We start from the raw sequence: 72,089 nt of genomic DNA, 5'->3' as shown, positions 1-72,089 counted from the left end.
GAGGACTTTTCTTATGACGAGGTGGTCTGTAAGGTTCCACATTGCTGTGAACGGAACAAGTGGATATTTTAGTATTACATTATGTTGTCAGCATCACATGAGAACGAAATTCAATTTTTTTCAAAAAAGAACTCTGATGTAGTCCAGTTGGAGTCTTGTATTGTATGAGTCCCAGTCTTCCCTAATGTCTGCACCTGTGGGACTAAAAACCAAAAACCTATGACAGATTGTCATTATACTATACTAGTGCAGTGCCCGTTTGGGCAGGTGCAATGTGCAGTTTTGTGCAGAAGTGCTCAACCAAACAATTTCACATGTGATATTAAGCCTCTAATCTACAATCTCGTACCTCTCGCTATTTTTATTTTGTCTCAACTTCTGTCATATGGCCTGTGAATGGTATCTGGAGCAGGAGTGGCCATTCTTTTTGCTGTGTTGTTAACAAGGAAAAAGTTAAACTTATAGCCATAAAACTATGTACGTACAAAATCAGCCTACTTCATTGAGATGTATAGTGCCATAGCAAAAAACTAAAAAAAATATTTTAGCCACAATATAAGCTTTTCTAATTTTCACAATCAGCACTGCACTTCCTTGGTTTCTCAACACACCAGCCTAGTGTGACGTCGTCAGATGAATGTGTGTGTGTGTGTGTGTTAGTCGAAGTTCTAAGCAACCAGATTCATAAATTTGCTTACAAAGGCAATAACATGCCCGTATTTATTGAGGTAAATTACAGATACAGGCACAGATTTTCCCTGTTAAAGGTTTGGGTTGTTTTTAAAAGAGTTTTGCCTTGTCGAAGTGAGGGTTAAGGGACAGAAGATGTCGTATTCTGTACAGACTGGTTTTTGGCTGTATAAATTAAATGAAGATGAAAAAAACATTTAATTGAAGACACATGGTGTCGTATAAGACACATCCACACCATCAGTTCACACTTACTACACATTTTCACAGCTTTGTATCTTTTGACATGACTCGATTACTATTTCCTCAACTGCTATGTCCTTGTAATCTACGACTCTTGCCTGTCGTCCTGTCAGCAGCACACTCCTTTCTGACTGGGAAAATTAGATACAAACTTACTTGTTGTCGCCCATGTGCCAGATGAGAATGGTCAGCAGGGTCCCCAGACACAATAAAGTGAAAAACAAAGAGTAAAGTGACCTCAAAAGCTGTCCCAACATATCTCCCCCTTGCTTTGGTGTGACACTTTTTCCTCAATAGTGTTCATATTTAGCCTTATTGCTGTTTTATTATCTCTTTACATGTGATTCCTCCTCCTCCTCCCCTTCTTGCTTATCAGTTGTCATGTGTCCTTATCCACCAATCATCTTTCCTCAGACGGAATAGCAAGCCTGCTTTCCGCTAGTATCCCCAGAGCCTGCGTAAGACTCTGACAACTCATAAAGGTGAGGTAAGTTACACTATGGCGGTGCACCAATCAATACACAAACAGAGAAAATCATTTATTGTTATTCAAAAGACAAAAAGGAGCAGGAACTATTGACTTCTTAAATGTATTGGTCAGGATATGGTGGCAGCATTATGTTTATCTGTAACCAAATGGTAGCACCCTGAACTCACTGAACAAAGGTGGCTAAGGTGGACAGGGTTTAATAGGACATTCTTTATGACTTTGTACACTTGGGAGAGGTCAATAAATTCACATCCCCTATTTTACTGTATATTCTAACAATCCCTCCTCACCTGTTACTCTTTTTGACCCATACCAATAAGAGAGATTATAAAAACAGATACAATAAAGAAATAAAAAAAATGATCATCAAGATGACGTCAATTTAAAACTTCTGAGCTTTTGATAAAAGTACATGTTCTGATGACAATTATGACCAATTACAATTAATAACATTAACTAATGCTGGAGATGACTAAATCTTACTTTCACTTCTATAAATCAGCTACCTGGATATTCTTGACCATGCTGAAAGGTCTCTGCAAGCGACCTCTGTCAATAATGATAATAACAATATAATATGTATATGAATATAGATACAATGTGTTTATATGATTATTAACAGATGAAATGCAGTGATGTATTATTTTAATTTATATTAGTATAAGTTAGTTGGCAGCTAGTTCCATTTATTATTCTTGTTTATTTTCGTATATGTTACATTTGATTTGATCTATTTACTAGTTCGGATTCACTGTCCTGTTAAATTTGTATTTTTCTCTCTTGGGTGAGCAACTCCAATGACACAAATTTATGTGAAGGGATATCCCTCCTCCTCCTTCTCATCCTCTTCCTCCTCCCCTTTTTGCTTACCATTTGTCGTGTGTCCTTATCCACCGATCATCTTTCCTCAGATGGACTAACAAGCCTGCTTTCCACTACTGTCCCCAGAGCTTGTGCTCCACCCGGTCAGAGCTGGCCCGTGGTAAAGGCAGTATAGGCAAGTCAAATGCTAGGGGCGCCGTCCATCCAGGGGACGGCGCCCCTAGAAAAAGTGTAACTTTCACTATTTCTTCATATGAAAACTAAGCTCACATTAATTAGAAGAAGAAGAAGATTACTTTATTAATCCCACAATGGGGAAATTCAACAACAACAACAATTTAACTGCATAGAAAAGCCTATTAAATAATAATAACAATGATGATGATATAATAATTGTTAAGGTTCCCTGAAGAACGGACCCAAACGCAGACAGAGGGTGAAAAACAAAAATAGTCTTCATTATCTCAGTAGATAATATGGGCAGGGTAATAGGCACAAAGGGGGTAATCCACAATGGAGCCGGAGCAGGAACAGGAACTGGGAAAAACTCCTGGGAACAACAAACACAAAAAAACGTTAGTCCAAGGAGAAGTACTCTGAGAGTGCACAAAGATGATCAGAGAAACTGCAAGTATACCACTGAGTATACAACTCGAGAGGTGAAACGTTCTGGCACTGAATTAATGGAGCGCCGAGGTAGATATACTGCAGGGTGATGAGGTGATTGCAGACACCTGCAGCGGGGAGACCAGGTGGAGATGATTGTGGGGCGGAGTCGGGAAGCCGCACCCCTGCACACACACAGGGAAAAAACACAGACAGACAAAGTCCCCTGGGCCAAGGGCCTGTTGCACAAAACTAGGATAAGGGATTAAGCCGGGATATGTTGGTTATCCTGGCTCAACTTATCCGTGATCCGGGGCCCGTTGCACAAAAGTAGGATTAAGACATCCAGGATAAGTGACTGAGCCGGGCTCAAAGAATCCAAAACAACAGCGTCCAGGCTCAGTTGGTTGCACAAAGCCCAATCCAGGATGAGCAGACACGGATTCATCAAGCCAGGTGAAACCTATCCTGGATAAGTGCGCGCTCGCGGCTCCCTCAGATAGACCCCGCCACCGATCACAGATTCACTGATTCACCATGGCGAGTAGAGCGGCTTACTTTTCCCCGTCGGAGGGAGAAATCCGGATGGAGGCATACGAGGAGGTGAAAGACATTATTAAAAAGAAATGCAACACCGCCACAGTGATAAAGCAAAGAGAAAACACGTGGCAAAGTATTGCTGAGCGCCTGAATGCGTAAGTAAACACAACTACACACTCACCGCTCCGCTGAAACCTCACAATTACAATCCAAATAGTTAATTCACATTTCCAAAAACGCAGTTGTACTCTGATTATGAATGAGTTGAATTTTTAATTGAAATGGACTGTAGATATGACTGAAATTGTGTAAATATAACTCCACCAGACTGTATTATTCTTTGATAAATAGATGAGCTAATAAAAGTAATAACTTTAATTTATATAGCGCCTTTCAAAGGACCCACGGTCACTTACTGACTTCATTGGATTTCCTTTTGGAATAGATAAATTTTCTCTTTTCTTATATTAAGGGTGTATGTGTCTTCATCTGTAAAAAAAAAAGATAAACAATAGCTACTCAATAAAATTGAGGCAACAAATTGCATGCAATATTATTAATTAAATCTAACTACATTACAAGTTGAGCTAATAACTTAACAGGAAGTGCCTGTCAATTAAAAACGGACTAATTCTATTGTGTTGAATTCATTCAAAATTCTCTTGATTTAGAATTACATCCACATAAAGATTATATTTAATGTGATCAAAATAAGTAGATTCTATCTCAAACATTTTTATATTAAAGTTACTTAAACAACTGCCTCAAAATCAAGGACACATTTATATTTAATACACTTGATCAAATATATTAAGTAAAATGAAATGACTACAGAATAATTTATTACAGTGTCCTTCCCTGGCCACAGAAGACTCTGTGACATCAAAGAGGAGTTCTATAGGATTGCAGGTGAGAAAATCTACAAATTACAGGACAACTGTTACCAGTCATAGTAGGATACTCATTACTTTGTGTTACAGGTTTCCCCAATGTCACTGGTGCACTGGACTGCACACACCTCAGCATAAGATCCCCCCCAGGAGCCCATGAGGTGGATTTTGTGAATAGGAAATAATTTCACAGCATTAATGTTCAGGTGAACATAACTTTTTGATATTGTCAATTGATGAACACTGTACATTGCTTGTGATGTGCATTGACTGGTTTAATCCTCCTCATCTTATGATTTCAGATGGTCTGCAATGCTGACTGTCTGATCAACAGACATGGACTGAGCCAGGCAAAATGGCCTCAGTCCATGACTCCAGAGTCTTTGGGACCTCTGAAATCTCTATCACAAGGTGAGCCACACAACCATTAATAACCACTTTTTACATCATGGCTGTGTCAAGAATGTCACTCTGTTTGAGGTTGTAATGATGAGATTTTTTGTTAACAGGTGAATTGTCTGGTGTGTTGCTGGGAGACAGGGGGTCTGCCTGCCAGCCTTTTCTCCTGACACCATTCACAGACCCCCAGGAAGCACAGCAGGCCTACAATCATGCCCATGACAGGGCCAGGACCAGGACCAGAACCAGAACCATGCCCATGCCAGGACCAGGCCCAGAGTTGAGATGACCTTTGGCCTCCTGAATGCACGCTTTCAGAGTCTTCACTGTCCTCCACAATGTGGCCTGCCTGAGGAAGGAGAGGGCCCCCAGAGGGCCCCCAGCCATGGACTGGGACAATCCTGCAATCTTCCCTGATGATGACAGTGGTCGGCCAATGAGGGACCAATATGTGTTAAATTATTTTAGTTAATATGCATGCTTTAAATTTAAGTTAAATATGTCCTGCAGTGGCAGAGGAATTTGTGTGTTTTTTTTTTTTTTTAAATTGATTTGGCCTCTTATGATGATTGTGCTGTATACTGTGTGTATACAAGCTTGCAGGGAGGCTACTGCATCATTCGTCTGTTCATTCGATGTGTATGGATTTGTCCTGCATTTATTTCAGTGTGCAGACATGCAGGGTGTATTATATTCAGACCTTTGAATGTGTATTTATCCTTGTGTTGTATAATATACTTTGATTTTGTGCTTTCTATCTTGAAGAGTCACTGTGACTTCAGTTTTGAAAGGAGCCGATGGTTTACCTGTTTTGATTTATCCTTATTCAATAAAGGAACATAATGTTACACTTTGTGTATATATTTATTTATATGGGATGTGTATTTTATACGACCGAGTTTTAGGGCCACATTGAGGAAGACAACAAAAGTCATAAATTTATGAGACTGATTCTTTCTGCGGAAAAGATGTATTGTCTTGCATCTTTTTAAAGTCCTGATACTTCTTTTTTTAAGATATTTTATTTTTTATTTTTCATGCTTTATTGAAAGTGACAGATAAAAAGGGGGTGACAGAGGGGAGGACATGCGGCAAAGGGAGCAGAGGCTGGATTTGAACCCGGCTCCGCTGCAGCAAGGACTCAGCCTTAATGGTAACATTCTGCCAGTGTGAGCCACCGGGACACCCAGAAGTCCTGATACTTCTGACAATGTGATGCTGGCTGATGTGCCAAAAGATTAAGTATCTCCTTGTTGGTGAAACCTATTCTGAAGTACAATTCCACAAAAAGCTCCACGGCCCTCATTATAACAACTCTCCTCTAAAACAAGTTAAATTAGTAAGCTGTCATTTTATATATAGCCTTATAGTCTATGGGAAACTGTAAATTATCTAATGATTGCAACATCATCTCAAATAATTAATTATCCAAAATGATTGAAATGAATGATCACAAACGTTTAAATAATGACAGTGGGTCTAGTTCTATGTGATAACAATGTGTAAAGGACAGTGAAATAACTATTGGTTTCCGTTTGTGGTGACTGCTGACTGAGATAAGCGATGAGATTAAATAGATCCTGGAACATTGCCTGGTCTGGGGCAAGTTTGCTCCACAGACTAAATCTCCATGGTAACTTATACCATAACATATCCTACTGCCCCCTATCCTGCTTTTGTGCAACCGGATCACGGATGACTTGAGCCAGGATAACCAACATATCCCGGCTTAATCCCTTATCCTAGTTTTGTGCAACAGGCCCCCGGTTGAACCCAGCCTCTGCTCCCTTTGCTGCATGTCCTCCCCTCTGTCACCCCTTTCTATCTGTCACTTTCAATAAAGCATGAAATATACCATAAAAAATATCTTAAAAAAAGAAGTATTAGGACTTTAAAAAGATGCAAGACAATAAATCAAATCAAATCAAATCAATTTTATTTATATAGCCCAAAATCACAAATCACAGATTTGCCTCAAAGGGCTTCACAGACTGTACATGGTACGACACCCTCTGTCCTTAGACCCTCACATCGGCCAGGGAAAAACTCCTTTAAAAAACCCTTTTAGCAGGGGAAAAAAGAAGAAGAAACCTCAGGGAGAGCGACAGAGGAGGGATCCATCTCCCAGGACGGACAGACGTGCAATAGATGTCGTTGTACAGGGCAGGTCAACAGAGTAGAGTAGATAGAGGTTGGGGGGGGCAATAGAGAGAGAGGGAGAGAGAGAGAGAGAGAGAGAGAGAGAGGAGCAGGAGTTCTTGGGCAGGGGGGGGGGGGGGGGGGGCACAGCAGCAGGTGATGATGCGCCACCATTGGCCAGTAGTGATGGTGAGTGGACCAGGAGAGGAACATTCCCATCTGGGGCCGGACCAGATCCACAGCAGTGAGACCAGCAGGAGTGATGGAGCAGGACCACAGCTCCACACCCTGTGAAGAGAGAGCAGAGAAAAGTGCGAGTATTCTGGGAAAATAAAAGCTTGTGTCATGTATTATTGGGACAGAGAGAAAGAGGGCCCCGGTGTATCATGTCCCCCGACACATTGGGCCTATAGCGGCATAACTAGGGGCTGGTCCAAGGCAGGCCTCGGCCAGCCCTAACTATAGGCTTTGTCAAAGAGGAAAGTTTTAAGTTTACTCTTGAATAAAGAGAGGGTGTCTGCCTCCCGAACTGACACTGGGAGATGATTCCACAAGAGAGGAGCTTGATAACTGAAGGCTCTGGCTCCCAATCTAGTTTTAAGGACTTTAGGAACCACAAGTAACATAGAATTTTGGGAGCGTAGTGCTCTAGAAGGGTAATATGGCATTATGAGGTCTTTAAGATATGATGGTGCCTGACCATTTAGAGCTTTGTAAGTAAGAAGAAGGATTTTGAACTCAATTCTGGATTTTACAGGGAGCCAGTGCAGCGAAGCTAGAACAGGAGAAATATGATCTCTTTTCTTGGTTCTTGTTAGTACACGAGCCGCAGCATTTTGGACTAACTGAAGAGTTTTAAGGGATTTATTGGAGCAGCCTGACAGTAAGGAATTACAGTAATCTAACCTTGAAGTAACAAAAGCATGAACTAATTTTTCTGCATCCTTTTGAGACAGGATGTGTCTAATTTTTGTAATATTACGTAGGTGAAAAAATGCAGTCCTTGAAGTTTGTTTTATATGGGAGTTAAATGACAGATCCTGATCAAAGATAACTCCGAGATTCCTTATGGTGGTATTGGAGGCCAGGGTAATGCCATCGATGCTAATTAAGTCTTTAGATAATGAGTTTCGGAGGTGTTCGGGTCCCAGTACAATCACTTCTGTTTTTTCCGAGTTTAACATTAGGAAGTTGTGGACCATCCAGGTTTTTATGTCTTTAAGGCATGCATTTAGTTTGGCTAGCTGATCAGTTTCACCTGGCTTGATTGATATATATAACTGAGTGTCATCAGCATAACAATGAAAGTTAATTGAATGTTTTCTAATTATATTACCTAGAGGGAGCATATAAAGGGTGAATAAAATTGGTCCAAGCACAGAACCCTGTGGAACACCGTGGTTAACATCAGTGCGCACGGAGGATTCATTATTCACATGAACAAACTGGAAACGGTCTAATAAGTACGATTTAAACCAGCCCAGTGCCGTTCCTCTAATGCCAATTACATGTTCCAGTCTCTGTAATAGGATACGATGGTCAATTGTATCAAATGCAGCACTCAGATCTAGTAAGACAAGGACTGAGACAAGTCCATTATCAGAAGAAATTAAAAGGTCATTTGTAATTTTTACCAATGCTGTTTCTGTGCTATGATGAGTTCTAAATCCTGACTGGAAGTCCTCATATAGACTATTGTGTTGAAGAAAATCACAAAGTTGATTTGCGACTGCTTTCTCCAGGATCTTAGAGATGAAGGGGAGGTTAGATATTGGTCTATAGTTTGCTAAAACGCCAGGATCTAAATTAACCTTTTTGAGAAGAGGTTTAATTACAGCTACTTTAAATGATTGTGGCACGTAGCCTGTTAATAATGACAAGTTGATTGCATCTAAGAAAGAAGTACCCGTTAAAGGTAGAACCTCTTTAAGCAGCCTTGTTGGTATGGGGTCTAGGAGACAGGTTGACGGTTTAGATGAGGAAATCATTGAGGTTAGTTGTTGGAAAGTGATGGGAGCAAAGCGATCTAAATATTTATCAGGGTTTGTACCCGTTTCTAAAGCCCCAAGGGTTTAAGGATGCCTCAGTACCAGTTAATGGCAGGAGGTAGTGAATTTTATTTCTAATAGTTATAATTTTCTCATTGAAAAAGCTCATAAAATCATTACTAGTGAGTGCAATAGGAATACATGGTTCAATAGAGCTGTGACTCTCTGTCAGCCTGGCTACAGTGCTGAAAAGGAATCTTGGGTTGTTCTTATTTTTCTCAATTAATGAGGAATAATAGGCTGATCTGGCTTTACGGAGGATTTTCTTATATGTTTTAAGACTGTCCTGCCAGGTTAAAAGAAATTCATCCAGCTTAGTTGAACGCCATTTCCTTTCGAGCTTTCGTGAAATTTGCTTCAGTTCACGGGTTTGAGAATTGTACCATGGAGTTAACTTTTTCTGTTTTATTATTTTCTTTTTTAGTGGGGCAATAAAATCTAGCGTTGTTCGCAGTGAATCTGCAGTACTGTCGACAAAGTTATCAATTAGGGAGGGACTGAAGTTAACATAGTCCTCTATTATGTTGGAGCACGACAAAGAGTTAAAGACAGGTGGAATCACTTCCTTGAACTTAGCTACAGCACTATCAGATAGACATCTAGTGTAGAAACTCTTGCTTATTAGCGAGTAGTCCAATAGCAGGACTTCAAAAGTTATTAAATAATGGTCTGATAACACAGGATTTTGTGGGAAAACTATTAAATGTTCAATTTCAATCCCATACGTCAACACAAGGTCGAGGGTGTGGTTAAAAGAGTGAGTGGCTTCATGGACTTTCTGATTAAAGCCAATCGAATCTAGTAAGGAGATAAAAGCAGTACTAAGGCTATCATTATCAACGTCAACATGAATATTAAAATCACCTACAATAATTACCTTATCTGTAATTAGTACTAGGCTTGATAAAAACTCAGAGAATTGTGATAAAAATTCTGAATATGGACCGGGAGGCCGGTAAACTATGACAAATAGGATTGGCTGTTGGTTTTTCCAGGTTGGGTGTGAAAGACTGAGAACAAGGCTTTCAAATGAGTTATAGTTTAGTTTAGGTTTTGGGGTAATTAGAAGGTTTGACTCATATATCGCTGCAACTCCTCCTCCTCGGCCTGTGCCACGAGGGATATGAGTATTAATATGACTAGGAGGAGTAGATTCATTTAGGCTGACATATTCTTCATCACGCAGCCAGGTTTCAGTTAGACAAAGTAAGTCAATATTGCAGTCTGATATTAACTAATTTACTAATAAAGCTTTAGATGATAAGGATCTAATGTTTAAGAGTCCACATTTAATTATTTGGGGTTTTTGTTTATTTCCAGTTGAAGTTTCAATTTTTATTAGGTTATTTTGGGTAACTCCTCTTCTGTTAGAACCTGGTTTAATTAACTTAACTTTGGGAGGACGGGGGACAGACACAGTCTCTATGGGATTTTGGGTGGATGACTGCTCAAAGGGAAAGGCAGAGAAGTGTTTTACACTGCGACTCTGCCTCCTGGTCTCAACTCTGACTTGTCACGGGTTTGGACATCTATATACATCTTTTCCACAGAAAGAATCAGTCTCATAAATGTATTACTTTTGTTGTCTTCCTCAGTGTGGCCCTAAAACTCGGTCGTATAAAATACACATCCCATATAAATAAATATATACACAAAGTGTAACATTATGTTACTTTATTGAATAAGGATAAATCAAAACAGGTAAAACATCGGCTCCTTTCAAAACTGAAGACACAGTGACTCTTCAAGATAGAAAGCACAGAATCAAAGTATATTATACAACACAATGATAAATACACATTCAAAGGTCTGAATATAATACACCCTGCATGTCTGCACACTGAAATAAATGCAGGACAAATCCATACACATCGAATGAACAGACAAATGATGCAGTAGCCTCCCTGCAAGCTTGTATACACACAGTATACAGCACAATCATCATAAGAGGCCAAATCTATAAAAAAATAAATAAAAAAAACACACAAATTCCTCTGCCTATTGGTCCCTCACCATCCGACCACTGCTGTCATCAGGCAAGATTGCAGTATTGTCCCAGTCCATGGCTGGGGGCCCTCTGGGGGCCCTCTCCTTCCTCAGGCAGGCCACATTGTGGAGGACAGTGAAGACACTGAAAGCGTGCCTTCAGGAGGCCAAAGGTCATCTCAACTCTGGTCTTGGTCCTGGCATGAGCATGATTGTAGGCCTGCTGTGCTTCCTGGGGGTCTGTGAATGGTGTCAGGAGAAAAGGCTGGCAGGCAGACCCCCTGTCTCCCAGCAACACACCAGAGAATTCACCTGTCAACACAAAATCTCATCATTACAACCTCAAACAGAGTGACATTCTTGACAAAGCCATGATGTAAAAAGTGGTTATTAATGGTTGTGTGGCTCACCTTGTGATAGGCGCTGACAGATTTCAGAAGTCCCAAAGACTCTGGAGTCATGGACTGAGGCCATTTTGCCTGGCTCAGTCCATGTCTGTTGATCAGACAGTCAGCATTGCAGACCATCTGAAATCATAAGATGAGGACTATCAAACCAATCAATGCACATCACAAGCAATGTACAGTGTTCGTCAATTGTAGTAATGAGTATCCTACTATGACTGGTAACAGTTGTCCTGTAATTTGTAGATTTTCTCACCTGCAATCCTATAGAACTCCTCTTTGATGTCACAGAGTCTTCTGTGGCCAGGGAAGGACGCTGTAATAAATTATTCTGTAGTCATTTCATTTTACTTTATATATTTGATCAAGTGTATTAAATATAAATGTGTCCTTAATTTTGAGGCAGTTGTTTAAGTAACTTTAATATAAAAATGTTTGAGATAGAATCTGCTTATTTTGATCACATTAAATATCATCTTTATGTGTATGTAATTCTAAATCAAGAGAATTTTGAATGAATTCAACACAACAGAATTAGTCCGTTTTTAATTGACAGACACGTCCTGTTAAGTTGTTATTAACTCAACTTGTAATGTAGTTAGATTTAATTAATAATATTGCGTGCAATCTGTTGCCTCAATTTTATTGAGTAGCTATTGTTTATCTTTTCTTACAGATGAAGACACATAGGCTACACCCTAAATATAAGAAAAGAGAAAATGTATCTATTCCAAAAGGAAATCCAATGAAGTCAGTAAGTGACCGTGGGTCCTTTGAAAGGCGCTACATAAATTAAAGTTGTTATTACTATTATTAGCTCATCTATTTATCAAAGAATAATACAGTCTGGTGGAGTTATATTTACACAATTTCAGTCATATCTACAGTCCATTTCAATTAAAAATTCAACTCATTCATAGTCAGACTACAACTGCGTTTTTGGAGATGTGAATTAACTATTTGGATTGTAATAATGATGTTTCAGCGGAGCGGTGAGTGTGTAGTTGTGCACTACTTACACATTCAGGCGCTCAGCAATACTTTGCCACGCGTTTTCTCTTTGCTTTATCACTGTGGCGGTGTTGCCTTACTTTTTTAATTATGTGTTTTACCTCCTAGTATGCCTCCAACCGGATTTCTCCCTCCGACAGGGAAAAGTAAGCCGCTCTACTCGCCATGGTGAATCAGTGAATCTGTGATCGGTGGCAGGGTCTATCTGAGGGAGCCGCGAGCGCGCACTTATCCAGGATAGGTTTCACCTGGCTTGATGAATCCGTGTCTGCTCATCCTGGATTGGGCTTTGTGCAACCAACTGAGCCTGGACGCTGTTGTTTTGGATTCTTTGAGCCCGGCTCAGTCACTTATCCTGGATGTATTAATCCTACTTTTGTGCAACGGGCCCAGGCCGTAACAATAATAACAATAATAATAATAATAATAATAATAACAATAATAATCGTGTTTCCCATTTGCGGCCCGCCACAGCTGCATCTGCAACACTAAACTCAACAACAGGCTGCACACTGTAAAACCAGACAAGTTAATATAACTCAAAAAAATTGGTGAAACTGATTACATCGAAATTTTCTAGTTTCACTTACTCAACTTTGTGTGTTATATTGACATTTTAAATTAGGTAGCTTTAACTAAATAATTTTAAGTGGCACTAACTAAATTTGTGTTTAAGTTACACAAACATTCTTGTTTAAGTACTTTTTACTTGGTATTTTGTTTTCACAGTAAGAATAGAATTAAGTATGTCTTCCTTAAATATTTTCATTACATTTAACATAAAAAAGTTGTCTGTAAGAAATGATTCACTTAATATGTACTTAAGTGTTTTAATTTAAATTAACAATGCACAAAAACTCCTTTATAATTAAAAACATTACTTAATTTAAAAGCAAAACTGCAAGTTAGTTTACCTTGAAACATTTTATGTAATCAGTTTCAAAAAATGTTTTAAGTAGCTTTAACTAAAAAGCCCCAAATACATACGTTTTGAATAGAAAAAAAAAACATTTGAAATGCCAGACCAAATTTATTGAGTAACCACAATTAAACATTGTCGCAAATGGAAGAATACATTCCAAAAATAGTACAAGGGCCTTGCAAGAAAACCTGAGGACTCCTAATCACTTTGTTACATTAGGACTTATCAAAAACAGCTGCCAAACGGTAACATTAAAAATGCAAGCATTACTTAAAACACTGTCCAGAACCGCAAAACAATGTTTGTCCTATCTTCCAAAACTTAAAAAACTGCCTTTAAAAAAAACAAAAAAACAATCACTTTGTGACAATATGAATGAAATCCTCTGTCACACATTACACATTATTTAGACACTTTTAGACATTTCCATAAAACTTTGTGTACAAATGTTACAACCTAAATGTACATAGTACATTCAATAACACAACTAAAACCAGGCCTGAGCAATGTTGTGAACTTTGTTCACATATTAGGATCACTCCACAATCAGCAAGTCACAATGACCCTCAAGGGTCAGCACCCGAGGCCTCAACTTCCCATCATCCAGGCCCATAAGTACTTTCTGGATGAAGTCAAATGTGTTTGACATGCCTTTTGGGTAACTTAGATGCAAGGCATACAAAAGTGCAAAAAGTGTGACAAATGCCTCAGCCATTTTGGAAAATTCCATAACTATGTTACCCTCAAGTACAATTGCAGTCGTCTCTGGGCAGAAGAATGTTGCATCTGTTGAATCTGCACTGATCAAGAGGATCCCCACTGGTAGATCTTCAGTGTTTGGTTAATCAGACTTCACCATCTGAAGACAACAACAGAGAACTGTTATGTGAGATAACCTGAGATATCTCCCAAAGCTGTTTGCAGGCAATTCATCAGTAATGAAGACAGAAAACAGTCAGATAGAACCATCCAAAACAATTATCACAATACATAAATGCAAATGGTTTCTCAGGTCAGTTGCAGGTCACAGTCAATATAAAATGTGGAACATATTTATATAAAATGATTTATGTAAAATGTAGAACAGAATTTTTTGTCTCCCAGCCTGAAATGTGTTCATTTTACCATGTTATAAACAAAAAAATTGATCTTCAATTGACTAAATATTTTCCATTGTCATTGTTGCAAGAAAAAAAAAAAAAGCAATAGAGATTCTAAAACAATTTAAATGGAATGAAAAATTCAGACTTACACTTATTTTTTAAGCTAAAGAGCTGCATTTTAAAGGCATCCAAAGGAATAAATCATACTCAGCACTTAAAATGAATGAAATATAGTTGGAAGTTACTCAGCACTTCGCACAATATTAAACATGCTATATGTTGTATATGCCTTTTTTTATGATTGGCATCCATTGTATACTCTACATTATCTATACTACTTATGGAATTACTTATTGCCTGCAACAATAACCAGAATGCAATCTGGTCAGCAGAGAAGAAACATTTGCTGAAAAATTTCTCACAGACAAGGTCCATATCTATTGATATAGGTCGAAACATAAGCAAATATATATCTTTTTTTTATTTCATTTTTTAATTCATTTTTTTTCTTATTGCATTGCAGCAACTTAAACAATGTAACAAAATAAAAATAAATACCGGTAATTGTATTGTAGCAGAGCTAATGCTTAATTGTACTTACATCCCAAAATTTCAGAAATGTAGAGTCATCTTCATGAAGATAAGCTGGGAGGGCAGGAAGGACAGCAGCCCGTTTGATGCGAACATCAACTTGTTCCTTGCGTGTAAGAAGAAAACAGAATAACAGTAACAAAACAGATATGAATTATTATATATCTACACAAACACACACACCGACATAGTACAACTTTTAAGCACCAACAATCTTAAGCAATTTACCTGGTGGTCATAAGCATCAAAGAGCTGACCCAGAGTGTCAGCTACTTTCCCTGTGCGTGCAGCTCTCTTTCTGAACAAGCTCTGAAGACGGGGGGCATGTCGGTCCAACTCAGCATAGAAGTGGTTCTTCGGGTTGATGTTTGCAATCCTGTGAAACTCGGCACAGACCTGTACAAAGTACATTCATGTTTAAGTCAGATTGTAATGTATATGTGGCCCTGTAAGGAGATATAAACAGCAACAAAGCATTCCTGAATACTGCCCAGTACTGCCAAACATTGACCTTGAGCTGGTTCAAGTTTGGGGGAAAACATCCATACCACTACACTACCAAATTACACTCAATGGAATTTACTGCAAACCTGAATGGATATTTTCAGCTTATCACTGACAAAGTCAGTCTGAAGAATGAAATTGAATACATGTGCCTAGATAGTTTTACTTAAAAAAAAAACATTGTTTACCTTTGACTCTATTTTAAGAGCAGGCCAGCGTTCCAGGATCTCTCCAACAGGTAGGTCATCATTTATGACCTCTTTGCGCTGTAGGCCAAGCCATGGTAAAATTAAACAATATTATCACCCAAACAAATCTACAGCTCATCAATTGAAAACACTTGTGAAACAGGTTTTAGATTAATTTGATTGTGGTGCATTAATTTACATTTCAGCAACTATGCAAAACAAATATCTAAAAAAGCTTAATGTTTGCCAATAACATACCAGGTTGAAGACTCTGTATGTCGGCCTGTTGCTTCAGCCTTCAGAGAAAAAAGAATGACATGTTAAGCAAGATAATACACTTTCAACAAAAGCACTATGTACAATATCCTTGAAGTATTATATTGATTGATGTATTAACCTCACAGACCGTGTGAAATGTCTTAATCCCAAACTTATTAAAACAGGTTTATGAACATATTTCACCTTACTCAGACTTAAGTTCTTGCTAATCTATAGATATTGTGACAAATGGAAAATTTAAACAGTTCTTATATCTCTAAACCAAGACATCAACAAAAGGGTATTGCTACACTCTCAGGTTAAGAAGAGAGATATTATATATTTTTTATTTATTATCATTTGTTTTCAACAAAATCTTATTTCTGTTTGACAGTCGGAATGACCTTAACCATGCAAAGACTGGGAACACTTGACCGTTGGACTGCGGTTATTTTTCCACACTGATTACAAGTCAGTTTACGTGCGTTACAAAAACACAGAAATGGTCCGGTAAAATGTGAAATTGAAACTGATGTGATCTTAACTTTAAAGTTAAACCATCCGTACAAAACAACATTCAGTAACCGTTAAGCCAAGACATGCCCGGAAAATGCATGCAGATGAAACCTGCAGTTCCAGTCGACATTGTGTGGTAAAATCAACTTTATCAAATTTACCAGACAACTTCTACACAAGACAAAATTTCCACTTTGACATAAAAATCCCACAAGTCCACTTTCTAATCCCTCTTTACATGTAAATTAGCTAACAGTTAAGTGAGGCATTTACAAATGAAGCTAGCCAAATCACATTTAACGGACAGAATGCACACCGTTACAATATGGCACTTAAACAACTCTTAACTTACCAAATTAGTGCTCCCAAAGCGAATATCAAAATAACGGACGTCAGGGTGGTGAGCACGGCATTCACTGTTAGCGAGTGAACGCCTTGTCGATGTGTTGACTCCCGTGAGCAGAGCCATGCTAAACCATGTACTAAATGAACAACAAGATCTAAAGAATGGCTCATCTGTCAGTGCCACCCAAACCGACCTGAATTAGCGTTTGTCAAAACGACTCAAATGAGCGTTTCTCTGGTACAGAGCGAATCGATCTGAAAATAGCGCACATGTCATTACACATACACATGTAATGTTTGCTGAAAAAGTAAAAAGGCTGCAGTTTTGTTGAATTTAGGCTACAAAACCACTATTATAGATTTAGAGCTAGAAAGGTGCTATAAAAGACAACTAAAAAGTACTGGCATACAAATGGTGAGTTAAGCTGAATTGATGTGTATTTTTTTAACGTAAAAAAACAGTTATGGTGTCTTAAATTGCACAGTAAAATTAATGTTAGATATGCGAAAGTAGACCATTTTTTAAAGAATAACATCCTTTTGCTTCCCTTTTAACACAAAAGAGACCTCACAATCGGCAAATGCCGGTGTTTTTATTTATTTATTTTTGACAAAGATTATTGCTTTTACTTTAAATTTAGTTTAAATGTATTTTGTTTGTTTGTTGATGTTGTTGTTTTAAATACGTTTTTAAAAGAGGAAACAATAGATTGTGTTATTGTCTGAAAGAAACATCTTGTGTCTTCCCTTTCTCCAGCTGTTCAAATATCTGAGTAGAGATCTCGTAACACCAAACACCAAAGCATATTACTTCATCTTTATTTTACCAGAATATTTGGTAATTGTGCTAATAACACAAATTGCCCAACATGCAACTCTTGGCCCTGATGGGCTGGTGAATAAAGAAGTGTTACTCAGAGATCAGTTTGTGGAGTGTGTGTCTGATTGTTCTCTACGCAGGGAACTGAAACAATTTGTCCGAGGCCATCCTACTGCCACCTTGATAGATGTAGGAGCAAAAATGTAGCTACAAGGCCCCAGCCAGCCTCAGTAGCAGCCCGCTTCACTACTAACAACAGGGATTGCCCACAGAACCAGGGAAACTCTCACCTCCTGAACTGTTGAGCCAAAGTTCGGGTGTGGGCTTCTCTGGCTCTGAGGCTGTAGTGGATGGTTCTGAAAATTTGGTGGCAGCCTGCCCACATCTTACCCTCTCAATGGGTGGGGTCCCAGTTCCATGCTTGGTTGACACTGGATCCATGGTATCAACTATAACTGAAGGTTTCTTTGTACAGCATTTTAAATCCTGGGGCCCAGAGAAACTCCGGTCTTGTAACTGGCTGAGGCTAAGTGCTGCTAATGGGCTATCGATACCATACATAGGTTACTTTGAGTTGGATGTGCAGCTTTGTGGTAGAGTGATTCCCAATCAGGGGGTGTTGGTGGTCAAGGATCCCCCACCCGGTGTACCCTCAGTTCCTGGTGTGTTGGGCATGAACATTATCAAGGAATCTTACTGGGAGTTGTTTGTGCTACACGGCCCAGCTCTCTTTAACTTACCTTCTGTGTTGCAGGCTCCCCTCCAAATTCAACAGGCCCTCCAGCAGTGTCACCAAGCTAAGGAAGCTCCTGTCAGCTCAGGTCAGGTCAAAGTGAAGGGTGGAAGGGTATGTAGGGTTCCAGGGGGTACCATGAAAATTGTGGCGGCCACTTGCTCCAAACACTACCTGGAAAATGAGACCTTGTTTGAACCCCTCAGCCGAGGGTTGCCCGCAGGCCTCTTAGCCTCTCCAGCACTGGTCAGTGCGACTAATGGTACTGTGTACATACCCATTGTCAATGTGGGGACCCAGGATGTTTTATTGTACCCACGCACTGTTTTGGGTACATTGACTCATGCCCACCAGGTGAGCTCTCCCACAGGTTTTTTTTAATTTTTATTTTTTAAAACTTTATTTTAGGCATTTTTAGTTATACAGAAATGAGCATACATACATACATACATACATACATACATATACAAACATACAAACTCAAAATATAATCCCATATTAGTACCCTCCCTTTCTCCCTCCCCTTATACCCTGCCATGGGACCAAGAGTACAAAAATGTAAAAATGTAAAAAAATAAAAATAAAAAATAAAACACAAGATCCAGTTCTGCAGAGGTATACCAATGGGCTACTCAGACAGATGACTAGAGAAAGAGTGTCCACATGGTCTTGAGTTCAAGGGCACCCTCCACTAGATTGCTTATGCCAACAGGTGGGAGTTGTTTCACAGTGGTGCGAGGCACGCGGCGAAGCCCCGGATACTTCTTCAGTGCCAGTGATACTGCACTTTTTGCAGTCTTTATTGGACAGCAAGAGAATTGTGTTGACCCTGAAGGTTTATGTGGCTGCTATCTCGGCTGCACATTTGAGGGTGGACAAACGGACCGTAGGGTCCCACTACCTGCTCAAGGACTTCCTGAAGGGAGTCCAAAGGCTTCAACCACCACGGGTCCAGAGGGTACTGTAATAAGGCAGAAGTGAGTGTTTTTCTTGTTGTATTACTTACAGAACTCTAGCATGTTTTTATGGTTTCTTGTTATGCATAATTTTATTACCATATGTTTTATTTTGCTTGTGCATGTTTTTGTGGTTTTACTATACAGGATTTTATTGTGTTTTACTGGTTTTATTTGCATGGTGAGAGACGAGTATTGTGTGTACTGCCTGCCTTCATTTTTACTTGATTACCAATAACCTGCACCGGTGTGGCGGTTGACGGACAATCATAACAGCAAATAAGAGACAAGGAACAAGGTGGCCATCACCAATCGGCGACGTAGGGCGGGCCCATCCTCCCCAAACACAGGAAGAAATACAGACGGCACAGGCAGAGAGAGAGAGACGCAGGGGACAGCGACATTGTGAGGCAAGACGAGAGGAAATATCCGGTGAGGATGAAGGAGTTGAAGGACGACAGTGTGGGATCGCGTACTCGACTCATGGATAAGCGACCGACAGGATGTGGGCTTCCGTCAGGAACCGGAGAGGTCGGCAGGAGAGGAAGTGTCCGCCAAGGCCTTGCTACTCCATTCCGGGTCGTTAGTTACGACTGCGACATGGATAAATCGTGAGTACCAAAAACAATCTTCTGGCGGCACTACTGTTAAACTGACAGCATTGCCGGCATTTCCTGAGGAACCAGATACTCGTCTGTCTTTCTTTGTTCTCCCCAGATCCACGGCTGGGAGCGGACCGTGTACAACCGGAGCCAGAGATTCAGGAGACTTGTGTAAACTGTGTCCTCCTGGGACATAAGTAATTTATTGACTTTCATCTGCCAAGCTCATCGAACTCTTAAAATAAATCCTCCTCTTGTATTTTCCATAATCTGTTTTTCTGTTAGGTTATTTTAAAGCTCTGCTCCTCCTGATTTTAAGAACCTGTGTTTTTAATAGAGTCCTAGGCTCTTCTTAAATCTAGGTGGCGTGGGCAATCTCACCGAGCACTGGTCCCATACAGCAATAGCTGTAGGGACCAGTGCTCGGGGCAAATTTTGCATTGAAATGAATGGGACGGCCGGAAAAAAATGAGCGAAAAAGAACAATAATTGGAGATTTTTAAAACGTCTACTTCTTCGGCATAATTTCACGTAGAGACTCCATTTAAACTTTAAACAGTAGACACAAGTCTTGTGTATCGGTGTATTAATCCACGTTTCGATAGGTCATATAGTTTTTTATCAATCCCTGTTCAATGACCATGATCATTTTTGGAGAAATTCTGAGATTATAATGGGTGTGTATTGCACGGAATGTTCGTGTCACAGTGTGTGACATCATCGCCAGAGTGTAGAGGGAGAGAAAAAATTGTCAAAAAATAAATTTGAAAACTGCGCTCCAGGCCGCAAATTCCACTCTACAGAAATAATTTATACATAGAAACGTAGGAAAATTTGTCTTCTCACTCACAATCCTCTGTTAAAGCTGTCAGAGTTATAGTTTGGGCGTTGGACGCACAGATGCGCCACCAACACGCACCAACAGCCTCATTGGCTCCCATATTAAAAATGCAGGAAGATTTCTGAAGAAGGGAGATCTAACAGTTTTTTTAGATCGCTCTAAGAAAGCTATTTTTTAATTTTTCTGAAAAAAAAAACATATGTAGACGTTCAGGAAGAACTCAGGACGCTCAAAGTGAAGTCGGATCAATGATAGCTATTATGGTTTTGCCAAAAATGCTTTCTGTTCGAGGCCAGAAATTTCTTGTCTGTCCACCTCTGCTGTCACTATGCCGGAACAGGTGTCAGTTAATTCTGTTGATTGCTTTGATCTGATTGCCTTTGATCTTTGATGTGATTACAGTTACAGATACACACACACACACGCGCACACACACACACACAGGTAACTTTATGTGATTTTAATTACACACACACACAGGTAACTTTATGTGATTTTCGCTACACACACACATTTCGAGGTTAAAGTGCATAGTTTGAAATCTCTGAAGAATCTCATCATGTGTACACACACCGGCAGTTGCCCCCATGGCCCTTTCAGAATTTCCCCAGAGGAAATTTTCTAGTTATTTTTAATCTTTTGTTAAAGTGTTGCAATTTGGTGTTAATTTATTCAAGGCCTGTAGCCCTGGGCCTCTCCTGTTACAGTACCACCATGGGACTTGCTTATAGTCCTGAGGTCCTTTTCCTTACCATTGTTCGAGCCACTGAATGAGTTGGACTTGAAGTGGCTGTCGTTGGAGACTGCATTTCTCCTTGCCATTGTGTCAGCAAAGTGTGTGGGGGAGCTTTGCCTTGTCGGTGCGCCAGACTTGTATACGCTGGCATGCAGATGGGCTAGGAGTCGTTCTCTGGCCGAATCAGTCCTTCCTATCTAAGCAGTTATCCCCCCGACATATAAACTGGATTTAGAATTCCACTCCAGCCACAAATTATATACAAAGACTTTGTCAAAAAATATTTATTCAATTTATAGTTATCTTTTTCACCTCACGCTGTTAACAAGTAAAAAAAAAAAAATCACAAACATTAATGGAATTTTAAAATTGGCTCACTTGAGTTATCAAGTTTGGTCATTTACCAAACTTGATAACTACCTTGCTTGAACACATTTAATCTGTGTCATCAACCAAAATACATCTGTCTATTCATTCAAAAGTATGACAGACTTTATGAGTGAGTAGACTACAAACCACTTTTCTCCTGTCCTGTCAGCTTCCATTAGTTCCTGGAACTACGTTTTACCTGGCCGACAATCTTCCAGGTGAAGCCTGAGCACCCCCTGACTGTGCAGCTGCAACAAGAGGTCAAACTCAATCGGCATGACATGGAATTTTGCATTAAATTGTGCATCATCGTAGTAGTGGTTAGTCAGGGCATAGAGTCCATGTGGATGATTACTGAAGGGCCAGAACCCGTACAGATGCACGTTAGCACAGAGTTCCAGTGCCAGGCTAGTCATCATTATGCCGGTGCTGAGCCTCAATGCTTTTATGCCTTGGGAGCGCCAGAAGACAGCCAGTTTCTGAAAGTATTCAGGGTTAAAGAAAACAGGTCGGATGGGGCTTTCAAAGTCCTCAATACTGTAGACAGCCCGCAGGCACTCAGAAGTGAGGCCAGAAAGGAGAAGAAGAGAGTTGCCATAGATTCCCAGGCTCTCCACAAACGGACGGCGACGCCCCTGTAGAGCCCCGTACCTGAAAATAAACAACAGATGTGAAGTGACAAAACTAAAGAAAATTTTAAGGTGCAGTGAGATTTGTGATCTCGCTCACTTCTTTTTGAGGATGCTTAGGTTTGCTGTCACAAGGTCAGTCTTGGTGCCCACATCTTTCTCATAGTCGTCTTCCAAAGGAGGAAGGTTGCACCTGAACAAAGAGAAGATAAAGAGAATGTTATATGGAATTGCGACCGCCTGTCAAGCCACGACATTGGACAACTTTCTCACCTGATAACAAACTGAGCTGAATGGATCATCTTTCCACAGCCGCTGTCAGTCAGGATCTCTCCGTTCCCAACAACAGCACACGTGTCCCACGTTTGATTTGGGAGTGGATGCTCCTGGAATCAACAGCAACAGAAAACATGCTCCTGGAATCAACAGCAATAATAATTGTTGAAAAGTTAAGTTCATACTGGTACTGAACTGGCAAAGGATCATCGGCACATGTACTTTAATCAAAAGCTCAGAAGTTTTAAATTGACGTCATCTTAATGAGATTTTTTTTTTAAAATGTCTTTATTGTATCTGTTTTCATAATCTCTTTTATTGGTATGGGTCAAAACAGTAACAGGTGAGGAGGGATTGTTAGAATACACAGTAAAATTGCAGAAGTGAATTTAATTGATCTCTCCCAAGTGTACAAAGTCATAAAGAATGTCCTGTTAAACCCTGCCCACCTTAGCCACCTTTGTTCAGTGAGTTCAGGGTGCTACCATTTGGTTACAGATACACATAAATCTATACATAAAACAACATAAATCTGCCACCATTTCCTGACCATTAAATTTAATAAGAAATGGTTCCTGCTCCTTTTTGTCTGTTGAATGACAGTAATTGGTGTGATCTGTTTGTGTACTGATTGGTGCACCGCCATAGTGTACCTTACCTCACCTTTATGAGTTGTCAGAGTCTAACCATTCTGCTTTTACAAATGTAAATAGCTATGTCATGAAAAGTAGGTCACTGTATTGAAGTCACATTATATTGGATTAAAGAAATGTAACCTGCTTGACTTGTAGCAGAAGTTACAAGAGCAAAGCAGTTAAATAATGTCTGTGGTAAAACATCTGAGGAACAATCATGATACCAAAATAGTGACAGATGTTAATGATGGAAATATCAATGAATGAGACACAACAGACCTTTGCAAAGGTGCTGAAAATCTCCGGGGTCACCTCGAGGCTCCTCTTCTTTTGTCCATCAAACACAATCTTGGATCCCACTGGAGTGTTGGCCTGGGTAATGATGGCCTTGTCAAAACCATTACACTTGCTGCTCAGCTCAGATCTGAGGAACCACAAGGACTTTATTTAATAATAGATGGTCAATAGTGTTGACTGACCTTCAAAATGTAAGTTGCCAAATAAATAGTTAATTCAATAAAAATAATAACAATAAAAACAAATAAAAAGTTTCTTCTTTCATATCAGAATTTCAGACGTATTTAAAATACCTCTTAAATACTGTCATTGTTCATGAACTGTATGTAATTCCTGCCTACATGAACTATGAACACTGGAGGAACAGCATATGTATAAAAAAATGTATGAAAAAAAATCCAAAATGATCTTTTTTTTTTTACCTGAACTTTGTGTAATTGTTTTCCTGCTTCATCCAGTTTTGAGAGTAACGCTCTTTTACTTTGGCAATGACCTCCCTGTGACACACACACACACACATCCAAATACAGATATCAGCAAAAATAAAAATGTCCATTAATTCATTTTTTAATAAGAGAAATAGTGACAGTCACAACAAGGGAAGCATGTCTGCTTTCACCCGCAGCCTTTGCAGAGTTCAGAAAGTCGAGGAGGACTTTTCTTATGACGAGGTGGTCTGTAAGGTTCCACATTACTGTGGACGGAACAAGTGGATATTTTAGTGTTACATTATGTTGTCAGCATCACATGAGAACGAAATTCAATTAAAAAAAAAGAACTCTGATGTAGTCCAGTTGGAGTCTTGTATTGTATGAGTCCCTGTCTGCACCTGTGGGACTAAAAACCAAAAACCTATGACAGGTTGTCATTATACTATATAATTGCAGTGCCCGTTGGGGTGCTCAACCAAACAATTTCACATGTGATATTAAGCCTCTAATCTACAATCTAGGACCTCTCGCTATTTTTATTTTGTCTCAACTTCTGTCATATGGCCTGTGAATGGTATCTGGAGCAGGAGTGGCCATTATTTTTGCTGTGTTGTTAACAAGGAAAAAGTTAAACTTATAGCCATAAAACTATGTACATACAAAATCAACCTACTTCATTGAGATGTATAGTGCCATAGCAAAACTTTTAAAAATATTTTAGCCACAATATAAGCTTTTTCACAATCAGCACTGCACTTCCTTGGTTTCTCAACACACCAGCCAAGTGTGACGTCGTCAGATGAATGTGTGTGTGTGTGTGTGTGTGTTAGTCGAAGTTCTAAGCAACCAGATTCATAAATTTGCTTACAAAGGCAATAACATGCCCGTATTTATTGAGGTAAATTACAGATACAGGCACAGATTTTCCCTGTTAAAGGTTTGGGTTGTTTTTAAAAGAGTTTTGCCTTGTCGAAGTGAGGGTTAAGGGACAGAAGGTGTCGTATTCTGTACAGACTGGTTTTTGGCTGTATAAATTAAATGAAGTTGAAAAAAACATTACAACACAATTGAATACACATGGTGTCGTTTAAGACATATCCACACCATCAGTTCACACTTACTACACATTTTCACAGCCTTGTATCTTTTGACATGACTCATGACTCGATTACTATTTCCTCAACTGCTATGTCCTTGTGATCTGCGACTCTTGCCTGTCGTCCTGTCAGCAGCACACTCCTTTCTGACTGGGAAAATTAGTTACAAACTTACTTGTTGTCGCCCATGTGCCAGATGACAATGGTCAGCAGGGTCCCCAGACACAATAAAGTGAAAAACAAAGAGTATAGTGACCTCAAAGGCTGTCCCAACATATCTCCCCCTTAGTTTGTGGTGTGACACTTTTTCCTCAAGCGTGTTCATATTAAGCCTTATTGCTGTTTTATTATCTCTTTACCTTTGATCCCTCCTCCTCCTTCTCATCCTCCTCCTCCTCCCCTTCTTGCTCATCAGTTGTCATGTGTCCTTATCCACCGATCATCTTTCCTCAGACAGATCAACAAGCCTGCTTTCCACTACTGTCCCCAGAGCTTGTGCTCCACCCGGTCAGAGCCGGCCCGTGGTAAAGGCAGTATAGGCAAGTCAAATGCTAGGGCGCCGTCCATCCAGATGGCGCCACAAATGGGGGAAGGAAAAAAAAGTAAGCCCACTGTTATGACTGTGGTCATTATTTGCAAACTGCGTTTGTATGTTCTTTTTCTTCTTTTGAGTTTTATTGGCGGTTGGCAGACCAACGTACAGGTGCATTACTGCCACCTACTGGACTGGTGTGTGGAGCAGTAGATAGACAGGAAAATAAGGAGAGAAAATAAAAATACTAATAAAAGAAAGAAAGAAAAATAAAGAAATATAATAATAAATAAAAATATTAAAATACATAAAGTAATATAATAATGATAATAATTAGCCTGGGTATACCCAGACTGCCTTGCGCGCTCGAATTTAATTTCGAACCTCCAGGCGGTCTGGCAACCAAGCCAGTTTCTTAGCCCTGTTTTAGGGATCCAATCACAGAGCGGGGAGGGACGGTTAGACGATGACGTGTACTACTCAGCAGACGGAAGCTTTCCGGATCCAACATGGCTGCTGCAGACACGAAACTCTCTTTAGCTGTAGATGGTGTTTTAAATAGTTTAGAGCGAAAGTTGAAAGGCGAAAGGTCTCTCGGCGGCTCCGCTGTCCCCCGGCTGGTAGCGAGATCACCGGTAGCGGGGCTATTAGCGCCGCACCGGCGGTCTCGGCGGCTCGTTGCATCGAGCCGGTGAGACCGCCGGTCACCGCTGGTGATCTCGCTCCGAGCCGGGGGACAGCAGGGCCGCTGAGAGACCCGCAGCAGCTTGTTTGTTGCCCATAAAATCAGTGGATGTGTGTGGCTGAAGGACATGAGGGGGAATAAAGCGTGAAAATAAATAATCTTGAAGAAAGCGAGAACTGGAGAAGCAAAGCAGCAAACAACACTCTCTCACAGACACACACACAACAAACATCCATTTCTGTTGCTCTACTACGTCATCTGGTAAAACTGATCTGATTGGCTAAGAGCTACCTACAGACACTTTTGATAGACATTCTAAGCGTGTGGTTTACGATCCTCAACGGCTCCGGAGGATCGTAAACCACACCTCCTCTACGGAAAAATGAACGGCAGGTGTCCAGACCTAATCTCAAATGAGATTTGGTCTGGTGTTAGCCAGGCTAGATAATAATATTAATATTAAGATAAATAAATGATTTAACGGGAAAAAAGGGAAACAATAGTAATAATACTTAAATACATAACTAAATTCTCTCTATAAGTCCTGTTTCCCTCAGATAATTAAATAGGGTCTTGTTTTCTTTGCCTGATTTTTTCCCAAGAAGACTTTCCAGGATGTTACTGTGTTTCCCATCCTCTAGAAGTCTTTCTTTCAGCCATGCACATCTTACATTCTATCAGCACATGTTGGACAGTTTCTGGTTTATTACAGTGGCTGCAAAGCCCTGTAGGGTGCTTGCCTATTCTATGGAGTTTTTGGTTTAATCCTGTGTGTCCGATACTAAGGCGTGAGATGGCCATCTCCTCTTTTGTGTTCCTGCTCCTGACTCCGCCAGCCCCGACATGTTTTTGTATATTGTAGAGATGCCATAAGTATAAATAAATGATCAATGTATGCTTTAAGTAAAGTGAGGTTCATATAGACGCATCTATAATGCAGTATAGCTAATCATGTTGTTTCATTGTTGGCGTTAAGTAAAGTGTAACACATTTTCATGCATTTAAAAGAAGCTATGCTGCATCATAAGTCATTATTTATACTTATGGCATCCTATGAGTCCTTATAACAATTGATTGTTGAGGTGTGTGTATAGAGGGGTATGAGCAGTTGTAATGTATTATAAGCCTCATCAGTCAGCCTGTAGTTTATAACCAGTCAAGAGCACTCATAAGACACTTGGATTTAATAGTCATTAAAAGCTATATTTATAACTGTTGATATAGTGCATCATGAAGCTTTATGTGTTTATGAGTGCAGTCATAATGCATTATGATTGATTATAATGAGCATTATAATTCACTATGAATGCGCTCATAATGCACTATAGATGTAGTCTTCATAGAAAGTGTTACCAAGTCACTCTTGCTCACTATGAGCGTATCTTCATTTATTATCACCTGATCAGTTCCGTCACATTGCACGTTGCTTCTCTCTCTGTAAACTGATTTGGATGCCTCTGCCTGCTTGGACACTTTCTTAACTGCCTCGGAGTACGTTACTCCTTGACACACTTTAACTCGCTGCACCTCAGACGCTTTCTTGCTCACTTCACATCCCCTATTGGTTGAGCTGTGTTCCCCGCCACAGTTGCAGCACTTTAGCTTAGCCCCTTGCTCACATTTCCCATACTTGTGATCGCCTGCACATCTTCCACACCTTTGTTTCCCTCTACAATTTGCTGCTACATGTCGATATTTCTGGCACTTAAATCATCTCAATGGTGGAGGAATGTATGGTCTGACATCATAGCTCATGTATCCTATGTATACTTTGTTTGGGAATCAAGGCTCTTCTGCATCAGACAGAATTCTCACATTAACGGCAAGTGTTTTCAGTGCCACGGACAGCTCATGCGTAACAGAAAATGCGCAGATCATAGCCTACGGCAACCAGTTAGTGTGGAAACCAGTAAGGACACAACACCGGCCTTTAGACTTTCTGTTGTCTCACGCCAGTGTTTACTTGTACTGTTTAAGGTTGAGTGGCCAGCCGTTGTGAGAAATTAAGCATGATGCGGTCCGAGCCGTAATATAACGACCAGCCGTGTCCGACTGGTCCCTCCTCCGCCCTACATCATCATAAACAACACAACACAGAGTTCCAGGGTGTGGAGAGGCTCATCCCACACGGGCCGAGTTACAAATACAATTATACATGTATTTCCTTTCTTACATACATGTTTATATTTTTTTGTAACAAAATATGTTTTTATCAAACTTGGCTGGGTGGGCCAGTGAGTAAGCAGTGAGTAGGCCCATTACTGGCTACGCGTCTGGACCACAGATCTCGGTGAATGCTCTCCATCGTTGTCTTTACAGTCTCTATGGGCCAAAGTGACCCGGAAGTACATCAATTTAAATGAAATTATTGCGATTTCTCGCAAAACCTTTGCGAGATATTGCAAAGATCTTGCAATATTTCGCAAATCTTTAAAATATAATTTTTTACTTCGATTTTTTTTCTTTCAATGTCCCTTAAGGGGCTCCATAGATTTCTGACAGGATTGTTTTGTTTGTTATTTTGGCCTTAGTCCACCCCTAAGTTGAAGAATATATATGTATTCACCAAAGTTATTATTGTAAATAAGTATTACCTGCTCTTTAAACTAATCTTTGTTTATGGCTAATTGGGAGATGGGTAAGATGGGGCCTTTTCATGTTGTGTTCTCGGCCCCCGAGACAGGGGCATAACACTCACATTAATTGAACTGCATAGCAAAGCCTATTAAATAATAAAAACAATGATGATGATATAATAATTGTTAAGGTTCCCTGAAGAACAGACCCAAACGCAGAGGGTGAAAAACAAAAATAGTCTTTATTATCTTAGTAGATATTACGGGCAGGGTAATAGGCACAAAGGGATACTGCCGAGGTAGATATGCTGCAGGGTGATGAGGTGATTGCAGGCAGCTGCGGCGGGGAGACCAGGTGGAGATGCTCGTGGGGCGGAGTCTGGAAGCCTCACCCCTGCACACACACACAGGGAAAAAACACAGACAGACAAAGTCCCCTGGGCCAACCAGAGGCTGTAACAATAATAATAATAATAATAATAACAACAACAGTGTAACAATACAGTGTTTCCCATTTGCGGCCCGCCACAGCTGCATCTGCAACACTAAACTCAACAACGAGCTTCGGGTGAGTAAAGTCAGAGCTTTCCATAAGCGCCTACTGTTCACTCAAAATTGACTACTGTATTAGGCTTTATTATTTTCAATTCTAATAAAATACAGATTAACAATGTTGCGATTCACTGCAGCGTATTTAACACCTGTCTTTTCCGCTTCAAAACAATTCCAGCATGATGGAGAAACAAGCCTGTCTGCATCACATCATCTGTGTGTGTGTGTGAGTCAGAGGTGATCCAAACACACTGTTGCAGTTTCTTGTGTGAGCATATGTAAATTGGCAGTGGAATTTACTGCGATGCAAGGGGGCAGCTCCTAAAATCTTGCCTAGGACGATAAATTGGTTAGGGCCGGAACTGCGCACAGTCAAGAGTGACACCTAATGAATCCCTAAAAACGTATGCTATTCTAAATTCAAACTTCTTTACATCCTTGTAAATGTGTTGACTCCCATGAGCAGAGCCATGCTAAACCATGTACTAAATGAACAACAAGATCTAAAGAATCGCTCATCTATCAGTGCCACCCAAACCGACCTGAATTAGCGTTTGTCAAAACGACTCAAATGAGCGAAGCAATCTGAAAATAGCGCACACGTCATTACACATAAACATAATGTTTGCTGAAAAAGTAAAAAGGCAGCAGTTTTGTTGAATTTAGGCTACAAAACCACTTTTATAGATTTAGAACTAGTGTTGCACCCTTGCAATGATGACTCAAAGTCTTCTCTCTTGGCAACTTTATTTACTTAAAAGCTCGGTTCTTTTACAGGAGCATGTTGCGGACAACAGGTACGAAGATCTTCTATGATACACAAGACAGCGCACTCTAGCGTTTTCTTTAGACATTTTTCAAAGATCATCTATTGAAGTGTAACAGTCCACGGTAACATTTTCTGGTAGGCTTTGCCTTGATCAAGCACTGTGAACCACGTATTACCACCAAGGTTTTCCAGTATCTCCTGGATTCTTGGGATTTGGTGTCGGTTGGCCAGTGTCTTTTCATTTCAAGTCCTTTTTTTCTCACAATGACGATGGGAGATGAGTAAGACGAGCTTGATTTCTGGATCATCTATATCTGGATATCTGGATCCGCGACTTAATAAATCCTGAATGTGATTTTTCACCTCTTGATACAGATGACGTGGGATGGCATTGTATGTCTTTGTCACTGGAATATCATCTTTAAGGCGTATTACCATCTGTAGATCGGGAATGCATCCAGTGTCCCCGTCGTCTCTGGCAAAGACATCACACTCCTCTCTTAACATTTGTCTCACCTTCTCTCACTGATCCACTTTTAAGTGTGAGAGGTCGACTGGAGGGTCCCAGGACATCTTCTCAGTGTTGGCTTTCTGTTGCTTATTCACTGGGGTTGTGCTCTTTTCATTCGCTTCCACTTTGTTTGAGTTAACAGTCTCATTCTGTGGACGTGACTGACGTGGCTTTTTCCACACAGGGGAGAATGGCCTCCACCTCAAATAACCAGCCAATGACAGTGCGGTTTTGTAGTCTGATGTTAGTCTCTGTCTTATTCTCTACTGTTACTGTTATCATTGCGTTATCTTCAGTGGGGAGCTGAACAAGCTGCTGATTCACTGTCAGTCCAGCAGACCATGGTGTGCTCTCATTCGGTTCCAGGATTGTATAGGCACCTTGCAGCACTCTCTTGTTCAGTCTGCCACAATTCACTTTTGTCACACAGTGTTTTGGGATGATGATATCTTGTCTGCCCAGTCGAGCAATGTGACTTTCTGAGTTACCTTTTTGGTTCTTCAGGACTGTATGGACAGCTTTTGCCTTCTTGGGTCCTATCTAGTGCTGAGCCAAGACTGTGGACAAACCTGTTCTTTACTGCTTTGTCTGGGGACGTTTCAGTGGGAGTCAACTCCTCAATGACATTAAAACCAATTATCGGTCTCTCGAGTGATTAAGTTTTTACTAAAATAGGCACAAATAACTCACTGCCTCGATTTTCTAGTAAGTTAAACTCCGCCGCTATCCAGCCTTCATATGGAATATCTCTCCCATTTGCAGCAGAAAGATTTAGTACATCTTCATCAAGAAGTTCTTGTACTGGCCGAATCTCAGCTTCTGGTAAATGTGTGTTTTTCCAGTTTAGGTCAACGATCGACACTTGCAATCCGTCTTCACCTGTTTTTTTGACAACACAGTTCTCTCATTCAACACTGCAGTCTGGTTTATCTTGGTGAGGGGAACTTCTATTTTGCAGGTAGTAGCTGTGATGTTTTGTTTTCTGCGACAGCCAACAGCCCAATGTTCACTGCTGCCACATTTGACGCAATGTGTGCATTTTCCATCAGGGTTTGACTTTTCACATTCTTGACATTTCCTCGGCTGGCGTTTAGCTCCACCAAAATCTCTCTGAACTTTAGTCTGTCTTTCTTCCTCTTTGTATGTTCCTGCTTTACTAAGACTAGCAACATGTGTAGTGAGGTTCTGAAGAGCTTCACAGATTACTTTATTACCGGCATCGAGCTTCCTCTCAATATCAGTCATAAATGACTCCCACTCAGGATCCATGTTTTTCTCTGTACATATATTACTCACAGTCCAAGATGAAGAGAGTAAAATCCGCTTCAGGCTTTCACTTTCTGTTCCATCATGCCTCGCTTTTCCAAGGAGCTGGAGCAGACATCACGAGCTAGAGTAGCGAACATGGCTAGCTGGTTATTGTCCGTTGTGTCGCACCTTTGTTCGGTAAAATCCAGTCTTCGGCTTGTTGCTCTTTGTAGACCGGGCGGAAACAGCAATTTATGTTGCACCCTTGCAATGATGACTCAAAGCTCGGTTCTTTTGCAGGAGCATGTTGCGGACAACCGGTACGAAGATCTTCTACAATACACAAGACAGCGGGGCACTCTAGCGTTTTCTTTAGACATTTGTTCAAAGATCATCTATTGAAGTGTAACAGTCCACCTTAACATTTTCTGCAAAGATCATCAATTAAAGGAACTGTGCCACAACAAAACAAACGAAAAACTACAGCCACTTTATGTCCAGCCTATAATACATGCATTTTTTTCAGGGTGCAATACTAGAAAGGTGCTATAAAAGACAACTTAAAAGCACTGACATACAAGTGGTGAGGTAAGGTGAATTGAGGTGTATTTGTTTAACGCAAAAAAGCAGTTATGGTGTCTTAAATTGCACAGCAAAATTAATGTTAGATATGCAAAAGTAGACCCTTTTTCTCAAGAACAAGATCCTTTTGCTTCCCTTTTAACACTAAAGAGACCTCAAAATCGCCAAACGCAAGCGGGTGTTTTTTTTTATTCATTTATTTTTAAAGATTATTACTTTTACTTAAAATTTAGTTTGAATGTTTTTTTTTGTTTGTTGATGTTGTTGTTTTAAATACGTTTTTAAAAGAGGAAACAATAGATTGTGTTGTCTGAAAGCAACATTGTGTGTCTTCCCTTTCTCCAGCTGTTCAAATATCTCGTCACACCAAACACCAAAGCATATTATTTCATCTTTATTTTACCAGAATATTTGGTAATTGTGCTAATAACACAAATTGCCCGACATGCAACTCTTTGCAATCAGAATCAGAAGTACACTATTTATCCCTATGTAAATTTGTGTCATTCTAGTTGCTCACCCATGAGAGAAAAATACAAATTTAACAGCATAGTGAATCCGAACTAGTAAATAGATCAAATCAAATGTAACGTATACTAAAATATACAAGAATAATAAATGGAACTAGCTGCCAACTAACTTATATTAACATAAATAAAAATAATATGTCACTGCATTTCATCTGTTAATAACCATATATTAACACATTGTATCTATATTCATTATATTAATTTCCATATTATATTGTTAATATTATTATTGGTACTATGATTGCACAGAGACAGAGGTCGCTGGCAGAGACCTTTCAGCATGGTCAAGAATATCCAGGTAGCTGATTTATAGAACTGAAAGTAAGATTTAGTCATCTCCAGCATTAGTTGTTATTAAGTGTAATTGGTCATAGTTGTGCTTTAAGCACTAGATATTCGCGCATGCGCAGGTCGAGTAGTTATACAAACAAAGTCACCTGTGACCCCTGGATGACCCGGGAACATCTATAAGTTCTGGTGTCACCAGAGGATCTGTTCCTTCTATGTTCTCACGATTGCGGATTGTATGATTGCAGGTCATACACATATTCTAATAATCTATAATCAGCTCGTCGCTGGTAGCTTCGTACCCCAAGGGTTGGTGCTTCGGACGTTATTCGTCCACCAGAGGCTGCAAATTGCTGTTTTGGAACGTCGTCAGCTGCACGATGTAGCCGGTGGCGATGCCGACGTGCTGGCTCGTGTGTCTGCTTACTGTCAGCACTCAGCTAGTTGTGGAGAGTGCTGCATGTTTGATCATTGCTCTGCCGACAGGTGTTTTGGCCTAGTTGTGGGTGTGCGTGGGCAAGTAAGTATGTGCGATCATAGTCTGTTTTCTAGCCTTCGGGTAGCACGGTTGCTATCGCTACTCTCCCCGCTGTGTGCGGTTCTCTCTCGCACCGTGGCTTTGAGGCTCTTGCCTTAGCCTGGTTGCATAGTTACTCATTTCTGAACCTTGTATAGTGTGTTCGCCAGACGGCTTTGTGTTACATTTTTGTTCTACAGTGCCGGTTGTACGGCAGCTGTGTGCGGTTATCTCTCGCACCGTGGCTTGTTGCTCTCGCTTTAGCCCGGTTGCGTATTTATTCATTTCCGAACCTTATCAAGTGTTTTCGCCAGACAGCTTTGTGTTACAAGTTTGTTACACAGTGCCGGGTGTATGTCAGCTTTGTGCTGTTCTCTCTCGCACCGTGGCTTTGTTGCTCTCGCTTAGCCTGGTTGCGTATTTTTTCATTTCTGAACCTTGTCTTGTGCTTTTGCCAGACAGCTTGGCCTTACATTTTGATTTGCTGTACAGTGCCGGCTGTACGGCAGCTGTGAGCATCACATCACTGGTGCTCCTGTAAACACAGTGTACTCGCTGTTGTTCTTAATAGTGTGTGGTTAACAGTATGTTGAGTCCCCATCACAGTGTGTCCTGTATGGCCCCCTCCAAGCAGAGGATGGCCACGGCCAATGCCCAGTATGTCTGTGGGTTGAGCGCCTGATGGGTTTCGGGTGTTGCATGAATTGTGGGTTTATGCCTCATGCACTGAGGCTTGCTAGGCGAGCCAATGTGAGTGGTAGTCAGGAGCTGCCCCCTTCGGGTTTACACCCTTGTGGCATCAGATGTCATGGCCCCCCACCTACGAAGGCGCATAAAGTTGACCGCTTAACGCAGCTGAGCTCCCTTTATCTGTGGGATATCTGCTATCTCTCTGCTATCACTAGTGATAGCAGAGCTCTAGCAGCAATGTATGATGCACATAGCCATAGCTTGGACCGGTTAGCTCCTGTTGAGCCTCCTATCGCTGCACTCATTATCTCCCCAGATGAGGCACTGAGGACAGGTGCATGCTGCCCCCGACCCCAGTGCCGGGCTACAGATGATCTCCTGACTAGGAGCCATAACATTGCCGCTTGTATGGGCTGCATTGGCAACTCGTTTTCTTTCTCTTCTCTGCTCCTGGCTCAGTCACAGACCTTGCAGGTGTCAGATTCTGATCCTTCAGCGCAGACCCTCAGTGATGCTTTGCTGCAGGCCTTCGCTTTTATAACCAGGAAACTGGGCAGGTTGATGTCAACCGTAACTTAGCAGATCGCCAGGTCTGGCTGGTGCAAAATGAGCCTGCCTCGCTACGAACCGTGTGGTTACCATTCTGCAGCGTCTAAGGCATTTCCAACGTGGCACGTTCCTGAAATACAGCCTCTTCCTTCGACTGATAGGTAAGCTGACTTAAGCATCCATCCTTGTGTCCCCTTCAAATCTGGGCAAATGGTCTCCATCTGGACCCCAAGTGGCATATGCAGGCTGGTCAGAGTGTCTGGGCAGTGTCTTCTGGCCCTCAGACCCTGGAGAAAGAACATATCTGATCAAGGGGATGCCCTTAGGGATGATAGCCTCCCATCGGGAAGTTGTAGAAACAGACGCCTCCCTTACCGGCTGGTGGCAGCACAGAACGGTCAGAGGCCAGTGGGATGCCCGGCGGAGACTGGAGCATATGAATGATCTGGAACTCCTTGCAGTGTTCCTGGCACTCAGGCATTTTCTCCCAGTGTTGAGAGACCGGCACATTCTCATCCGGACAGGCAACACCTCTACAGTTTACCAGATAAACCACAAGGGCGGCCCCAGATCAAGGCAGTGCCTGCGGTTGTTGCAAAGGCTCCTCATATGGGCGTTCTCCCACTTTCTGAGTCTCAGGGCTCTCCATGTTCCTGGTGTACGGAACGATGCAGCACACCTGTCGCCGGAGGCCGCCCCCAGGAGAGTGGAGACTCCATCAGGAGGTTTCTAGGCATGTTTTGGGACAGGTACGGCAGGGCATCGGTGGATCTCTTTGCCTCCAAAGAGACAACTCACTGTTGTCTTTGGTTCTCCTTGATGGAGAGGACCAGCCCCCTAGGTCAGGATGCTCTGGCCCACGCTTGGCCAGACAGCCTGCTTTATACATTCCGTCCGATTCCCCTGTTACTGGCGACGCTGGACAGAGTCCGAAAGGGTGGCCACAGCCTACTCTTGGTGGCCCCACATTGTTCAGGACAGCCATGGTTCCCAGCGTTGGTCAGGCTCCTCAGTGGAGTGCCATGGTGCCCCGGAGAGGTTGGACCTGATAGAGAATAGCAGGGGCCCCAGCACTGAGCCCTAGGGGACCCCTGTGGTGAGGCGATGTGAAGTTGACAACTTTCCATGCCAGGATACACTGAATGAGCGTCCTGTCAGGTAGGATTCAAACCAGGACAGAGCCAAGCCAGAGATGCCCATTTTAGAGAAAGTAGAGAGGAGGATGTGATGGTTAACTGTGTCAAAGTCAGCTGATATGTCAAGCAGAAGAAGCACTGAGGACTTTTCTGCTGCTCTTGCTTCTTTTAAGGCTTCTGTCACAGACAACAGAGCAGTTTCAGTCAAGTGACCGCTCCGCTCTTGAAACCAGAGTGATTTGGATCAAGAAGATTGTTCTGTATAGGAGGAATTCTGAGAGTTGTTGAGCGTGGCTCATTCATTAGTTTTGGATAAGAATGGAAGAGACAGGATGATAGTCAGCAGAAAATCAAAACCTAAGAGGAGGGTGACCTAAAAAGCTGTCCCCTCATATCTCTCCCCATCTGGTGATTTGCAGGTTTTAGGACACTTAGTGGCTTAAAGACACTAAATCAAGAAAACTGAGATGTCTCAGGAAAAGCTTTAGAATTCCACTCCAGCCACAAATTACGTACAAAGACTTTGTCAAAAATATTAATTCAATTTATAGTTATCTTTTTCACCTCACACTGTTGACAAGTTAAAAAAAAAAAAATCACAAACATTAATCACAGAATTTATTTAATTCATAAATTTGGTTACCAAGGCAATAACATGCCCTTATTTATTGAGGTACAGATACAGGCACATATTTTCCCTGTTAAAGGTTTGGGTTGTTTTTTTAAAGAGTTTTGCCTTGTCGAAGTGAGGGTTAAGGGACAGAAGGTTTTGTATTCTGTACAGACTGTTTTTTGGCTGTATAAACTAAATGAAGATGAAAAAAAATGTAATTGAATATACATGGTGTCTTATGAGACATCTCCACACCATCAGTTCACACTTACCACACATTTTCACAACTTTGTATCTTTTGACATGACTCTGATGGAAAATCTGCTAATAATGTGCAAAATATCGATTACTATTTCCTCAACTGCTATGTCCTTGTCATCTACGACTCTTGCCTGTCATCCTGTCAGCAGCACACTCCTTTCTGACTGGGAAAAATAGTTACAAACGTACTTGTTGTTGCTCGTGTGCCAGATGAGAATGGTCAGCAGGGTCCCCAGACACAATAAAGTGAAAAACAAATAGTATAGTGACCTCAAAAGCTGTCCCAACATATCTCCCCCTTACTTTGTGGTGTGACACTTCTTCCTCAATAGTGTTCATATTTAGCCTTATTGCTGTTTTATTATCTCTTTACATTTGATTCCTCCTCCTCCTCCTGCTCCTCTTTCTCATCCTCCTCCTCCTCCCCTTCTTGCTTATCTGTTGTCATGTGTTCACATCCACCAATCATCTTTCCTCAGACGGAATAACAAGCCTGCTTTCCGCTACTGTCCCCAGAGCCTGTGTAAGACTCTGAATATCTTGTTAAACCCTGTCCACCTTAGCCACCTTTGTTCAGTGAGTTCAGGGTGCTACCATCTGGTTACAGATAAACATAATTCTGCCACTATATCTTGACCAATAAATTTAAGAAGTCAATAGTTCCTGCTCCTTTTTGTCTGTTGAATAACAGTAAATTATTTTCTCTGTTTGTGTACTGATTGGTGCACCGACATAGTGTACCTTTCCTCACCTTTATGAGTTGTCAGAGTTTTACGCAGGCTCTGGGGATACTAGCTGAAAGCAGGCTTGTTATTCCCTCTGAGGAAAGATGATTGGTGGATGAGGACACATGACAACAGATAAGCAAGAAGGGGAGGAGGAGGAGGAGGAGAAAGAGGAGAAGGAGGAGGAGGAGGAATCAAATGTAAAGAGATAATAAAACAGCAATAAGGCTAAATATGAACACTATTGAGGAAAAAGTGTCACACCAAAGCAAGGGGAAGATATGCTGGGACAGCTTTTGAGGTCACTATACTCTGTTTTTCACTTTATTGTGTCTGGGGACCCTGCTGACCATTCTCATCTGGCACATGGGCGACAACAAGTAAGTTTGTAACTATTTTTCCCAGTCAGAAAGGAGTGTGCTGCTGACAGGACGACAGGAAAGAGTCACAGATGACAAGGACATAGCAGTTGAGGAAATAGTAATTGATATTTTGCACATTATTAGTAGATTTTCCATCAGAGTCATGTCAAAAGATACAAAGCTTTGAAAATGTGTAGTAAGTGTGAACTGATGGTGTGGATGTGTCTTATACGACGCCATGTGTATTCAATTAAATGTTTTTTTCATCGTCATTTAATTTATACAGCCTTCTGTCCTTTAACCCTCACTTCGACAAGGCAAAACTCTTTTAAAAACAACCCAAACCTTTAACAGGGAAAATCTGTGCCTGTATCTGTACCTCAATTAAAAAGGGCATGTCATTGCCTTTGTAAGCGAATTTATGAATCTGTGTGTGTGTGTGTGTGTGTGTGTGTGTGTGTGTGTGTGTGTGTGTTAGTCGAGGTTCTAAGCAACCATTCATCTGACGACGTCACACTTGGCTGGTGTGTTGAGAAACCAAGGAAGTGCAGGGCTGATTGTGAAATTAAGAAGAGCTTATATTGTGGCTAAATAAGCAATAGCAATAAGTTTTGCTATGGCACTATACATCTCAATGAAGTGGGCTGATTTTGTATACAGTTTTATGGAAAGTTTAACTTTTTCCTTGTTAACAACACAGCAAAAAGATTGGCCACTCCTGCTCCAGATACCATTCACAGGCCATATGACAGAAGTTGAGACAAAATAAAAATAGCGAGAGGTGCGAGATTGTAGATTAGAGGCTTAATATCACATGTGAAATTGTTTGGTTGAGCACTTCTGCACAAAACTGCACATTGCACCTGCCCAAACGGGCACTGCAATTATATAGTATAATGACAATCTATCATAGGTTTTTGGTTTTTAGTCCCACAGGTGCAGACATGAGGGAAGACTGGGACTCATACAGTACAAGACTCCAACTGGACTACATCAGAGTTCTTTAAAAAAAAAAATTGAATTCGTTCTCATGTGATGCTGACAACATAATGTAACACTAAAATATCCACTTGTTCCGTCCACAGCAATGTGGAACCTTACAGACCACCTCGTCATAAGAAAAGTCCTCCTCGACCTTCTGAACTCTGCAAAGGCTGCAGGTGAAAGCAGACATGCTTCCCCTGTTGTTACTGTCACTATTTCTCTTATTAAAAAATTAATTAATGGACATTTTTATTTCTGCTGGTATCTGTATTTGGATGTGTTTGTGTGTCACAGGGAGGTCATTGCCAAAGTAAAAGAGCGTTACTCTCAAAACTGGATGAAGCAGGAAAACAATTACACAAAGTTCAGGTAAAAAAAAAAAGTTTTGATTTTTTTTTAATACATTTTTTTATTTAGTGAAGCTAATTGTCCTTGCTTGAACATGGATATGCTGTTCCTCCAGTGTTCATAGTCCATGCAGGCAGGAATTACATACAGTTCATGAACAATGACATTATTTAAGAGGTATTTTAAATACGTCTGAAATTCTGATATGAACGAAGAAACTTTTTATTTATTATGATTGTTATTACTTTATTTAAATAACTTTTTATTTGGCAACTTACATTTTGAAGGTCAGTCAACACTCTTGACCATCTTGTCTTATTAAAAAAAGTCCTTGTGGTTCCTCAGATCTGAGCTGAGCAGCAAGTGTAATGGTTTTGACAAGGCCATCATTACCCAGGCCAACACTCCAGTGGGATCCAAGATTGTGTATGATGGACAAAAGAAGAGGAGGCTCGAGGTGACCCCGGAGATTTTCAGCACCTTTGCAAAGGTCTGTTGTTTTGATTGATTGTCTTTATTTCGAAAATGCAAGCAATAAAAAAAACAAGTTTAAATATTAATAGATGAATTTAAAAAAAAAAAAAAAACAGACACTTTCTGCATGCTCCAAAGGGGGTAGGAGGAAGTAAAAAAACGTATCTAGTCCTACCCCTTAACAGATCACTTTGACTTGGATAGTTAGTATTATGTTATTAACATGTCAGTATGGTAAAAAGCTATATTAATGCATATATATATATATATATATATATATATATATATATATATATGAAATAATGAACAATTGTGTGTATATAGATATAGATATATATCTATACATATGTATATGAATAATCAATATAGTCACACATACAAATATTATATATATATATATATATATATACTAGAAACAATTTATATTACATTATAAATACCTATACATGTATATTGTAAATTACTATATATTTATAAATATTATAAACATAAATACAATTACCATGTATATTACAAAACTACAGTATGTCCATGTTACAGAGGCTTTTCTAAATTTCTGTACTTTGTAAAGATATTGGCCCTCATTTATCAAGCGAGTGTAGAAACCAGCGCAGATCCGAGTGTATATTTTGTCATACGACAGGGTCCACGTGTGATTTATCAAACGATCGTATCTCTCCAATCACAGCGTAAGAATGATCGGCTGTTGATAAATGTGGCGGCTCGAAACATGCGTAATTTAAATACCACGCCCTAATATATACCCGATTCAGATGGCTCGCCTTCAGAGTTTACGACACCGAAGGGCGCAATACGGCCAAAAAGATGATTTTTTCACCCTCTAAAGTCAACTTTATTAGCAAAGTGCACCGTTACAATTAACAATAGGGGCAATATAGACATATTACAGAAATACGCAGCAACGGAGGTTTATGAAATAAAAGTACTTATAGTAGTTATAAACTCAAACAAGTTCACTGAATATTTTACATTTGGAGCACAGACTTAGAAGTTTTCAGCTTTTTGGTTGAAGGAGGTAAACAATGTTTTAAAGTTTTAATTCTAAAAGAAGAGGAATTTCTCAGTCAGAAAGTGAAACGCTGACGTCCAACAGCTGCAACACAACAAACTAGTTTTGTTTGGCAGCATAAAAAGTGAAAAAGAAGGAAATCAGTGCCGCTGTCAGCAGAGTAGCGGACTATTAAACTCCCGGCGAGGTTTGAGTAATTACATCGTGATATATAAAGCCTAATAATCTATATAATATCCGAATATTGCTATTATTATGATGGAGATATATTATTCACCTCTTTACATTTACTAATAATGATGTCCTAGTCAGAGGAGCATGTGGCAGCGCTGACTGGAAATGTTTCTATTCGGGCAGCACCGCTGGTGAAGGAGACGCTGACGCTCCGGTGTCGGAGCGGGATAACAGTAAACAGCAGAAGACAACAACATTTAATATCCTCGGCTAGTATTCTGTTTAAAGAATTTCACGATCGCAGGGTGTATTTATTTTTGGATTATGTTTTAATGATAAATTATGTAGTCTAAACATGTTTTGCTTTGTCATGATTAAAAATCAAAACACCACAGAGTTTAATCAGCTCCAGGCATCGATATAGTCTCAGATCAATTCTCAGACTCAGACGTGTGGACTTCACGCTGACTCAAATTTGCGTACACGAGCTGAGAGCAGACGTGAGATCTGATTGTACCGTCCGCTCACGTCCAAATTGATAAATGCCGAGGCTTGCGTAGAAATCATCTTACGCCCACTTTACGCACACTTTCTGACGTACGCTCGTTTGATAAATGAGGGCCGATGTCTTTATATTTGTTTTTAAACTGTCTTATGTTTTGGCTTTTCTGTACTTCCACACTAGCCTGGGTATACCCAGACTGCCTTGCGCGCTCAAATTTAATTTCGAACCTCCAGACGGTCTTGAAACCACGGCAGTTTCTTAGCCCTGTTTTAGGGATCCAATCACAGAGCGGGGAGGGACGGTGAGACGATGGCGCGTACTACTCGGCACTTGGAAGCTTTCCGGATCCAACATGGCTGCTGCAGACGCGAAACTCTCTTTAGCTGTAGATGGTGTTTTAAATAGTTTAGGCGGCGGCTCCGCTGTCCCCCGGCTGGTAGCGAGATCACCGGTAGCGGGGCTATTAGCGCCGCACCGGCGGTCTCGGCGGCTCGTTGCGCCAAGCCGGTGAGACCGCCGGTCACCGCCGGTGATCTCGCTCCGAGCCCGGGGACAGTGGAGACGCCTAGAGACCCGCAGCAGCTTGTTTGTTGCCCATAAAATCAGTGGATGTGTGAGGCTGAATGACATGAGGGGGAATAAAGCGTGAAAATAAATAATCTTGCAGAAAGCGAGAACTGGAGAAGCAAAGCAGCAAGCAACACTCTCTCACAGACACACACACAACCATCCATTTCTGTTGCTCTACTACGTCATCTGGTATAACTGATCTGATTGGCTAAGAGCTACCTACAGACGCTTTTGATAGACATTCTAAGCGCCCAATAAACGGCTCTGGAGGATCGTAAACCACACCTCCTCTACGGAGAAATGAATGGCAGGTGTCCAGACCTAATCTCCAATGAGATTTGGTCTGGCGTTAGCCAGGCTACTTCCACACTTAACTTATTCCACAATTTAATTAATTAATTATTAATTAATTTATCTACTCCGTAGATGCTGATACAAAAGCTCTTTTTGGTTGTGTGTGTGCGGTGGACCTTGAAGTTTAGCTGTCCCCTTAGCTTATACCCTCCCTCCCGTTCAGAAAACATTGCCTGTATGTTTTTTGGTAGCATATTATTTCTGGCTTTGAAGATTGTTTGGGCAGTTTTGAATTCAACCAGATCAGGAAATTTGAGAGTTTTGGACTGTATGAATAGTTGATTAGTATGTTCATGATAAGTGTTATGCCCCAGTCTAGGGGCCTAGAGCACAACATGAAAAGGCCCCATCTTCCCCATCTCCCAAGTAGCCACAAACAAAGATAAGTTTGAAGAATGGGTAAATACTTATTTACAAAGAGAACTTAGGTAAATACAAATATTCTTCAATTTAGGGGTGGACTAAAGCCAAAATAACAAACAAAACAATTCTATCTTAAAAATAAGAAATTTACCTGAAAAACCAAAAGATACAAAATCTTACCTCCCTACCTATTTAACAAGAGAAAACGAGAAACAAAACCTGGCAACCCACCCTTACTGCTCAAAACAAGGGAATTAAGTCCAAAACCACAAGTTAACTCAAAAGGTGTGAACCGGTTGGGAGAAGAGGAGAATGAGGAAAAAGCCTGCTGCCACCGACGGCTGCCATCTTGGCTCCATTTAAACCAGGTGGTTCCGGCTGCAGCCAATGAATAGTTGATTAGTATGTTCATGATAAGTGTTATGCCCCAGTCTAGGGGCCTAGAGCACAACATGAAAAGGCCCCATCTTCCCCATCTCCCAAGTAGCCACAAACAAAGATAAGTTTGAAGAATGGGTAAATACTTATTTACAAAGAGAACTTAGGTAAATACAAATATTCTTCAATTTAGGGGTGGACTAAAGCCAAAATAACAAACAAAACAATTCTATCTTAAAAATAAGAAATTTACCTGAAAAACCAAAAGATACAAAATCTTACCTCCCTACCTATTTAACAAGAGAAAACGAGAAACAAAACCTGGCAACCCACCCTTACTGCTCAAAACAAGGGAATTAAGTCCAAAACCACAAGTTAACTCAAAAGGTGTGAACCGGTTGGGAGAAGAGGAGAATGAGGAAAAAGCCTGCTGCCACCGACGGCTGCCATCTTGGCTCCATTTAAACCAGGTGGTTCCGGCTGCAGCCAATCCCAGCCCAGGCGTGGAACCTCTCCACCAATCGCACCGTGGCTACGGCACACCCCAATCTGCAAAATATTGAGGCGTGGAACCTCTCCACCAATAACACCACGGCTATGGCACACTCCAATCTGCATATAAAAAAGGAAACCAAAACACAGGGCACACATACAAATGCAGTTGGCTAGAAAAATAACTATAATATGACCACAGTCATAACATAAATTACATTATGGATTATTCTAATGGCTCGCTTCTGAAGAATACACAACGGTTGTAAAGAGCTTTTGTATGTGTTTCCCCAGATTTCTGAACAGTAATGCAAATATGGTAATATTAATGAGTTATAAAGAATACGCAGTGATTTATTATTCAGGAAGTGCTTAGCTTTGGACAGGACTGAAATGCTTCTTGATAGTTTGGTTTGTATGTGTTTTATAGGTTTCCAGCAAATTCTGTCGTCAATGATTACCCCTAGAAATTTGTTTTCATATACCCTTTCTAAGTTTACGCCCTCTATTTGTACCTGAATGTTTTCCGATTTTTTACAGTTTCCAAATATCATCATTTTAGTTTTATTTAGGTTTAGAGATAACTTATTCCTGTCAAACCAGTTTTTTAGTTTACTAATCTCTGCGGTCAATGTGGACAGAAGTTGCTGCAAATTTTCCCCAGAAACCAGTATATTTGTGTCATCTGCAAAAAGTATGAATTTGAGATTTCGATACATTGCAAATATCATTTATGTACAAGTTAAATAACATTGGTCCCAGCACTGACCCCTGCGGAACCCCAAACACGATGTCCAAGCATTCTGACTTAAATCTATCCATCATCACAAATTGTTGCCTTCTCTCTAAATAGCTCGTCACCCAATTCAAAAGTACCCCCCGGATCCCATATTGTTCTAGTTTTGTAATTAATATATTGTGATTTATTGCATCAAATGCTTTAAGTCTATAAATGTCCCGATCGCAAATTTCTTACTGTCCGTGGAGTTAGTGATTTCTTCTGTGAGTTCTGTTAAGGCTAGTGCTGTTGACCGGTTTGCTCTGAAACCATATTGACTGTCGGTGAGTAATTTGTATTTATCTATGAATTTGCATAATCTATCATTAAAAAGTTTTTCAAAAAATTTGGAGAATTGTGGGAGCAGAGAGATTGGCCTATAATTTGTGAAGTGGTGTTTATTGCCAGTTTTGTATATCGGTATGACTTTGGCTGTTTTCGTTTTATTAGGAAATTGTCCAGTTTGGAATGACAGGTTACAGATGTGTGCTAATGGTTTAGAGATACCCTTAATTACCCTTTTAACAGATTTTATGTCAATGTCATCACAATCAATGGAAGTTTTGTTTTTGCATTTGTTTACAACATCTATAATTTCTTTCTCGAGAACAGGATTGAGGTACATTGAGCTGGTGTTTCTCTTAATAGGTGTATCATGAGGTAGGGTATCTGTCATAGGTATTTTTTCCGCTAAATTTGGTCCAATGTTTACAAAATAATTATTAAACTGATTAACCACTTCTTCCATTTTATCTATTTTTTTTTTATCATTTTCGCTGAAATACTGGGGGTAAGTGATATGTCTCGGGGTATCTCTAATCACATTATTTAATATGGTCCATATGCTTTTAATATTATTTTTATTCTTTTCCTATATTGTACTATAGTATTATTTTTTACATATTCTGATAATACTTGTTAACTTATTTTTGTATTTCTTATATTTATTTTCTGTTTCCTTAGTTCTGTATTTGACAAATTCTCTATATAGAGTGTTCTTCTTTTTACAAGCATTGTGTCATCCTTTTGAGATCCATGGATAATTTTTATGTTTAGTTTTTCTGCTTTCTTCCCTAACTGGACAATTTTTATCATATAACTGTTTGAAAGATTTCACAAACTTATCATATGCTATATTCACATAATTTTCTTTATATATTGAGTCCCAGTCATATGCAATCAAATTGTTTTCTAATGTAGTCATAGATTCCTCTGTTCTGACTCGTCTGTATTGTGGTCTGTTGTCTTTGTAGGTTTTGTTGTAGTTGCAGTTATAGACAATAAATACAGGTAAATGGTCAGTGATGTCATTTATTAATAATCCGCTTATTATGTTGTTATCTAGGACGTTTGTGAAAATGTTGTCAATTAATGTGGCACAGTGTGAGGTGATTCGACTGGGTCTAGTTATTTTAGGGTACAGAAGGTCAATATTGTAGTCTCCGCAGATAAACATGGTTTTATGGTTTGTTTTTGTACATTTTTCTGCAACCCAGTTAATGAATTAATCTATATTGGAGCCTGGAGTTCTGTACAGGCAACTGTATCAATATCAATGTTTTTCTTTTTTTCCATTAATATTTCAATTGTAACACATTCTAAAACATCATTTATCACTGTTGACATATTTTCTACTACCTTGTAGGTGAGATTTTGATCTGCAAACAAAGCCACACCACCTCCATTCTTGTTTTCTCTGTTTTTACAAATCATTTCGTAGCCTTCGAGTTCAAAGTCCATGCCCCTTTCATTGTTAATCCATGTTTCTGAAATGGCAATAATGTTGAATGGCTGCGAGAATTGTCCAAGGTAATACTTTATGTTGTGGAAATTGGCATACAGGCTTCTGCTATTGAAATGAATGATTGAGAGTTTGTGTTCGGTCTTGATGGTATTAATGAATTGTTCTTCATTGTAGTAGTGGCAGTTATTTTTTATGCTGTGAAAGAAATTAGTCTTGGGATCTATATCATTTTCAATGTCATGTGTGTGATAGTTACTGTGTTGAAAGGTCCGTAGTTCCACATCCTCATAATCAGCAATCCTTTGTGATAAATCATTCTGTCCGGGATATGTGTGAGTTGTGTTTGTCATCAGAGTGCTTTAACATACCTGGTTTGTAGATTATGTGTGTAGCTGGATTATGCCTGGGATGAGTGTGTAATTTAAACATCTCTGGGTGGTTTTGGTGTACTGGTACGGGGGTGGATAACCAGCTTGTCGTGGCGTAAGTAGGCTATTTCCCCCCTCTCTCTTGCAGCTCTTAGCTCTGGCATCAGCTCCTTCCTTTTTTGCCTCACAGATTCTGTGAAATCTTCATTTTTGTAGATCCTGGTTCCTTTGAGTGCCTTAGTGCGCTGTGGGATGGATGTTCTGTCCTTGTGTCGGAGGAATTTCACCACTATCGGCCTTGGTCGTTCACCTCCAGGTTTCCCTGTGCGATGGGCCCTCTCCACCTCCACGTCCTGCTGCAGCTGCAGCTTGTCAGCCAGCACCTTCTTCACCTTTTCCTCTGCCTCTGCCCAGGTCTCTCCTGGTGATTCTGCAATGCCATCTATCACCAGGTCGTTACGTCTGGACTGTCCCTCCAGATACTCCATCTCATCCGTGGCAACCAACAGACTCTCACACATTTTATACAGGTCTGTCTGGGTCGCGCTGCAGTGCTCGGTTTGTTGCGTGTTGGAATTCTTTATGTCATCCACCTCTTTCTGCGTGAACTGCAGGCTTGTTTTGATGTCATGTAATTCCCTTGATAGCGCATCTAAGCGTGTATTTGTTGTGTCCAGAATATCTTTCACAAAGCCTCTGAAGTTGTCACTTTGTTGCTGTATCAGCGCCACATACATCTCTTTCTGTTGGAGAAGTAACTCGCTCACCTGGGAAAAGGGTACGTACTCCTCTTCCACTTTCGCCTCCGCCTTTGACCCTTTGGCTGGCATTCTGATTTTGTTCTGGTTTGTTTTGGTTCACCTGCTCAGGTACCGCGAGGTGTCTCATTCATTGATATTTCCATCATTAACATCTGTCACTATTTTGGTATCATGATTCTTCCTCAGATGTTTTACCACAGACATTATTTAACTGCTTTGCTCTTGTAACTTCTGCCACAAGTCATGCAGGTTGTGTTTCTTTAATAAATCTAATGAGTCTGACAGCTCATAAAGGTGAGCTAAGGTACCTTAATGTTTATTATCCCAAAGGGGTCATTTGTTGCACCGCCAGCAGCTTTACAGTCAGCACACCAATCGGTACACAAACAGATCACACCAGTTCCTCTTATTCAACAGACCAAAAGGAGCAGGAACTATTGACTTCTTAAATGTATTGGTCAGGAAATGGTGGCAGATTTATGTATGATTTATGGTAGAAACCTGAACTCACTGAACAAAGGTGGCTAAGGTGGACAGGGTTTAACAGGACATTCTTTATGACTTTGTTCACTTGGAGAGATAAATTAATATCATGTCTGCAATTTTACTGTGTATTCTAACAATCCCTCCTCACCTGTTACTGTTTTGACCCATACCAATAAAAGAGATTATGGAAACGGATACAATAAAGAAATTTTTAAAAAATCTCATCAAGATGACGTCAATTTAAAACTTCTGAGCTTTTGATAAAAATACATGTGCTGATGATCCTTTGCCAAATGAGCATCAGTATAAGGTTAACTTCTCAACAAATATTATTGAAAGTGTAGAGCAAATAATGTGGTGAGAGTTAAGCTAGTATCTCTTTATGAGGGTCTCTAGAGGGACTATGTAGCTATTTGTATGACAAAGTGTGATTAAATAATGTAACCCTGAGTGATCTATATGATGTCATATGTATAATCAATATGCTGCAGAGATTTAACTGAAAGGTGGAGAAGTACTGGAAGAGAGGAGAAGTACAATAAGGCCTAGATAAGAATGTTAAGTTTGTGCCAGAAAAACACCTGTGATCTTTCGCCAGAGATGTTGTTTTAAGTGCTGGTAAGAATAAGAGAGAAGCAAGAATAAGAATAAGAAGCAAGGTTACCCAGCTGGGCAAGAAGCAGCATTTACAAGGGCTAAATACAGTAGCATACTCTGAGTGAGAAATGAAAAATAGAAAAGGCTCTGTGTATAACAGACAGAGATGAGTAAGAAGTAAGAATATAGAAAAACTCTGTGGGAACTAACGGATCATTTTAAATCATAGTAGATAAAGCATAGAAAGGCCCTATGGGAACCGATGAGTGATTTTAAATCATAGTAAATAAAGCATAGAAAGGCCCTATGAGAACCAATGCGGGATTTTAAATCATGGTAATATTTTCAACCCCTAAACATATTGATGTCTCTCTGCCAGGGGATGAGGTAATGCCACCTGCACCTAGGGGGGGCGGATTTGGAGCAGCCCCTAGGAGGAGAAATCTAAAGAATTAACAAATTTTATTGGAGGAAAGGTCATAATAAATATTAATGATGGGATGGACAGATGTGTGTGATTTCTCTATAAAATCTCATGTAAGTGTCATTTCGAGTTAGAGAGCTTATGGACTGCACCTTGTGTGTATTATATTTGTTCTCTCCACTTTTTATCGATAATAAAGTGTGTCACAAGATCTTGGACTCCTGCTTGAAGATTTTTGAGACTTGTTAGAGAGTTTTTTTGGAGCTGTTTTCCAACGGGGCTTTTGATTAATTGTTAAAGATAAGAGAAGTAATTTTTTCCAATTGGACTCCTTTAAAAACTAATTTATGAGCTATTTGACCTACAACTTGGACCAATAAATTACACAACATTTTGGCGAGCCAGCCAGGAGGGAAAAGGATCCGGGAGGCATCCGTCACCAGCGGCGTCATCTCATCCTGTCATCAGAACCACGGGCCCACTAAAAATCAAGGTAAGCAGAACGTTGTCTCTGCAAATTTGATCAAAGTGGTGTCTGAGTGACAGGTGAGGTCCGCCCAGGTGAGGAACTGCTTTCTAAACTGTGATTCTTCCCTCTTGAACCCAATCTAATTTGAATTAATTAACCCAAGTTAACCATTGCAGGAGATAACAGAGATTTTGTGACAAACCATGTTGTCTGTCTAAACTAACTGTGTGTGCTGTCTATTTTACGTTTGTCCAAATCTGTCTGCATGTCTCAGCAAAACCATGGCGCGGAGAGAGTGAATGCGTGTGATCAGATACTGTTCAATGTTTGCATTGTAATCTGGTTGCTGGCAACAGCCGCGTTTGACGGAGGTCTAATTTGGCAGGTGCTGAGACAGTGATAGTTGAATAGATAAGAAGTAGTAAGTCATAAAAAAAGAGAGAGCTGTGTAAGTGAGTGATTGAAGTTCTTAATGTTGAGTCTTAATTAAAATGTAAATGTCTAAATTGTTGACTTAAGAACACCTTTTTTAAAGAAAAAAAAAAAAAGGGTCTGACGGAGAGCACTAGATACTGTTGTTAATGTTAGGGAAGTGTATTTAATAACGTACTTGTGCTAAAAGAGGTTGAAAAGAATAGAGTGAGAAAGGGAAAGAATTTTGATAGAAGTATAAGGAGTCAAGGCAGGCAAGACTGTTGGTGTTTTATGTTATGAGGAATAAGAAAAGACGTCTCACTACCCAGCGGAGGTAGCTAAATGATTTGAGGAACAAATCATTTAAGGCATGCGACTGTCCAGCGGAGGCAGCTACCGTCAGAGTGTACGGTATTCCTAGGCGCCCCACTTCGTTTACAGTAGGGGCAGTATATAAGAAATGTATAATAGTGGCAGCAAGCCCAACTAAGTTGTTCTCCTTGCTCTTTTGTAGTTTAGTAATGTGTATATAGACGCTGTTTGAGTGTATATAAACGCTGGTGTGAGTTAATAGCGAGCCTGCTGGAGCCGGCTGGCTGAGAGGGCGAGAGAGGAAAAAGAGAGAGCAGAGAGATAAGACACACACACACACACACACACAGGGGAGAGATAAAAACGGCACACACACACACATCCACATCCACCTTAACAACAGACTGCTTAAAATACGCACACACATTTGTATAAATCTGACTTTTTCGTTTGAAGGAGCAGAAAGGATTGAAAATTTACAGCCCATAACGCGTCAGTTGTTACGGAGCAAATAACCTTAGGAATTCTAATTATTCTGAGCTTCATAAATAGGTTCTTAGTGGAGCTATTTGGAGAGTAGTTGAGAGTTGGAGTGAAAATTAAATGATAAATACATTTAAGTATAAATATATACATATAAATAAATAGAAATAAATAGGCTCTTAGTGGAGCTATTTGGAGAGTAGTTGAGAGTTGAAGTGAAAATTATATATAAATAAATTTAAATATAAATATATATATATAAAATAAATAGAAATAAATAGGTTAAAGAAGGAAAAATACACAATAGTACAGTAAGAAGGTATAAAATAACCCAAAATAGTGAAATAAGGAGGGGTAAGAGAATATATGGCCAAAGATCGAATGAGTAGTGAGAGTGAAGAGGAAAATTAACCCCTGAACATATTACTACTGAGGGAGACATTGAAACCCATGGTATCAGAACTCATTTGTTGTTGGAACGTTCATAAATTGACGTATACGGCATAGAGCACTGGCAGACAGAACAGAAGATCTGTCAAAAGTTGTGACACCTCACTCGAATTCTTAAATTAACCCAAACCAAAAAGGAATTTCCTGCAGTGTCGTGGGAAGGAATAATACGTAGAATCTGGGCCCCACCCTAGCCACAATATTAGAGAGTTTGTGCCAAAATCCCCTAATTACAGGCACCCTCCCGTTGCGCCCGTGGCTGGGCATTCCTGACGATTTAACCATCGCAGGAGTATACAGGAAAGTTTGAATACATAGTGAAAACCCGAGCCAAGGACAGGACTGAGAATTTGCTTTACAACTCCCCCAATGGTGGAAAAAAGTTGGGATAACTGTTAGCAAAATAATAGTTCTTATCAGAACCAGAGAAGAGGGACAGCCGGAACTTACTAGGCAGGATACGGGAGCTAAACAAGAGATCATGGGCGCTAAAATGATAAAAAGCGGAGGATTGTTAACCCCAGTAGAACTAGTAATAAGACAACACCCGGATTATGCCAAACAGATCCAAAAGTGCATGAAGAGGTGGAACAGACGTACAAATGGCAGACTGTGCTGGCCCACTAACGGGACGTTCGAAGCAGCATGCTGTAGAGAGGTGGAGGCCAACATCAAGCACTTTAAGGCCAAAGACACAAGTAACAGCAGAGAAGGGAAACGGGCCAGAGAAAGAGAGGTGCTCAGCTGGTTCAGAGAAACAGCAAGACAACATGTGATGGACGTCAAACAGATGCCAGCCATGATGGATAAAGAGGAGACGGAACAACAGACCACGCCTGCAGCACAAGGGGAGATGACTCAGCCTCCACTATATGCGCCCCCTACAGTTCAGCCCATGATCCCACCTGTAGCTCTCACCACTGCTCAACCTCCTACAGCTCCCCCTGCTGGCCCATCCGGGACAGGACAATATCCACTAAGGGCACAGGGAGATACCACTGAAGGACAAATGATGGGAAAATTCACAATTAACTGGAACACACAACCAAATGAAGAAGTATCTGGAGAAGAGGATAAAAAGAGCATGACCTCCAGTGACATTGTCCGAGATAAGGTGAGAAGATCTGGCAACAAGGCACACCACACTGAAGCTGAGCCTGACACAGTGTGCTCCAGTGATGACTCTTCTGACACAGAAAAGCAGCAGCTCCGAGGGAAGAAGAAATAAAAGAGATTATCAGGCACGTTTCACCCGTACCAACCACAATAAAAAAGAACCTGGCAGTGACCAGAAAATACGCCCATCAACCTCTTGGGACGAGACATTTTGTGCCCGCTGAAAGCGACAATCATCTGCACAGACAAAGGCCTGAAACTGGACTTCATAAAAGAAAAAACATCTGGAATGATGGTGATGCAGCATGCTAAAGAAATCAGCAAACGACAGCAGGTCCAGCCTACAGTGTATTGGCTCCAACTACAAAATCCATCACACCTTGAAGAAAAATGGCAGAAGTGGAGGATGTTTGTTGAGAAACAGCTGCCTCCAGCACAGAAGCCACGATTGCCGTTGCACTGCACAATGATGTTTGATGACAAACAACAACATCAAGATTACAGAACCTGTTGGACAGACTTGCTGTGTCACAAAGCTCCTGTGCACATAGCTTGTGAAAACATATACATTGGACCACAAGGAGCGGCGGCAGCCGTTAACTTGAATGTGTGTGGGCGTGACTTAAGAGACTGGTTTGCTGTGCCTAACTCTGCCCCACATGTTACACTCATGACAACCAAAGGCTATGAGTCACACGATCTGGGACCAATGGTGAAGGCAGCGCAGCAAATACAGGAATGGAAATTCACAACTGACACACATGTGCAGACATCCCTTAATGGACAGTTCATGAAGATATCTGTGCGCACCTATGAAGAAGTACAACCTGTTCAGGTGCTGCTCAGTGAAAGGCCGCCTACTCAAATGCCACTTTCAGAAAAACATAATGAACTGTTAGGTAACATACCATCCGGGTTGTGGTCAAAACATAAAACAGATGTAGGATTAGTAAAATCTGCACAACCAGTAAAAATAAAAATAAAACAGGATGTTACCCTACCGTACAGGAAACAATATCCTCTGAAACCACATCAAGTAGCAGGGATAGAAACAACAATCAAGGGCCTGGTAGCAGCAGGTGTGTTAAAACCAACCAAAAGTCCCTGTAACACTCCTATCTTTCCTATAAAGAAACCAAGCTCAGATGACTACAGACTGGTGCATGATCTACGCGCCATCAATGCAGTAGTGGGTGCAGAGATACCTATAGTACCAGATCCACACACATTACTTTCAAATATCCCTCATGACGCCTGCTGGTACACAGTCATTGATCTATGCTCAGCATTTTTTAGTGTGCCATTACATCCCGCATCACAGTTTCTGTTTGCATTCACATTCAAAGGACAACAATACACATACACACGCCTCCCACAGGGATATGTCGAGAGCCCATCGATTTTTAACAAAGTATTGTCAGATGATTTACAACACGTAAATGTCACTAGCATCGTTTTGCAGTATGTTGATGACTTGTTAGTTTGTAGCACATCTCAGGCGCAGTGTGAGCATGACTCAGTCCTGGTCCTGCAGGCTTTAGCAAAGGGGGGACACAAAGTAAGTAAAGACAAATTACAATTTTGTCAGCCACAAGTTGAATATCTGGGCAGGCAACTGTGTGGCAGCAAGCGTGCTATTGCACCCTCCCAGATCGAAGCAGTGACAAAAGCCCCTAAACCACAAATGGTGGGGCAAATGCTCTCCTTTCTGGGGATGGCGGGGTTCAGCCGCCCGTGGATCTGCGACTACGCTATTAAAACAGCCCCGTTAAGAGGTTTGATACGGGCCGCGGGTCAGACGGACGGCTCAGCTACACTACAGTGGCACCCTGAGGCAGAGGGAGCTTTTGAAGCCCTCAAAGCAGACATGCGAACAGCGCCAGCACTAGGTAATCCTAATTATGCTAATGTGTTCCACTTATATGTTGCAGAAAAAGCAGGTTATGCGTGTGCGGTTCTGATGCAGGACACTCCCAGTGGTAAACAACCATTAGCATATTATAGCACCAAGCTGGATAACATTGAAACAGGTCTTCCTCCATGTTATCAGGGATTGGCAGCGGCAGCTTTTGCCTTTCAGAAAGCGTCAAGCATCACAATGGGACACCCGACTATTTTGTATACGTCACATCAATTACATGCACTAATCACAAGTCCCAGATTTGTTTTGACACAGGCTCGACGGACAGGCTATGAGGTAATCCTTGCTGCCCCAGAGCTTACAGTACAAAGATGCACCACAATCAATCCTGCCACCCGGATGGTGACTCCTGTAGACGGGACACCACATGACTGTCTCCAGACAATAAATGAGTTCATGAAACCACGTAAAGATCTAGATAATCAACCAATAACTGCTGAAATAACTCTGTTTGTGGATGTTTCCTGTTTTAGAGATGCAGCAGGAAACCACGCTGGTTACGCCATAATACAGTTGCAGTCTGACGGCTCTTTCTATGAGGTACAAGCCACTAAACTTAACCAGCCTTGTTCAGCGCAGCTCGCAGAAATCAAGGCTTTGACTGCAGCATGTCACTTGGCAGCAGGTAAGACCCTAAATGTATATACAGACTCACAATACGCCTATGGCGTGTGCCATGTTTATGGCGTCACGTGGAAGCAAAGAGGCTTTTTAAGGGCAGATGGCTCTCCAGTAACTCATGGGGAAGCTATTTCAGCTCTGCTAGAGGCCATACACCTCCCTAAAGCACTTGCTATTATCAAATGCCCGGCCCACCAAAAAACTGACTCCCTGATAGCCAAAGGCAACAATTTAGCAGATGAAGCAGCTAAACGTGTAGCTACGCCCACATGCATGGGACCACTTTTAATGGCAGAGAATCTGGAACCTATAACAAACATAACATCTCTTAAAGAAGCACAGGAAAGAGCCGGTCCGTGGTCACATCAAATATGGATCAAAAGAGGCGCAATTAAAATCCAAAATAATCCAGACCCACATAAAAATGGCCTCTGGCTCAGTGCACAGGGTCAATTTGTCCTCCCACCGGCATTGGTACCAATTGCCATTCAGGAAGCGCATGGTCAAGACCATGTCGCTAGGGGGGAGATATTGAGACGACTGCAAGCAGTCTGGTGGTCACCAATGTTGGCACACAGAGTTGATAGATGGATAAATGCATGCACGGTATGTAACACGAATAATGTCAGGAGAGCGTTCACGACACCGTTAGCACATGTTCCGGTGCCTGAAGGGCCATTTCACCATCTGCAAATGGATTACATAGATATGATAGACAGAAAGAATGGTTACAGGTACATTCTTGTGGTTGTGGACAGGTTTACCAAGTGGGTGGAAGCAGTTCCAACAAAAGGTCCAGATGCGAGGTCAGCAGCTAAGTTTCTGTGTAAAGAAGTTTTTCCACGGTTTGGAATACCAGATGTAATGAGCTCTGACAATGGTCCGCATTTTACAGCTAATGTGATGAAAATTGCCATGAAAATGCTAGGAATTAAGCAGAAATATGGCTGTGTGTATCACCCTCAGTCACAGGGACAAGTAGAACGAGCTAATGGAGTTTTGAAGAACAAAATCACAAAAATTATGGCTGACAGTGACCATAAGCTAAGCTGGGTGGAGGCATTGCCACTTGCTTTGATGAGCATGAGAACACAGTGTAACAGACTAACCCACCTAACACCGCATGAAGCACTAACAGGGAGACCGATGCCGGTCCCCTTTTACAGAGGACCCTATGAAGGGCCTCCGCTTGAACAATATAAACATCTAACGCAAATATACAAGGCTATCTTCCAACAGGTCAAAACTGTGATAGAGGCTAAGGCCACACAGTTCCCACCACTTCCCTCAACAGGCGTGGCTCCCAGGTGACCCTTCTGAGCAATGGATGTCTCGGATGCACGACCCGTCTCCTGCGCAGGGACCGAGCATGCTGCAGGTGCTGTTGGAACAACCCGCACCACCAAAACCAGGGCCAGGGAATCAGCAGGTGAGACCATCCAAGTCTACTGCCAAAACTCCCCGGCACATGCAGCAGCCAGTGGCCCAGAAGTCTCTACAGCGCCAGTGGGAGGAGCAGATGATGATTGGAGAAGGATGGCCGGCGACTGAGGATATTGACGAATCCACCTCATCGGACGAGGAGGAGAAGGAGGCCAACTACGCCCTACTGCAGCCAGGGGGAGGAGCAGAGGCATTGGCAAAAATGACCATGGCGGCATTCTCCAGGTACCTGAAGGGCCGTACCCCTGAAGAGGTTGCCAACCTCCGGAAGGAAAGGGCCAGAATCAAGGCCCGGATCAACTGGGCAGCAAAGCGTGACCGCCCCGAAGCGGCTGCAGCACAGAAGAGAGTGTGGGCTAGCACCAGGAAGACGCTGGAGAGAGCATGGGCGGTTGAAAGACAGGCAATGAAACAGGAGTGGGCCAGCGAGCGGGAGAGATTGCTGGCCAGATGGAGGCACGAGATGGAAATCCGGGTTGACAAACAAAACCTGGTGAGGCGCCTCCTACGTGAGCTGGAAATCTACAGACGCCACACTCGGGAACTCTCCCCTAATGCGCCATGTCGTGTGGCACTAACTCGGGCATTGGCTGATATGATCGCCGACGAAGACAACCTGCCCACTCACCGCAGCCCAGCACCCTCTCCTCGAAGCCCATCACCCTCATATTCACCCACCACTCCTATCCGCTTACCAAGCCCTGATGAGGGACCCGGGGTCCCTATCCTCTACATCTGAGACCTTCCTGGACCTGAGGAACGCTGAGAACCCCATCACCAGGCATCACATGTAACCTCTCCCTGGTGGTGGCACTCCACTGTGCGTCTGGCACATTGAGCAAAAGATCTTCATCTCAGCAGATTTAATTTCTTTTTACCATGGTATAATCATGTTTACTTTATATGACTCAAAATGTGTGATGTATTGTAGCTCCCTTTTGGAGATTTCATAGTAAAGGTTTAATTGTCACACTACATTTGATAAAGTTAGTCAAACACTGGTAAAGGTTTTGATTGTCACATTACATTTATCTACTGTATCACCGCACTAAGATTTGTGTGAAAATATATACTGGACCAGTGTGCTGGAATTATATATCCTGTGTGACCTCATACATATACTACTGTAACGCTAAAACGCTTAGGAAACGAGTTTAAGGCTTGCACCTAGTCCTTGCAAGAGCTGGCAAAACTCCCACTTAAGCCGTAAAAATGGATCCTTGTCAATAGTGATAAAGTGAACCTAGTAGGGTGGCTACGGCCATCTTTAGACGGCGACATTACTGAGATGTGACTAATTAAGTCACATAGGGGGGATAATGTAGAGTAAATAATGTGGTGAGAGTTAAGCTAGTATCTCTTTATGAGGGTCTCTAGAGGGACTATGTAGCTATTTGTATGACAAAGTGTGATTAAATAATGTAACCCTGAGTAATCTATATGATGTCATATGTATAATCAATATGCTGCAGAGATTTAACTGAAAGGTGGAGAAGTACTGGAAGAGAGGAGAAGTACAATAAGGCCTAGATAAGAATGTTAAGTTTGTGCCAGAAAAACACCTGTGATCTTTCGCCAGAGATGTTGTTTTAAGTGCTGGTAAGAATAAGAGAGAAGCAAGAATAAGAATAAGAAGCAAGGTTACCCAGCTGGGCAAGAAGCAGCATTTACAAGGGCTAAATACAGTAGCATACTCTGAGTGAGAAATGAAAAATAGAAAAGGCTCTGTGTATAACAGACAGAGATGAGTAAGAAGTAAGAATATAGAAAAACTCTGTGGGAACTAACGGATCATTTTAAATCATAGTAGATAAAGCATAGAAAGGCCCTATGGGAACCGATGAGTGATTTTAAATCATAGTAAATAAAGCATAGAAAGGCCCTATGAGAACCAATGCGGGATTTTAAATCATGGTAATATTTTCAACCCCTAAACATATTGATGTCTCTCTGCCAGGGGATGAGGTAATGCCACCTGCACCTAGGGGGGGCGGATTTGGAGCAGCCCCTAGGAGGAGAAATCTAAAGAATTAACAAATTTTATTGGAGGAAAGGTCATAATAAATATTAATGATGGGATGGACAGATGTGTGTGATTTCTCTATAAAATCTCATGTAAGTGTCATTTCGAGTTAGAGAGCTTATGGACTGCACCTTGTGTGTATTATATTTGTTCTCTCCACTTTTTATCGATAATAAAGTGTGTCACAAGATCTTGGACTCCTGCTTGAAGATTTTTGAGACTTGTTAGAGAGTTTTTTTGGAGCTGTTTTCCAACGGGGCTTTTGATTAATTGTTAAAGATAAGAGAAGTAATTTTTTCCAATTGGACTCCTTTAAAAACTAATTTATGAGCTATTTGACCTACAACTTGGACCAATAAATTACACAACAAAAGCTTAGTTAATAACTGCAGCTAGATTATGAGGAGGGTTCCTTTTAAAGTCAATGAATACCTGAAGAATGAATGAATGACTAATGATTAAATGTGGGTTACAATTACTAATTGTTGAAAGAATAATCACATAACCACATGCACCGGATTTGGATATGACATTATATAAAGATATTATACATTTCGCTTTCCTAATAAGCCTCTTTTAGAAAGCTTATTATCATAAATGTTTTCTGTTGCTGTTGATTTCAGGAGCATCCACTCCCACTGACCCAAACCAATAAAAGATAAAGTCACTACAGATAAAAGATGAAGATAAAGAAATAGCAAATAATTTCCATAAAGATGTTAAAACCTTTGAGCATCCGATAAAACACTTGGACTTTTAAACAGCTTCAGACAGCTTTGTAATAAAAAAAAAGATTTATTTTAAAGTCAGATGTTGTTGTTTTTTGACCAATGACAAAAGCACATTATGTCAACCCAAAATCTGAAGTAATACAATGAATACATGTTGGGAATTTATAATAAACAATAAATAATTAGTAGTCAAGTAACAAGATTCAGGATTAAGGATGCTCAATTGCTATTGTATCATTTTCATTTTGTCTGGCTTTGATTCAAGAGGCATCCATTTAAAAAAAAAACATTGGACACGTGTGCTGTTGTTGGGAACGGAGGGATCCTGACTGACAGCGACTGTGGAAAGATGATCGATTCAGCTCAGTTTGTTTTCAGGTGAGAAAGTTGTCCAATGTAGTGGCTTGACAGGCTGATAACAATTGTAATCTCTTTAAATTCCATAGAACATTCTCTTGATCTTCTTTGCTGTTTGTTCAGGTGTAACCTTCCTCCATTGGAAGATGGCTATGAGAAAGATGTGGGCACCAAGACTGACCTTGTGACAGCAAACCCAACAATCTTTCAAAAGAAGTGAGTAATAGGATGAATCTCACTGCACCTTGAAATGTTCTTTTGTTTTTTTTACTTCACATCTGCTGTTTGTTTTCAGGTACGGGGCTCTAATGGGACGTCAGCGTCCGTTTGTGGAGAGCCTGCGAATCTATGGTGACTCCCTGCTGCTCCTTCCCGCCTTCTCCTTTGGGTTCTGCACTCCTCTGTGCATGAGGGCCCTCTATGCCACTGAGGACTTTGAAAGCCCCATTTGGCCCATCTTCTTAAACCCTGAATACCTCCAGAAACTGGCTGTCTTCTGGCGCTCCCAAGGCATAAAAGCAGCACGGCTCAGCACCGGCATAATGATGACTAGCCTGGCACTGGAACTCTGTTCTAACGTGCATCTGTACGGGTTCTGGCCCTTCAGTAATCACCCACATGGACTCTATGCCCTGACTAACCACTACTACGATGATGTAAAAGCTAACAGAGGACTCCACACCATGACGGCTGAGTTTGACCTCTTGCTGCAGCTGCACAGTCAGGGGGTGCTCAGGCTTCACCTGGAAGATTGTCGGCCAGGTAAAATGTAGTTCCAGGAACTAATGAAGTCTTTCGAATGGAATATTCTACTTTCATTGATTACAAGGATCAATCTGTCCAAGTAAGGTGCTCAGACTTGAGCTTAAATTCTGTGTTGGCCATTCAGCAAAAAGCATTTGTGCTGAAATCATTCATCTATTATCCTTAACCGTTTATCTCCGGTTGCGGGGATCCAGTTCCAGCTGACATTGGGCGAGAGGCGGGTACACCCTCCTTAAATCAGTCAACTGAGCTGCATGTGACTGTGGGAGGAAGCTGGATGACTGTGCCAGTGGATACCAGTGACTGAAGAGAACATGACCATGCAAACTCCACATAAAAGAGCTACTAGCCAGATTCCTACGACCCTCTTGCTGTGAGGCCAGAGTGCTAACCATGACACCACTGTGTGAGGTGCAACAATCATAAGAATGTGAACATTATAGTCTTAAAGTGTATCTAAAACTGGAATTATTACAACAAATGTTACAGCTGGAGCCTGCAGGGAGTTAATCTATTTAAATAGGAATTATTTATGAGGCCTTTTGCCAGAGGTTGACTTAGTGCTATATGTTGATAAATTATGAATGACAATTAAATAACAGACTGTGCGATATTTTGCATTTGCATAAATTTGGTTGGGTTTTGTGTAACTGAGTGTTGAAATTCATACTTCTAAAGTCTTAACAGTGATCTTTGTCATCTAGATAAATGTGTACAAGCTGTAAATGACCAAACTTGAAAACTCTGTGAACCAGTTTAGAATTCAATTTGAACAACAAAGAAAGGTTGTGATGTTTTCTTTTCTTGTGAAAAGTGTTAGATGAAAAGCAATGACGTTCAATTGAATGAATATTGAATAAATATTTATCAGAAATAGTTTTTGTATGTAATATCTGGCCGAAGTGGAATTCTAAAGATTTTCCTGAGACATCTCATCTTTGATGATTTAGTGTCTTTATGCCACTAAGTGTCCTAAAACCTGCCAAGATTTACCATTATAATCCAGTATTTCTTCATAAACCACACATTTGGCTGCAACACCATTTGACTCACTGATTTATTTGGAGAGTTTTACACAGCCACTGACACTGCATATAGCTCATTCGTGAATCCATAAGAATTATTCTGTTTTAATTAGCCTTATATTTCCATTCCCATATTATACATAGTCTACTATACATTACTGCACTTTCCAGCAAGTTCAAGTTTTTTTTTGCTTGTCCTGCTGCACTGTTATAGGTTGGACCAAACATGCAAATCTGGATGATGCTTTTACTTTGACTGGAAAAAGCCTAACTGACCATGGTAAGTCCTGGAGCAGTCTTTGTTCCACTCTTCACCAAATTATTAACAGTACTCCGTGTACAGTCTATAAAATAATGTCAATGTAAGGATAGTACATCTGGCCAGTTAGGTAATGGGATGAAATATTTGTTTCATTTTGGAGACAATGCCACAAATTGTACACAGTGAACTGTGAAAGGTTAAGAAACTAACTTTAAGTAGAAATACAACACTGTTCAACTCACATTAGCCAGTGTGCTAGCATGCTAGCTAACGTGAAGCTAGCTGACTGGCTAAGCTCAGCATTCTAAGACAAAGAGGTTACTATAAAAATGATCAGAATGCTAAAAACACATTATATGAAACAGTGAAAAGTAAAGTCACTAACTTGAGGATAAAAATCCTTGTAATGTGATCACTGGATGTCAAGATAACATTACTGGACAGGAAGTTAACTGACGTGCAGTTCGTAAAACAGATAGACCTTAGGCCGCGTTCAGACTGCAGGCGAATCTGATTCAAATCAGATTCCTACTCAAATCCGATTTTTAGGGCTGACTGTCCACACTGTTTTTAGCAAGTGTCCAAATCGGATATGGCTCTGTTCAGACTGGGCCACATTATTGAGAGATCTGACAGGTTGCCATGTCGCTGTCGCAATTATATGACGTCTGACGTCGTCACGGCGTCAGACGTCATATAATTGCGACAGCGACAACAACAACAACAACAAACATGAGGGAGGCAGGTCACCTCAGTAGGCTATATTGGCCCTATCACTGTCCAGTAGAGGTGCAGAACATCTCAAAGAAATGCGTGCCGCGTAGAGTGACGTCACGGACAGTCAAAACCGATCTGAGTGTTTGGAGCGGTTCAGACTGAGACGCATCTGTCCAAATGCGATCTGAAACTACCTCCCGAAGGTGGTTTCGATCCGGTTCGCAAAAATCGGATTTCATGTGATTTGTGACTGTTCAGACTTCAAAAGAGCCATCCAGTTCCAATCTGGATGGGCTAAAAATCGGATTTTGGCTGGCAGTCTGAACGCGGCATTAGTGTCTTAGATAACAATTAGGAATGTTAGCTAGTCACTGGGAAAAGCACCAACGTTACCTGATTTTCAAAGCTTATCTTAAATTAGGTTGCTCTGGCTCAGCATCAGCTGGAAAAGAGTAAAAGCTCACGGAGGAAAATTGAAAGTAACTGATTTAGAGCAAAGAAGGCCGGAGCTAAACTACATATAGCTAAACACACACTCCTCATAAACCTGACGGTGCCTTTCTTCGCTTCAGTAGCCAGCTAGGCTAGCTGGCTGGCTAAGCTCAGTATTTAAAGATACATAGGTTGCTTTCAAAATAAACAAAAATGCTAAAAACATGTTATATTAAATGAATGGTTAATACCATGTGTAGCTATTGTGAAGGATATTTGGTGTTTCCTGACATGGTGGGACATGAAGTAGGCGGCGACCTACTTGATATTCAAGATGCAAGGTGTTGCACCCTCAAGTAGATATGACTCCGCCTCACAGTTCTGGCAACTTTATTTGTCCCGGTTTGGTTATACATCCACTTTTTTCAGATGAGGCCTTCACAGACTCGTGACACAACGGAGCTGTTCTGGTGCGCTGGCATCACAGATGAACTACGACCTCAGTCCCGAAAATATAAAATATAAGCAAAATGAAAATACAACTTCAATGTATTATTAAAGTTATTACATGATTAAATTATATTAACTTCTTAAAACATAAAATATTGAAATGTAAATTAAATAATAATGTTTATATCTAGGTCTCAAAACCCCACCCACTAAATAAAATGTTGCCAAACATTTTCTTAATCTCCCAACGATTGAACACTTGGTGAAAAGGTAAGTAAACAGGTATGTATGACACACAGCACATTTTTTCTTTTACAGGATGATGAGGTTGTACTATCTTAATAATTCATTCTTTTTTTTCCTTTGCAAAAGTCTCTCATGGCCACAATACGGGATCAAATAGCCACAATACAGGATCGAATAGTCATAGTCCTTAAGTATTGAACGGTGCATAGTCCATAGAAGCAATGGTGGGCCCCCCAAATCTTCACAAATGGGACAAGGAAATGACCATCTACTCCCAGAACTGTGTTTACACATTTCTTAGCCATGTATTCAGTAAGTCTATTCTGTAAGAGTGCACACTACTAATTCTACCTTTACTGTATGTACCACACTACTGTTGTCACTCCAAAATAGTATCCTCATTTTCTGTACTTATTATTAAAATAAATGTCCAGTTAACCTTTTTTTCTATTCTGTAATGTGTGCCAATTACCACATCCTCATGAACTATAACTTGTGTAACAAAACAGAAATAAACTAACTTTTTAAAATGTCTTGTGTGTGTGTGCACTTCTATTCATGACAAAAAGGATACATGGTTGATGATCTGGTCGGCAGGTCATGGCTGGTCTCAGAGGGCTCTCTCACACAGACAGGGCAGGTTTTCAGCTGTTGAAAGGTTGGCTGCCCTAGTTGGTCATAGGTGTAAACACGCCTGGGCTGTCGAACTCTCTTAGGCCTTCCTCTCCATGTGTCAGCATCACTCTGCTCATCCTCTGATTTCACAGCTGGGGCGTCACTCTTGTCCTCCACGCCATGTTCCTTCTCCACATGTTCCTCTTCAGAGTAGTTCTCAGGTATAAACGCCACCTCAGTTCTGTCTCTGGATGTGTCACTCCTGGGGCAGAACTCTTCTGCTTCTGCACTGAGGGGCAGATCTGCATGTCTCTCTGCTGTCCACAAGTGATACTCCTCTTCACTGGAACTGTCTGTATCAGCTTGGTAAGTGTTGTGCTTGTGTGTATGTTGTCTTCCTGTACTCTGTTTTGTTCTGCTATTTTTCTCTTTCAGGTTGGATTAACCCGCCTCCGGCTCTTCAACCAGGTAAGGGCATGGCAGAAGTAGGTTTTGGTGTAACACACATTTTCTCCCAGTCCCTTGCAATGGCTTAACCACGTACACTGGACCATCAGGGCCTTTCCTTCCCTTGACAACATAAATCATGTCTTCCCAGTAACTGCACAGTTTTCCAGTGCCGCCTCTGGGTGTGAGGTTCCTTACCTGACTCAAGTGTAGCACTCCATGCACGCTGATTGTAATTTTTCTGTCCTCTTCTAGCACTTTTCTTCATATTCTGCCTTGCAATGGCATAGGCTTCTTGCATGACTTCTCTCCACTTCTCTGCATAGCCAGTCTGTGACTGGTTTCTCTCCTCTCCTTTCCTGGGGAACATCAGGTCTGCTGATGTTTTAAGGGGGTCTGAATATTTTCTGTACCCACTGTACATATATATATATATATAAATATATATATATAGCTGTCACCACCAGAGGGAGGTGTTGCACAAGATAAACTGACTCTGTATATCGGCTTGTTGGTGTAGAGGTATGGTCTCAGGTTCCAATCCCGGATGAGCCCTTGGCTTTTAATCAAGAGAAAGAAGTCACAAAACCAAGACATTCATATGCCATACAGTCAGTTTAGCACATAATAATATCAATGCAGTAATATTGTATCATGTTCAGTCACAGTTCTGTAAGACCACTTTAATGAACGCTTGTCTTTCACGTCCTCTGAGGTTAGCCCTGTAGTTGGTCATTACCTGCTTCCTTCCATCATCTAGTGACATATGTCCTGTCAGGACCTGCAGGGGACAAACCTCTATATTAACATTATTGTACCTAATTAATGATTACCAAATAATTTAAGAAAGCTTTAAAATATTATTTGTAAAAACAGCTGTATCATAAAATTCTGCAGATATTATATTTCAGCACAGTTTCCCATTGCACCTCTGAATGCTCTAGGTCTCTAATTTATGGTTGTAAAGTTTCATGAGGCTGTGATTATCCCAGAGGTCACAGCACCTCATTTTATACACTGAGGTTGAGACTCAAGAAAAGTCCTCACTGCAATGAACTGGCTACTGATGATTAACATCATCCTACAAGAAGAAAAATTGGCTCATTGAATTCACAAGAGCCTCAGCTTCCCACTGATACCCAGTTTATGTAATTCAAAGCCTGTTTATGGACCTAAAAAAATTAAAAGAATGGACAGATTTTTTTGCAGCCAAACTTAGCACCCCCTGCTGGAATTTTTGGTAGAATGCAGCTGCTCTAAAGACAGAATAACCTTGGTTTATGCCACAGCTGGAACACAGACATGCACAGAAACTTTCATTTGGTTTTCAAAGTGTTTCCAGTGAATGCACCTGGAATATATTTACAATTAAACTGTTGGTGAGCTGCAGCTTTATATGAGCTCTGTGACCATTTTAAGTTTCATAGACAACAGGGGGAAAGCTCACATTGTTAGCCTCAAGTGAAATATCGAAAACATTTCAGATTGCATTTAAAAGATCAGCTGCAACAGTCTTATTTCACCTAAAGAAAAATAGTGAAGCAACTGAGCCTTTTCACTTACATCTACAGTGGTACTCTAAAGGGAGTTTCACCAGTGGCAGCTCTCTGTGTCCATGAAATGTTGCAGCATGGATAGCACCATCTCATACTGTTGGTGCATATTTCTGGATGCTGTGGCCTGAGGGCAGCTGTTCAGATGGAAATACTTTGGTAAGCTTGGTAAGGTTAGCATTCTGTAATCATCTTTTCTTTACCTCTGTTCATGGACACAGATTGATATCAGCCTCAAGGTGATTACAGCTTTCTTTTCACTGCTAACAAGCATCGGTCATTTCTCTTTACTTCTCATGACCAACAGGCATCTTTGCAAAACAGTTTAATCTCTCCTCCCAAACTCACTCAAACCCCCAAACACTTAATATAAGTCTCATGATGAGCTCATTCCACTTTAACACTGGCAGCAGTTCTCACATATTGTCACTCATAACACACTGAACTCACACAAACACTGTTCTGCCCTCAGAGTTGTTTTCATAGTTTAAGATACTTGAAATGTTTGCATTATTTGTATTACATTAATATTGTGGTAGGAATGTACATGAAAAACACTCACTCAGTTATTATAGTTCTAAAGAGAACTGGACCTTTATTTTGAAAGCGCAACTTTTATTTTGAATACCTGAGCACTCTCCATCCAAGACGTAAGTGGCAAAGGACACATCGCAACCTTCAACCTGGGGACATTGTGCTGTTAAAGCAAACTTAAGTACAAAGGAACGAGTGGCCAATGGCTCTCGTTACATCAACCTCTCCAAGCAGCGACGGAAAAGTCCGCAAAGTTGAAGTGAAGACATCGTCCAGAGGCACTACAAAGACTTACCTGCAGCCCATCTCCGATGTGGTTCTTCTCCTAGGAAAGAATGAATAGGGATGGTCTGAAATGACAGAAGGAAATGGTTCGAAGTTAGTGGCTTATGCCAGACGGGGAGTGTTCTGCTCTCAGAGTTGTTTTCATAGTGTAAGATACTTGAAAAGTTTGCATTATTTGTATTACATTAATGTTGTGGTAGGAATGTACATGAAAAACACTCACTCAGTTGTTATAGTTCTAAAGAGAGCTGGACCTTTATTTTGAAAGCGCAACTTTTATTTTGAAGCGTGATCAGAGGCTACCTAGTGTTTACATTAGCAGCAACGGTAGCAGCCAGCAGTAAAGCCTGATTTCCACCGGGCTGGTTACTGCAGCGTAACGTCAGCGTCGCGTATGACGTTGCAAATAGGTAACACTCTAATCAATGAGAGCATTTCCACCGGGCGCGTAGCGTAACATTACTGCAGCGTCGCGTCAGCGTCTCTACGCGAGCATTAGGTAGGACTTCTATTTCTCCGCGAGACGCTGCCAACTCGCGTGAATCTCAACAGAGCAGATCGCACCAGACAGGAAGTCCGACTCAGAATCAGCGTAAAACACTTCCGCCCCTTTCAAAATAAAACACAATACGCAGTTCATGCAGCCTAAAACTACTTCACATCAACATTATGTTATGACCGGGGCACCAGATCGGCAATCAATCAATCAAAGGGTCTCAGAGGATCGGCGACACGGAAGACAAGAGACTGATTGTTGAAGTGGAACATCATACAATCATTTATGACATAACATATTGTTTTTATAAGGATAGATGGTCAGATCAACATATCTTTCACCTCAGAGAAGCAAAGTAAGTTGGTTTTTGTTGTTGTTGTTTACTTTATACGCACAGTTTATCCATAGACTGTATAAATAGAGTTTAAAGTTTATCACGGGATCTTGCGGTCTCCCGTATGGTCAGGATTATCGCGTGATCTCGTTATCTCGCGTGTATACGGCCGGCTCGCTAAGCTGACGTGCTGCTGCAGTAACGCGCCCGGTGTGAATTGACAGACGCAGCAAAAACGCTGTGGAGACGTGCTGCTGCTGTAACGCGTCCGGTGGAAATCCCCAGTAAGAAAGACGGACAGTCACTCTCTGAATCTTCTCTTCTCTTCTCATGCTCACGAAAGCAATGGCTGTAAGTTCATGAAGTAGGAGTTTATATGAATGGTTAGGAATATATGACATTAAGTTTAGTGCGACAACATATGTTTATTGACTGATAAATCATGCAAGAAGTTAATGTAATGAGCTAATGTAAGTGTGTATCCACATTGTATGCTAGCAATGATAGTATATTAGCCTATTGTTAATGTGAATAGCTATTTTTGGTGCGCAGTTCTTGTACTATATTTTAATAGTATAATTCAACACTGTTTATTGGGAACATGCTGTAAAGGAAACTGAGTTTTATTATTTTCTTTTGCAGTTTCACTCGTGGTATTTCACCATATTAGAAAGGAAATAAAGGGAGCAAGACGCTCTAATCCTGGCTCAAGTGTAGTGTCATACCTGAGTTTGGCTGACTGTTGAGCTGTGATAACGTACAAGAAGTACTCAATGCACAGGGAGAACAGTACAAACACTTATAACAGGAAACATTACATACATGATAACCTTCTCACACAAATTACATGACGAGAATTGCACCATTTCATTTTGTTGAATGTACCAAAGTATATTAAGTCAGAAATGTGTCAGAAATGCAGCAGTTTTCTTCAATCAATTTTTCTGTCTTTATATGTAGAAATGTACATGTGAAAAACTAAGTAAAAAAAAAAAACTTAAATACCTAAGCTGCAATAATAATCACACATGCACACACACACACACACACACACACATACACATAGAATAGAATAGAATGGAATGGAATGTGACCATAGTGAATGGAATGGAACACATTAGAATGTTGAGGTGTCAGTTCATACATAAATAGAGCTCCCTGTACAGATTCACCTCAGTTTGGCCCACAATCCCACAGAGGACACCTGGACAGCTCTGAAGCTGGAGACGGGCCGCGGCAAACCACTTGACTGTGGTCAGGTTTCTTTGGGGGCCCCCGTGATGTGGAGGTGCATCATCTGGCTGACTGGCTGATTAATTTCAAGCTCTTCTGACGTCATCATGTGTTACATATTTAACTTATAAATATGTAACACACCCAGTAAGTACTGGTGATTCAAGTCCAGATGTCTAGGTTCAGTGGTGGAAGATCTGAATGCTTCCTCCACCACTGGTAGGTTAGAGCCAGGCTAAATCTGTCTTTAAGGCATCCGGCTACCTTTAACTTCTGGGTACTAAGTTAGCTTTAACCTGCCTAGACACCTGCAAGTCACCAAGTTGACTGGGAGACGTCTGAATAAGTTAGATTCTTCAGCCTTTTCCAGCCGGTGTTCACCTTTCATGTCAGTTGCTCTGTGGTCAGTGAGCTTCTAGGGGGTGGCCTGCAGCACTGCGATCTGCACTTCTGGGAGAGTCAGAAAATTCTCCCCGGTAGTAACCCTGGCCTATCGGAGCCTCTGCTGGCGGGCGTTTTGGACTGAGGGGAAGACTCAGTCCCGCATTGAAGTTCTGCACAGTGACAGGTGTCACTGTGTAGGCGCTCTATGATGGTCGGTCAGTCTTCAATACTCCAGGAGGCAGGAAACCTGCGTGCCAGTCCGTCTCAGAGCTCACTCAGACTTCCAGTGTATCTGACGTAGGAGGCTGTGAGGTCAGATACGCACACCAAACTCCACCAATCTGACCTGTAACTTTGGACTCTAATGGGACCTTTACTGCCAGGTTGTGTCAGTTTTTGCTTGATTGCACTTTTTTTTAGCAATATAATACTGGCATGTTATTATTTATTTATTTATTAAGTTAGGAAAACGTGTTTATATTCATTCATTCTCCTTTCTGCCTTCTGTGGACCCGGTTTTACGGAGGGCTGCAGCCAATCCCAGCTGACATTGGGCGAGAGGCGGGTACGCCATGGACAGCTCGCCAGAAACAGACAGACAGACAACCACGATCTCAGTTCAGGGACCCAATCTAAGCTGCATGTCTTTAAACTGTTGTAGGAACCCGGAGGACCTGGAGAGAACCCACGCTGACAAGGGGAGAACATGAAACTCCACACAGAAAAGCTGCAGAGCCGGAACCAAACCTGTGACCCTCTTGCTGTGACGCAAAAGTGCTCACCACTACTCCACCATAGAGTCCAGCTTTGTTCATTGTAGAAGAATAAATATTTGGATAAATCTTCAAATTACAATTGTATTTTATTATTTATTATCTTATGTTTTTTATGCTGTAAATTAGATTACTGTGAATGTTTGTATTTTAACAATAAATGTTGAATTTTTGATTTACTTTTGAAATGATTTACTATAATTCAGTACATCTGGGCCCCCTGCTATTCTCCTTATACCTACTGCCCCTGGGTCAGATCATTAAAAGACATAATATTGCATACCATCTATACGCGGATGACATCCACCTCCACTTCTCTTTCAAACCTAGTGATGCTTTTAAGTTGTCGAGGCTTCTCGACTGTGGAAGGGATTTTAGAAATTGGTTGGCAGAAATTTCCTTCTGCTGTCTGCTCTAACCTCTGTAACTTAGGTTTTTTTTTGATCAGTTAACATTGTTTGACAAACATATAAAACAGTTGACCAGATCTTGATTTTTCCATCTTAAAAACATCAGTAAACTGAGATCTGTAGTTTCAAAAGCTGAACTTGAGATGCTCATACATACATTTATCTCATCTCGTATTGAAGTATGTCCGCTCTGACCGCCTTCAGTTAATTCAGAATGTCGCCACAAGATTCCTCAGTGGTTCAAACAAACACTCCCACATCAGCCCTGTCCTGAAGTCTCTTCACTGGCTCCCTGTTGCATACTAGCCTGGCTAACACCAGACTAATCTCAAATGAGATTTGGTCTGGAAACCGGCCATTCATTTCTCTGTAGAGGAGGCGTGGTTTACGATCCTCCGGAGCCGTTTATCGGGCGCTTAGAATGTCTATCAAAATCGTCTGTTGGTAGCTTAGCCAATCGTATCAGTTATACCAGATGACGTAGTAGAGCAACAGAAATTGATGTTTGCTGTGTGTGTGTCTGTGAGAGTGTTGCTTGCTGCGTTGCTTCTCCAGTTCTCGCTTTCTGCAAGATTATTTATTTTCACGCTTTATTCCCCCTCATGTCATTCAGCCACACACTGATTTTATGGGCAATAAACAAGCTGCTGCGGGTCTCTCGGAGGCTCCGCTGTCCCCCGGCTCGCAGCGCCGGTGATTAGCGCCGCTAGCGGCTAATAGCCGTGCTACCGTAACGCCGGTGATCTCGCTACGAGCCGGGGGACAGCGGAGCCGCCGAGAGACCTTTCGACTTTCAACTTTCGCTCTAAACTGTTTAAAACACCATCTACAGCTAAAAAGAGTTACGCGTCTGAAGCAGCCATGTTGGATCCGTAAGAAAACTACAAGCTTCCGTCTGCCGAGTAGTACGCGTCATCGTCTTGCCGTCCCTCCCCGCTCTGTGATTGGATCCCTAAAACAGGGCTAAGAAACGGCCCTGGTTGCCAGACTGCCTGGAGGTTCAGGATCAAAGCCCTTTTCTTTGCCTCAGTTCTCATATTGACTCATTATTTTTGATGAATTAATATGCATTGTTAAGTAGATTGGTCTGTGTTAGTGAAATGTATCTTATGTAAAAAACAAAATGTACAGAATTATGTTAGAAATTGAAGGAAAAAAAACTAAAGAGAGGCAGCTGTGTGCACTCATGTTTGTGTTTGGGTGTGCCTCAGCCTAAAAATCAGACCACAGGTCAACATAATGTGGCTAGAAATAGAGAGAGGAAATAGAGAGATGGAGTCATAGAAAATGGATAGAGATATCTGCGATACATATGTCAGGATATCGTGTCAGGAAGTTGTCAAAATAACGCTGAAAATGTAGGCTATTTTTTTATGTTTCATGGTGATTTTCAAAGCGGCCATGTGACCTATGACGTCATGCTATCTCAATTCCCACGTGTCTCTTCTTTACATACATGGCTACTTATGCTGATAACATGAAATTTAAGGCAAAAAACACATAGTTTTTCTCATGTAGTGCAAATTTGCCATTTCAACCTAATGTATTTGAATATTTGTGCACACTAAGGTCCATAAACAGGCTCTGAATTACATAAACTGGGTATCAGTGGGATTCAATGAGCCCAGTTTTCTTCTTGTAGGATGATGTTAATCATCAGTAGCCAGTTCATTGCAGTGATGGCATTTCTTGAGTCTGGACCTCAGTGTATAAAA

At 41.0% G+C, this 72,089-nt stretch overlaps 2 protein-coding genes, 1 long non-coding RNA gene and 1 pseudogene across 4 annotated transcripts; 2 read left to right on the top strand and 2 right to left on the bottom strand.

Annotated features, from left to right (window-relative positions):
- LOC131973044 (alpha-2,8-sialyltransferase 8F-like) overlaps nucleotides 1-1,190 on the bottom strand; it is an 8,068-nt pseudogene extending 6,878 nt beyond the window's left edge.
- A 3,059-nt stretch (nucleotides 1,191-4,249) lies between these two features.
- On the top strand, nucleotides 4,250-4,923 carry LOC131973348 (uncharacterized). The gene is made up of 3 exons (XR_009394561.1): nucleotides 4,250-4,487; nucleotides 4,584-4,692; nucleotides 4,791-4,923. It is a non-coding gene; the product is annotated as an uncharacterized LOC131973348 (long non-coding RNA).
- Nucleotides 4,924-21,940: 17,017 nt separating this feature from the next.
- LOC131973043 (alpha-2,8-sialyltransferase 8F-like) lies at nucleotides 21,941-25,393 on the bottom strand. Its single transcript, XM_059334887.1, has 7 exons — nucleotides 25,293-25,393; nucleotides 24,209-24,283; nucleotides 24,012-24,086; nucleotides 23,572-23,716; nucleotides 22,655-22,767; nucleotides 22,482-22,574; nucleotides 21,941-22,403 (listed from the first exon to the last, which is right to left on the bottom strand). The coding sequence occupies exons 1-7, from the start codon at nucleotides 25,391-25,393 to the stop codon at nucleotides 21,941-21,943; spliced, it is 1,065 nt and encodes a 354-aa protein (XP_059190870.1).
- A 3,941-nt stretch (nucleotides 25,394-29,334) lies between these two features.
- LOC131973344 (alpha-2,8-sialyltransferase 8F-like) lies at nucleotides 29,335-60,312 on the top strand. Of its 2 annotated transcripts, XM_059335324.1 has the most exons (7): nucleotides 29,335-29,478; nucleotides 39,329-39,403; nucleotides 39,522-39,596; nucleotides 39,921-40,065; nucleotides 59,322-59,434; nucleotides 59,537-59,629; nucleotides 59,709-60,312. In XM_059335324.1, the coding sequence occupies exons 3-7, from the start codon at nucleotides 39,565-39,567 to the stop codon at nucleotides 60,184-60,186; spliced, it is 861 nt and encodes a 286-aa protein (XP_059191307.1). In that variant the 5' UTR covers nucleotides 29,335-29,478; nucleotides 39,329-39,403; nucleotides 39,522-39,564; the 3' UTR covers nucleotides 60,187-60,312. The 2 variants fall into 2 exon arrangements, with proteins under 2 accessions (XP_059191307.1, XP_059191306.1); XM_059335323.1 differs by lacking the exon at nucleotides 29,335-29,478 and having other exon boundaries at nucleotides 39,178-39,403.
- Nucleotides 60,313-72,089: the final 11,777 nt, after the last annotated feature.

The sequence above is a fragment of the Centropristis striata genome, chromosome 6, assembly GCF_030273125.1.
Source record: "Centropristis striata isolate RG_2023a ecotype Rhode Island chromosome 6, C.striata_1.0, whole genome shotgun sequence".
In the NCBI taxonomy this organism is placed as follows: domain Eukaryota; kingdom Metazoa; phylum Chordata; class Actinopteri; order Perciformes; family Serranidae; genus Centropristis; species Centropristis striata.
This window is presented reverse-complemented; position numbering and strand designations above follow the sequence as displayed.

Excerpts from the sequence above, each read along its gene's own strand:
- LOC131973043 (XM_059334887.1), bottom strand. The coding sequence starts at position 25,393 with ATGTTGGGACAGCCTTTGAGGTCACTATACTCTTTGTTTTTCACTTTA. Across the intron at positions 24,284-25,292 it reads TGGCACATGGGCGACAACAA|TAATGTGGAACCTTACAGAC; the intron begins GTAAGTTTGTAA and ends TTCCGTCCACAG. Across the intron at positions 22,768-23,571 it reads TTTTCAGCACCTTTGCAAAG|GAGCATCCACTCCCAAATCA; the intron begins GTCTGTTGTGTC and ends TGTTGATTCCAG.
- LOC131973344 (XM_059335324.1), top strand. The coding sequence starts at position 39,565 with ATGAAGCAGGAAAACAATTACACAAAGTTCAG. Across the intron at positions 40,066-59,321 it reads TTTTCAGCACCTTTGCAAAG|AGGCATCCATTTAAAAAAAA; the intron begins GTCTGTTGTTTT and ends CTTTGATTCAAG. Across the intron at positions 59,435-59,536 it reads TCAGCTCAGTTTGTTTTCAG|GTGTAACCTTCCTCCATTGG; the intron begins GTGAGAAAGTTG and ends CTGTTTGTTCAG.